The following is a 71163-nucleotide window of genomic DNA, read 5'->3' on the forward strand; positions in this document are numbered from 1 at the left end:
TTCTTCCACCATGGAGATTCTGGAAATCAAACTCAGGTTTTCACCCTTGATGGTAGGTGGTTTTACCCAGGGAGCCATCTCACTGGTTCAATTATGTGTATTTTGTATTTATGAAATCATACTGTATTTTGTTTATTTTGGCACTAAAAATGCCACAGGAATTCACATACACACACACACACACACACACACACACACACACACATTCTGTACTTTGTGTGAATATATATGTGTGTGTGTGTGTGTGTGTGTGTGTGTGTGTATACATATATGGAAACTAGATTATCATGATTATTTATTTTTGCTTAAACCTAGCAGATCAGTAGGTTTGTTAATAGAAAATGTAGAACAATAAACAGGTCATTGCATTCATCACAGTTAATACTCTGAGTTGGAATTCTTTGGTTCGAGAGTGTATTTGTAAGATAATGGCAAATTGACCCTGAATGCTGATACTTAACCTACTTTTTTTTTAAAGTTTTGTCATGCTGGACTTTGAACATAGGGCCTCAGTTAGGCTGTGGACTAAATAGATTTCGGCTCCTGACAATGCTGCTAGTATGTGTCTCTTGCTATTCATCATATCAAGATTGAAACTCTCTTGTCTTTTAGATGTTTGTCTGTTGATGAATATGAAAATATATCTTTTTGTATTTCCTAATATTATGAAAAACTCTCTCTCTCTCTCTCTCTCTCTCTCTCACACACACACACACACACAGGGCTGTACTTGCCCATTCTCTGTTTGCAGTTTAAATTTGCTTATACAGACTTAATACAGCACTTAGCTTTTTCTTTCTATATGTTGTTTGGATTTTGTGTCTTGCTTGAGAAATCTTCTTCCACATAACATGAATTTATTGATCAACTGAATACTAGGTATGTCTATGTTATTAAAAGCAAAAGACAATTAGCAGAACTCTCTTTTGAAAGACGGGTACAACAGAGGTTGAAACTTCTAGTTATAGCTGAAATCATTGTTTGAGAGTGTTCCTGCAGGGATCCAGACATGGAAGCAAGCCCACAAGGAGATAGGAATGGAGACTATGTGCACATTTGCATCAACAACCTGGTACAGACTCTGGAGAATATAATTCGAGGAAGTTCACTATCAGCATATTTAAAACACAGTACAATTTAGGAAAAGGTTTCCAGGCAACAATCAGCATAATTCTAGATGCATAATAAAGTTTAAGATGTGACTGCATATAAGTTTTTTTTTTCAAAGTATTTGTGAAGGTGGGTTTTATATTTAAAAGGCTTAGAATCTAGTCTTTGAATGATAGCATAGAGGTCAGCAGGCCATAAAGTTCCTGAGACAAATTCCCTTAAGGAGGGGAAGAGTCTGGTATAATAGTTCTGGGGAATTTGGGTGAGGTCTTTCTCTGAAGAAGAATGTGGGTGAGGTCTTCCTCTACAGATAGCACAAAGGTCACTGGGTCATTAACAAAATCCACTCTCAGCTTTCTTGATGGAATGGAAGCATTTAATTTTTATCTCCTTCCGTGAGGAGACACCCCTGCATGATTAATATTCCTGAGTCTCTGAGTGCTTCTCAGTGAGTACAGAGCCCTCTGTGCCTCCAACAACTGTAGAACTCTCTGTTTTCTCCCTTGGTCTGTCAATTCCTGTACTCTCTCATAGTTGCCTCTGAGAAAGACATGTGCTGTCATTTGAATGTGTCCTTCTAAAAAAATGCTTTGGAAATTTAATCCCTTATGCGAAGGTATGAAGGTATGAAGATGTGGCCCTAGGGGAAGGATTTATGCTACAAAGAGAATGTTTACCATTGGCGTCTGACTTACTTCTCTCTCTGACATTGTTGTTATTATTGTTGTTGGTGGTGTGTGCATGTATATATATATATTCATATATATATTCATATGAGTAGTGTGTATGTGCGTGTGGGTGTGGGTGCCTGTGTGAGTGCTTACTGGGTGGCTACGGATCAACGTTGCTGTTTTCATCATTTTCCCCCAAATTGGAACTCATTGATTTTGCTAAGATAGCTGGCAATTTCCTTGGATACTGATTTGTTCTTAAAGGTTTTGAGGCTGCACACTAGATCTCCTTCTTTTTTTTATTTTTTTATTCTAATTTTTATTAGGTATTTTCTTCATTTGCATTTCAAATGCTATCCCGAAAGTCCCCTATACCCTCCCCCCACCCTGCTCCCCTACCCACCCACTCCCACTTCTTGGCCCTGGTGTTCCCCTGTACTGGGGTATATAAAGTTTGCAAGACCAAGGGACCTCTCTTCCCAATGATGGCCGACTAGGCCATCTTCTGCTACATATGCAACTAGAGACACGAGCTCTGGGGGGGGGGGGGGGTACTGGTTAGTTCATATTGTTGGTCCACCTATAGGGTTACAGACCCCTTCAGCTCCTTGGGTACTTTCTCTAGCTCCTCCATTGGGGGCCCTGTGATCCATCCAATAGCTGACTGTGAGCATCCACTTCTGTGTTTGTCCAGAGACTGCCGCACCCGGGGATCCATCCCATAATCAGCCACCAAACACAGACACTACTGCATACACCAGCAATATTTTGCTGAAAGAACCCTTGTGAGGCTATGCCAGTCCCTCACAATATAGTAAGAAGAATCCTGTTAAGCTTGCTGATCTGTGAATGTGGAACCACTAAAAACCTCAAAAATTAAATACCTGTTCTTTACAAGTGACCTAATCTCAAATTCCAATAAAGAAATGGTTAATTTTCATGGGAGAATGCTCTTTGTTTATAATTTCCTTGTTTTGTTCTGCGGACACTTGTTATTACTATAAAATTAAAAATCCAGGAGTTAGGGAGATGACTCATTCAGTAAAATAGTACTGCAAATACTTGAGGGCCTGGGTTTGAACTACAGCATCTACTCAAATGTTAGGCATTGCAGTGCATGACTGCAACCCAGCACTTGGAGCAGTGGGCAGGCATAAGCAGATCCCTGAGCTCCTTTTGCCAGACAGTTTAGCAAAATCAACGAGCTCCAGGTTTTGTGAGAGTGATCCAAGAAGATATCAACACTGATTGACCTTTCAGCGCATGCTCACTGCATCAACACGCATGAATACATACATATAACATATACATGTATACACACAATAATAAAGATGATATCAATAAATACAAATAAAATGATTGCGAGAGAGAAGATAGAGGTCAAGTTAAGAATTCTCTCAAATAATCTCAAAACTTCAGCCAGGAGATGTAGTGCTAATGAAGAGCAGGGATATATTCTAGCCTTAAGAAATCAATGGCGTATAGGCTCAGCAGAGGGGATGCTTGGTTCTGTTTTCTTCTATGAGATTTAACTTCCACAACTCGTTGACAGATCACAGACAGTCTGGAGTATTATCTTGAAGTAAACATTGCCCGAACAATGTGCAAGAAGATTGCAGGAGATAATGAAAACTGCTTGTTTCAACAGGATCCTAAAATGAAAAAGGTATGTGGTTGACATAAAGGAAGTTGCCCTGGTCCTACCTGTGTGATAGAGAACACTGAGAGGACAGTTAAGACACATTTGCTAGTTTCTTCTTTAAACTTTGTTCATTTGAGACTGTGGTAGCCAGACTGCAGACCTGAGATGTTGTTCCTATTATCTATCATTGACACCATCCTACCCCATTTTATAATACATATACATACATACATACATACATATATGTACATGTACCCAGGGACACAGGGACATAAGCACATATAGAGAAACATATACACAACACATAAAAGTAGGCTTAAATCAAAGCCAACTCATTATCTATTGTGATTTTGCATTCTGGACTGGGTTCTTCTGGGCAACCGTTCTGCTCCTGTGGTATGTACTGGCAGAAATTTTCCAGAAAAGTGGGTCAGTCACAGTCACACATATAGTACTTCATAGAGGATTGGCTGATAAAGCTGAGGCTACTCAAACTTCATTCCTTCTGTTTGGGGTTTCTCTGGCACAAAGTCATAGAGCAAAAATCTGTCCTGTTCTTTTCCAGGTCTAAGGGATATCCTGTCATGTGGATCTGTTCTTGCTAAAACCAGAGCCATCTCAGCCAAACTAGTGTGTATATATACATACCTACATACATACATACACACACATATATATGTATATATATATTCACCATTATATATTCATTAAATTATTAATTTTCTCATAAAGAGATGGTCCTAAGGGAATCTACAATTTGTTATGATGATGATGATGATGTGTGTGTATGTGTATGTACTTGTGTATTAATATGTGCATGCTAGAGTTTAATGCTGGGAGTCTTCATTTACTGTTCTTTATTTTACTTTTTGGAGACACTGTCTTTCACTGAAGATGGAGCTTGTCATTTGGGCTAGATGGGCTGGTCAAGAAGGCCCCAGGATCTATGTGTCTCTGTTCCCACACAGTGCTGAGGTCACAGCTTTGTGATGCTGTTTTCCATGGGTGGTAAAGATCTAAATTCAGATTCTCATGCTTATTCAGCAAGCACTTTACCCACTGAGCCATCTCTGTGGCACTACCATCTTAAAGAAGTGATAAGTAGACCCTGCTATTAGTTCTGGGTAGTGATCATCTTGGTAGATATCCTGCTCCAAGTGCTATGTACTAGGAAGGGTTGAGCATAGAGGTATTTCAGCTTTACATTTTATTCTAAATTAATATGGACTTTTAGGACACAGACTAGAAAAACAAGGTGCTCATTGTCCACCATGAGCCTGGAGCCTACTCCTTCAAGATTTTGAAACCAGGTCATGCATCTCTATGTGATTCTCCACCTGAAGCTGTTCTGCTTGGTGTCTGGACAGATTTTCTACTTTTTCTGAGAAGCACAGGGCTCTATGCTATTCTTGTTTTATTGTTTCCATGGGGCATGATCAACAGGGATTCAGGCACAGCAGATGGCCTTTATGGATTACAGAAAGTGGGCTGTAGATGGAGGCAAATTTGTAAGACTGATCAATTTCTGGATTCAGACTGATTCTGTAAGGAAGGCTGGCTCCTCTGTGTGAAGGTTGAAGGTTGGCCATACATGTACTGTAGTAGATATAGTTGACGCATCCTTTGTTCTCTTAAGTCAAATCATGGGAACTGGAAGTAGGGAATTGTGGGATTTTTCCTTTTTCTTTCATACTAAATCTCTCTCTGTCTCTCTCTCTCTGTCTCTCTGTCTCTCTGTCTCTCTCTCTCTTTCTCTCTCTCTGTGTGTGTTTACACTTGTGTGTATGTGTATGTATGTGTGTATTTTGTAATATATATATTTTTGTGTACAAGTGTCCATGCAAACCATTCTTTACGTTGTCTTTTGAGATAACTGCCTGTATCCGCTCACGCTGTGCTTGGCTTATAGATGTACAACTATGTCTAGCTTTTTAACATGGGTTTTGGGGATCCAAATTTAGGCACTTTACTATGCCTCTCCACAGTTCCCTAAGTAACTGCTCTTTATGTCTCTTTTAGATGGTGTTTTGCATTTTTATTGTTAGCTCCAAACCATGGAAGTTTGAACTTAAAATGCTGAAGAAGCAATGCAAAGATATCTAATCAGCATTCGGGACACCTTGCCACTCTTACTTTTCTTTTAACTGAATAAAGATGCTTGTAAGATAGTGGACCACCACAGATGACCTGCTGACTTTATTAAGTGTGTGTGTTCTTTGAAATTAGTGCTGAGAGTGTGTGATACTATTTTCTGGGGTTGGGTAGCCTTCTCTAAGTGGTTCCATCATTGCAGAGGAAAGGGAATCTGTAGCCAACAAATGGGTGTTACTTCTAGCCTAACAAATCTCCAAACACAAATAACTTCAACTGTCCACAGTGGCTCCATGGGGTCCCTTATTCTCTCATGAAGTTCACATAGCATGGATGGAATTAGCAAGGCACTGGCAAAGCACCTGCCAATTACATCATCACCTTTGCTGTCATTCATGGCCTCATTTCAGTTTCTGACTGATCCCTGAGAAAGCCATTTCCTACTTAGCTCACACCAAGCTAAGGAATCCTCTAGAGTAGGTGTTATTATCTAAATTGAGGGTTTAGAAAGAAGGAGGACAGTTGCTGTTTTGCATCATAGCTCCTCTGGCCTCCAAGTTCTATTTGGTCCTGAGTGCCTCAACTCACTATCTGGTAATGCTGACAAAGAATTCTCCAATGGCTTTCTATTCTCTACTTCTAAATGAATATGGCGAAGATGGCTTTGTTGAGATCAACCAGAAGACCAGTTATACTTCACATCACAGAAGGCTTGCACTTCATTTGTGATGATGGCTGGTTTAGATCTACAGGTACAGAAAATCTATGTTGTCTTTCTGGAGCTCAGAGAGACAATTAAGGTAACACATTGTCCCTAGAGAGCAGCTTCCACTAACACTGCCTGTCTTTTGTGAGTGATGGGTGAGGTTACCACTCATGGAATCCTGTTATGGGGTCAGACAGCAGATATAATACAACTTTGCCTCCTTTGGCCTGGTGCCTGGCTGTGCTGAAGGGTTAAATATAATGGCATTTTTGTGGTCCTAGATCTGTGATGATTGGGAACAGATTGTGGGAGTCTAGGAAAGAAATTCTTGTAGAATTAGGCTCCCTGCCTTGAAATCAGGCTGTCTTTACTGCTCCTTATCACTTCTTCATGGTCTCACCCCCTTCTGCTGGGCTCCCCTCCCCTCCCCTCCCTCCCCTCCTCTCCTCTCCTCTCCTCTCCTCTCCTCTCCTCTCCTCCCTTCTCTCTCTCTTTTTTAACTTTATATTAATTTTTTGTGAATTTTACATCATGCACCTTAATTCTACTCATTTCCCATTCCTTTGTAACCACCCACTGCCCTTGTAACTTCTCCCCCAAAAGAAAAACTAACCATTGTGAAAGCTGTAGAGTGTGACAGTATGTCTCGCAGTATATCCTTTGTCCACACTTCTTTTAAAAAAATTGATTCATTGTTTCACATAATGCACCCCCGTCCTGCTCATCTCCTAATCTCTTCATATTCACCCTTCACCCTTACAACATGCCCCCTCCCAAATAAACACATAGAAACAAACAAAAATAAAGCCTTGAAAACATCTTATTGTGGAAGCTGTAGATATCACAGTGTACCCTACTGTGACACATCACAATATACTCCCTTGCAAATGTTCGTTGCATGAGCCATTGGTCTGGATCCAGATCTTTGCCTTCTTTGACACCATCAGTATAAGATCCACACTAGGGGGCTGGGGAAATGGCTCAGCTGTTAAAAGCACTAACTGCTTTTCTGAAGGTCCTGAGTTTAAATCCCAGCAACTAAACAACTAAACTAAACAAAACAACCCTATTAAAATTGGGGCACAGAGCTAAACAAAGAATTCTCAACTGAGGAATACCAAATGGCTGAGAAGCACCTAAAAAATGTTCAACATCCTTAATCATCAGGGAAATGCGAATCAAAATAACCCTGAGATTCCACCTCACACCAGTCAGAGTGGCTATGTTCAAAAACTCAGGTGACAGCCAATGCTGGCGAGGATGTGGAGAAAGAGGAACACTCCACCATTGCTGGTGGGACTGCAAACTGGTACAACCACTCTGGAAATCAGTTTGGTAGTTCCTCAAAAAACTGGACATAGTATTACCTGAGGAGCCAGCAATACCACCCCTGGGCATATACCCAGAAGATGCTCCAACATGTAATAAAGACACATGTGCCACTATGTTCATAGAAGCCTTATTTATAATAGCCAGAAGCTGGAAAGAACCCAGATTTCCCTCAGCAGAGGAGTGGATACAGAAAATGTGGTACATTTACACAATGAAGTACTATGCAGCTATTAAAAACAATGAATTTATGAAATTTTTAGACAAGTGGATGGATCTGGAGGATATCATCTTGAGTGAGATAACCCAATCCTAAAAGAACACACATGATATGTACTAACTGATACTTATACTAATACTGGATATTAGTCCAGAAGCTCAGAATCCTTTTTAGAAGGGGAACAAAATACCCATGGAAGAAGTTATAGAGACAAAATTCAGAGCAGATCCTGAAGGAACGACCATCCAGAGACTGCCCCACTTGGGGATCCATCCCATAAACAATCACCAAACCCAGACACTAGGCAGATGTCAATAAGAGCTTGCTGACAGGAGCCTGATATAGTTGTCTTCTGTGAGGCTCTGCCAGTGCCTGGCAAATACAGAAAGAAGTGGATGCTCACAGTCATCCATTGAACAGAGCACAAGGTCCCCAATACAGGAGCTAGAGAAAGTACCCAGGGAGCTGAAGGGGTCTGAAGCCCCATAGGAGGAACATCAATATGAACTAATCAGTACCCCCAGAAACTCCTTGGAACTATACCACCATCAAAGAAAACACATGGTGGAACTTGTGGCTCTAGTTGTATATGTATCAGAGGATGGCCTAGTCAGTCATCAATGGGAGGAGAGGCCCTAGGTCCTGTGAAGGCTCTATGCCCCAGTATAGGGGAATGCCAGGACCAGGAATGGGAGTGGGTTGGTTGGGGAGCAGGGGGAGGGGGAGGGGATAGGGGCTTTTTGGAGGGTAAACTAGCAAAGGGGATAGCATTTGAAATGTAAATAAAGAACACATCTAATAATATTTATGTTAAAATATTGATGAAAAATAAAATGTAAAACTAAAAAATAAAGAGAAACAATAATAAAAATATTGATAAAAAAGTTTAACTCAAAAAATTTAAAAAATAAAATAAAAGTTATTCATTCTGAAGGCCATTCAGCAGGTTTCCTGCAGGCTTTATTGGAAAAGATACATGTGACTGGAGCTACCCAAGAACCAAAAGCTCTTCTTCAGAGAGTGCCTCCCCTTATGTCCTTGGGAAAGTTGTTTCTATCTTCCTGTCCACCTTGGAAAAGTAGCTTTTCATTATCTATTTCCTGGGAAAATAGCCCTTTGCTGTCTTCCCCCTTCTCCACTGAAAAGAGGCCTTTTCTTTCCTAACAATTAACCACAGAATCGACTATTCCTGGGAAAGAAACTAAAAAGATTTGGGACCTGGAGACGTCCTAATCAGCCTTTTTTTTTCCCCCTTCAGGTTCAGAGAACTCAGAACACCCTTGAGATAGCAGCTCTGTCTTGGTTACAGAGAGTAGATAGGAACTCCAGAAGTTGCTAGCCACCCTGCTGCCAGGCAGCCTCTCTGACACACCTTTTAGACTCCCTGTATATTGGTTTGGACTCCTAGTCTGTTTGTCTGTCTGTTTACTATGTGTATGAGAGAAATGCATGAGTATACACACTTTGATATGTCTCTGAGGACAACTTGGGGGGAGTCTGTTTGTCCTTCCACCAAAGTATCCTGGGAATCAAACTTGGGTCCTCAGGGTTAGCAGCAAGAGTGTTTACTTGCTGAGCCATTTTGCTGGTTTCCTATGCAAGTCTTGTACCCACAACTTCCAGACAAGTGGTCTTTGTTGGTCACAGGCTTCAGCTTTTCAGTTTGTCAGTTCTCTAAAAAAAAAAAAAAAAAAAACCTTTCCCCTTGCCTTAACACTTTTCTAGGTTCTGCCTAAGCCTCAGAACTTGGATCTTTGTCGTTCTTGCATGTTCCCCACTATAGGGCATCAAGACTGGGGAATTTGTTGGGCAAGGCTTGATTGATATATATATATATATATATATATATATGTATATATATATATATATATATGTGTGTGTGTGTGTGTGTGTGTGTGTGTGTGTGTGTGTATGTATATATATATATATATATATATATATAGTTTTTTTTTTAAAGACAGGGTTTCTCTGTGTAGCCCTGCTGTCCTGGAACTCACTTTGTAGACCAAGCTGGTCTTGAACTCAGAAATCTGCCTGCTTCCACCTCGTGTACCACCACTGCCCGGCGGCTAGATATATTCTTATAGCATAGTTCCAGGTTCTGTTTTATAGTCCGACTCAGTGGCAAGTGCATGTGGGATAATGAGTATGGTAACTTCTCTCTCTGTTTGCATCTATGATTTGGTTGATGTTGTTTTTGTTTTGAGAACAGAGTCTCAGGACATAGTCCAGGGTAGCCATGAACTCATAATTCTTATGTCTATTCTTTCTCAATTCTGGCATTATAGACATGTAGCATACTGTAAAGTATCATAACTTCCTGAGTATTTCTCTTAATTTCACAGTCTGTATCTGTCTTCCTCAGATGCTCTCCCCACTAAATATGATCAGGTACCATTGCTATGGTTGAAGACGTTGACTTTGTTTTTTCCTTAGGGACGTTTGGAAGATGCTTGGGCAGCAATGAAAAATGGTGTGGGGGGGGCGTGGCATGTGTGTGCATGTACATGACTGTGATAACTGAGGAGGAGTCTGCCCAAGCTGAAGAGATTATGTGTTGGTGCTGTGCCTGATAGACTCCTGTGGGAGTGAAGAGCTAAGACAGACAAAGCAGTAGCTGTGGAGTTCTGGCTCCATGTCCTGTCCACTGAGAAAGAAAGCTCTGCCTCTCACCATGCTGCTGCTTCTGCTGAGTTTTCATGTTCTCATCACTCCTGTCTCGAAGGCCAATAAAGAAACAAACAGATCTGTTCATTTCATTCCCACAGTGGAATTTGCCGTGAACACATTCAACCAGGAAAGTCAGGATGAATATGCCTACAGGATGGAACATATCATGAGTTCCTGGAGGGAGAAGGTAAGTGTCCTTTTCTGTCTTGTCGGAATGTACCTGCTAGTCCATGAAGAATTGGAGAGAGCAATCCACCTTTTGCAAGTTACACATTGTCAGGAGCCATAAAGGGACAAGCTAATCACTAGCAGGTGGTCATCCTGAAATGGCCTGCTTCGGATTATTATATAATCTGCAACAGGCATGCCCTTATTAAGCAAGGCTGTAAGGGACTCATTTTAGGAAATATTCCTGCTATTAATGTGCTTTTCCTGTTATTATTAAAAATATATAACAATCACTAAGTAGGAGCACACCCCTTTAGAGCAGATCTCTGCAGATCCATGAAGATGTACTGACTTGTAGTGATGCTATGTAGACAAATAGATGACTTAAGTCTTAATGATGATCCTATAAGAATTCCTAAAATTATATCAATGATTATTAAGCTCTTTTATAATGGGGCTGCTATTAGGTCCTTTTCTGATAGTCAAAGCTGCAAAGAGAACTCTGCCAGTCTCCCAAGTTTCACCAGTTAATTTCTCTTAGATGGTAACCAGACTTTCTCCTACCCAGGGCACATTCCAAGAGGTTGTAAAACAATTAACTTAAGGTCATAAAAAGGGAACTAATGATTTATTATAGGTGCTAGGACAGAAGATAAAATATTGACTGGGTTTATCTATACAAAACTTCACTAATAACTTAGTCATGGTTTTAAACAATCAGTGAACCTGTGGAGTTGAGATAGGTGGTGGATGTTTAGCCAGATAATTACTCCTAATGGATATGCATGTAAACATTCACTGTTGAAAACTTCTATTTCAATTTACGATTTGATTTTTTGTGAGAACTTGTGATGAACTTTGTTACATGTGATCATGTATACTGAAGGATGTATAAGTACTGAGGACAAAGAGATGAGGGAAGAGAAAGGAGAATTTTTTGCCTTTCCCCACTTAGGGTCTTTTTTCTTTTCCTCTTAGATAGCTTTCACAGGAAACTTTTTACAACTTAATAATATAGAGTCTGGAGATAATAGTATGGACTGATCTTGACTTCTCTGATTTCTAACAGGTTCCTGCTCTTGAATCTTAACTCTCTAATCTAGAGACTACTACCCTGGCTTCTGTCTTCATAGAGTTTACTCCAGGCCTCGAGGAACTCCAAAAGGAGAGGATTCTGGGTCTCTTCCTATATTGAGCGCAGTCACATAGCCTCTTAAGTGGCAAATGGATCTGTTAATTTTAATCTTTTTCGGTTTACAGGTAAATTTTCCAACCGTGTATTCCATGAGGCTTCAGCTGCGTAGAACCATATGCAAGAAATTTGAGGAGAGTCTCGATATTTGCCCCTTTCAGGAGAGCCATGGTCTGAATAATGTAAGGCAGGACACCAGTCCTCTTAATTTTCACAGTTGTGGATGCTACAGGGGGACTGGGTGGAGTGCAAGAACAAGTGACAGAGCCATGCCTAGGGACCCGAGGATGGGCAGGTTCAAGGCTCCTCAGGACTCTCTGAGCCACAATGTGGAGGTAACATGCATCCCAACGAGGCACATACAGAGCACTAACCAACCTGAGCTCTCAACACTACCCACTGCTTCACTGAAGCTGCTCCCTAGATTTCATAGCCTTACAATGCTTGTATCTCTTTTGATCCTGTGTTCTGGATATACAAAGGGTTACCCATTACCTTATCTTCATTTTCCTTCATTGCCATCAGCAGAAGAAGTCTGGATGGCTCTAACATAACTTTTGTCTGAATGTGCAGTTCTTAGGGTCCTACCCTGACACAATGTCTGAAAGTGAAAAGTGAGGAGGAGCCCCACTCTCATCCCTTTCAGGTCTGGCCTTGGGGCCCTTGTTCTGGTGAACCAGGACAAGGTAAAGCTTGACTGTGAGGACAACTCTATCTAGCATCAGTTGAGCATCTTATCAGAGGTTTCACTAATACATTATCTGATAGGCTAAACCTAAGGGTGGCTTGTTCTAGTTTCATTTGTGTTGCTTTGATAAAATACCCTGACAAAAAGCATCTCTTGGGAGAAAGGGTATATTTTACTCACAACTCCAATTATCAGAGACCTCAAGGCAGCAGGAACTTAAAGCAGGTAGTCATATGACATCCATTGTTGATTCCTAGTTTCTCCTCTGGGATCCAAGCTCCTGGAATGACTCTGAGACTCAGTTATATTTACAAACACCTTGGCCATAAGCTTTGGTTGGTTCCTTAATTAGATCATAACTAAATATCCCATTTATTCTAATTTAATTTCTGCCATGTGGCTAGTTACCTCTGCTCAGCTCTCATGTGTCTATCCTCTTTCATGTCCTGAGGAGACTCCTTCACTTGGCTCAATCCCAGAACCCTCTCTGCCTACCGGATGTCCTGCTTTCTAGTCTACCCTTTCCTATATGCTTTTTACTAAACAGATGATGCATCAATACAGTACATGCAGATTCTCTCTACAACCCATAGTCAGAAATAAAGAAAAATGAATATACACAGGCTTCTAGTACTTAGCTCCCTTTCCCCACTCTAATGTATTTCAGGTTCCAAACCCAGGAAATGGTGCCACCAACTGTAGGCTGGGTCTTTCCACAATTAATATAATCAAGACAACTCCCCACTGACATTCTCACTGGCCAACCTGATCTAGGGCATCTCTCACTGAGATTCTCTTTCCAGATGATTCTAAACTGTGTTAGGTTGGCAATTAAAACTAATTAACTATCCCAGTGGGTAATCTTGACAGGGTGCTTTCTACCATTACTGTTAGGCATTTGAATTACACAAGAACATCCTAGATATTCTTCTTGAGGTCTTTGTTTGTTGAGGGAGAGTTGCAACAAGTACTCTTAGATTTCCATGGTGCTTCAGATCAAGACGCAAGTCAATATTTGCCAAGGGTTCACTGGGCAGTCTGAAGATGTTTTTCTCCTTCTATGGAAGGGAAAGGGTGAAATGTCGGCTGTTCAGAGTACAATCCACCAACTTTCTCACCCTCTTTTTTTCACTGTCTTTTCTTATTATTTTTCCTCAGACCTTCACCTGCCTGTTTACTGTCGGTACCTATCCCTGGATAACAAAATTCAAGCTCTTCAGGAGTGTGTGCTCATAGTTTCTCTGATGGGAGTCACCCATGGACTGGTCACGTACTTCTCTGCATCCGTGAAGGGGTTACCCTTGGCAGAACCTCTGTGCTCATTTTCCTTGTTTTGCAGCATTGTGCAGTATCAAGACTGGATATGTGGATAATAATGAGGGGAAAGTGTACATTGCTGTTGTTTCATCATGTAGAATAGCTCATTAAATATTGCATTTCTGAACATGTTTTGTGTATAATTTTAGAGGAAGTACCATGGGCCAGTGGTGCGGACAATTTGAGTTTCTAAAATTTTGCCCACACTTTGAAGCCCCTAAGGGGATCACAGGATACATTAGTAAGCAAGCTGTACAAGAACTATTGCCACACAAATACAGAAGTACAATGACTGTGGTCTCCTAGGACACTAAATATCCAAGAAGGGCCCAGGTCTCTGACACTCTTACCCTAGCATATGTGTTCAGCCTCTGATTTCCAGAAAGAAGTTTACAGGCTTCCCCGGGTGAAAAGAGTAACAAGTTGGGTTTATAGTTACTAAATAATTACTTATTGCTTGACTTTTCAGTCGGTCAAGATGTCAATAAAATAGTTAAGAATATTGAGCTGGAAAACCTCAAGACTAGTAGCAGAGAACAATTTAGTGCTTACTAAAACTCATTGGGTGTGGGCTGGAGAGATGGCTCAGCAGTTAAAAGCCTGTACTGCTCTTGCAGAGAACCTGAATTTGAATCCTAGGGTCCTCACATGTACCCATGTATACACATACTCCCCCCACCCCTCACATAGTTCTTAAAATAATCACTGGGCATGGCATCAGCCAGGTGGTAGGAGAGGACTTGTTAGTACTCTCTTACAGAAAACTCAAGTTTGCCAACTGTGTGCACGTGAAACTATCGTCACAAACTATCAGAAATCAGGTGAGATTTCAGCACCTTGGGTAAGCACAGAAGTATGAGGAGACACACTGAGCAGGAAGGGAGGGTTTACATTACTCTTATCAGCCTGATCCAACTGCAGGAAACAGAGACATTCTTTCTGCTGGTGAGAGAAGACTAGATTCTGCTTTGGATGCCAACATCTGATGTACTTTATAAATCTACAACTAGGATATAATCCACAACCAACCTCTTTACCCAGATGGCCCACAATCTGAGACTCTAGCCCCACCCTGAATAAGAATTGGCCATAGAATCTAGACATCCCATAGGGAACTGGCCTGCTATGCCAACCATGTTGGCCCTAGTGATCTAGGATCACAAACCTTCCCCAAATTTTAGGCTGTTACCCATGATCTAAGCTCTACCCTGGTCCCAGCAGAACTAGAGTCCTGGGTCCATCATGTTCCAGCAGATAGGAGCTAAGTGTATCCTGTTGGAACCCGTTGACCAACCATGGCAGCAAGTTTAACTGTAGAGTGACCTTGTGGACATGGACTAGGTCCAGCTCTTTAGGTCAGTATTCAGAGCTGCTCCTGTTCTGCCTTGCTTGTCCCAGCCTTAGATCAGGAGATAGTAGAACCCCGAAGAGGAGAATCATGGGATTAATTATAAAAATACTTTCTTTTAGTCTCTCTGTCTCGCTGTCTCTCTGTCTCTGTCTCTGTCTCTCTCTCTCATTCTGTGTGTGTGTGTGCACATGTGTGGGCATGTGTGTATGTGTGCCCTAACTTCCTTTCAGTTTACTACTATTGATTGACCTGAGCATGCTGTGGCCTAGGTAGCTCTTGATCATGGTTGCTGAACCTCCATAAGATCCCTCTGGGTGGCTGTAGGACTCACTCAAATGCCAGCCCACTGCCAGTTCTCACTATAACTGCCAGTGATTCCTGTCTCAGCTCAGGGCTTCCTGACTCTTTGTAGTCCTGGGCAATTCTGTTACCTAAACCAATTTCAGCAAGATAATTCACAATTGTTTTGTGGACAGTTGTAATTCTTGCAGTATAGACAGCCATGGAAAGTAACATTTTTTTTATCACCTCATTTCCGTTGATGCCAAGAGAGAAAGGCTATTCTCACAAAACATGATCAGGTCAGGAGATTTATACCTGTTAGCTAACTCCTCTCTGTTCTTGTTACTACTTTTCCTGTGATTTTTCATTTATTTCTTTGAATATCATTGAATTCTTATTGCCCTTTATTTATTTAGAATTTGCCCATTTTATATTTACTGTCAAAATTATTTTTATTGTATTCTATAAGTATGAAAATATTGCACTCTTCCTGTTTTCCTTGAAATCAAAGGAAATTTGACTTTAAGACTGTGTGAAATTGAGATTATTTTGTCCTTTAGTGTTTGGTGGACCTAGAAAATTTATTTTATTTTTGAGTTTTTTGAGGAAATTTACTTTTATTATTTATTTATTCAAATGGCTTTTGGTCTATCCATAAATATCATATTTGCAGAGTCATTTAATCTGTATTTTCTCAAATGTTTGTTAATCCAACTATAATTCTAAATATATTAATTATCATAAAATGTTGCAACTTTTCTCATCATTTTTTACTGTGACAATTTTCACATATAAATAGTGCAACTGAAATATTAATACATGCACAAAGAGTCCTGAATCATCTTTATAAAATGTTGCCCCTTTTTTCAAAATCAGGCACACCTTGAGTGAGTTTTTGTTGGTGGTACAAAGGAGAAGCCCAGTTTCCCCCTAAACTATCTATGGACAGTCAGTTTCTCATGGTCTACAATGGCATGGGTACCATATAGCTAAAGTTTTGGACACATATTTACCTGCATCAGTGAGACTACATCAATTGCACATCTTGCTCCTTTTCCATTGACTGACTCTTCCTTTGCCTGGCCAATGTGGGTTTTATAAAAATCTAATATGTATTAGTTTTCCTATTAATACACACAAAATAAAGTTTTTTTAAAAAAATTCTGTGGAATATACAGACTGATTTTGGGGGAAATGGGCATTTTTAGAACCTAGAGTTCAAGTGCACTGGCATGAACTATTTCTTCATTGAATTGTCTCTTTTTCAATCTCCGTAACATTTGATTACTTTCTACAACGTACCTAATTTTATTGACTTCTTATGTAAGTCCATGTTTTCTGTTTTGCTTTTTGTTAGTTAGTTAGTTAGTTAGTTAGTTAGTTAGTTAGTTAGTTAGTTTGAGACAGGGCCTCTCTACAGAGTCCTGATTGTCAAGGAATTCACTATGTAGACCAGGCTGGTTTCAACTCACAGAGATCTTCCTACCTTTGTTTCCTGAGTGCTGGAATTAAAGTCATGTACTACCACACTCAGCCTGTAAGTTCATGCCTTAATTTGATATTATGTTGTTGTTTTTTTAATTACGTATTTTCCTCAATTACATTTCCAATGCTATCCCAAAAGTCCCCCACACCCTCCCCCTCACTCCCCTACTCACCCATTCCCATTTTTTGGCCCTGGCATTCCCCTGTACTGGGGCATATAAAGTTTGCATGTCCAATGGGCATCTCTTTCCAGTGATGGTCAACTAGGCCATCTTTTGATACATATGCAGCTAGAGTCAAGAGCTCCGGGGTACTGGTTAGTTCATAATGTTGCACCTACAGGGTTGCAGATCTCTTTAGCTCCTTGGATACTTTCTCTAGCTCCTCCATTGGGGGCCCTGTGATCCATCCAATAGCTGACTGTGAGCATCCACTTCTGTGTTTGCTAGGCCCCGGCCTAGTCTCACAAGAGACAGCTATATCACAGTCCTTGCAACAAACACTTGCTAGTGTATGCAATGGTGTCATCGTTTGGAGGCTAATTATGGGATGGATCCCTGGATATGGCAGTCTCTAGATGTTTTATTGGTTATAATTATTTAAAATACGTATTATCTTAAAACCATAAATTTCACTTTTTATGTTTAAAATCGTTATAGTTATTTCTTTGACAATTTTATACATATTTACAAAACATTACTTTCTCCCTACACTCTCTCTTATCTTCTTCCTACTCATTTCAGTCCCCATTCCTACCCATCCTCTTCCCAGATTCATGACTCTTGGTTTTGCTGTAGGACCATTTAATTAGACCATCTGTGTGACCACTGGATTGGACCTACGCACTGGAGCCAGTTATGGTTACCAGAGGGTATACAACTGAAAGCAATGGATCTCTGTTCCCCTAAATTTATCTTTAGGATACAGTTAGTTTAGCAGTGAGGAATAAGGACCCCCCAGTCCCTCCTTATCCTTGCTTGGCTTTTGATGGGCCCATTCTTGTACAGACTCCATATTGTCATACAGGTTGTTGAAAGTTGATTATCATGGCTATGTCAGGACAAAGGATGGCATTTCACAGCCCTTCTCTTCTTAACCATCTTCCACTTCCTAACAAATTTCTACTCCCTCTTCTGAGCCATGGTATAGTTTATGTGTCTTTTTTAGAGCTGAGCATTCAGCTCACACTTCTTAGCACAGAGTGAAGCCTTAAGATTCTGCCTTCAAAAGAAATTAAAGAAGATCTCAAAGTGTGGACACTTTGCCCCTTCTTAGAATTGGGAACAAAACACCCATGGAAGGAGTTACAGAGACAAAGTTTGGAGCTGAGACAAAAGGATGGACCATCTAGAGACTGCCATATCCAGGTATCCATCCCATAATCAGCCTCCAAACGCTGACACCATTGCATACACTAGCAAGATTTTGCTGAAAGGACCCAGATGTAGCTGTCTCTTGTGAGACTATGCCGGGGCCTAGCAAACACATAAGTGGATGCTCACAGTCAGCTATTGGATGGATCACAGGACCCCCAATGGAGGAGCTAGAGAAAGTACCCAAGGAGCTAAAGGGATCTGCAACCCTATAGGTGGAACAACATTATGAACTAACCAGTACCCCGGAGCTCTTGACTCTAGCTGCATCTGTATCAAAAGATGGCCTAGTTGGCCATCACTGGAAAGAGAGGCCCATTGGACATGCAAACTTTATATGCCCTGGTACAGGGGAATGCCAGGGCCAAAAAGTGGGAGTGGGTGGGTAGGGGAGTGGGGGGGGATGGTATGGGGGACTTTTGGGATAGCATTGGAAATGTAAATGAGGAAAATACCTAATAAAAAATAAACAAAACAAAACAAAACAAAACAAAAGATTCTGCCTTCATTGCAGTTCACTGGAAAATAGAGGCTTCTCTGATTAGGGCTGATAGTGGTAGTTGCCTCTGGATGTTAATGTACACATTTCGAAGGTGGACCTTTTGTTTTTTGACACATGATCTCATATAGCTTTGGCTGGCTTTGAACTCACTGTGTAACTGAGAATGACCTTGAACTTCTAATCCCCCTTTACTCTTAAAAAATGCATTGAGTCTATTTAGTGGTGTCAGTGTATGCATGGATGTGAGACCATCTACCTGATCATGGGTAGCCTCGAAGGGCTGCATCCCTGAGCAAAACTGACTCTACTTCCCTGAGCATCCATCAACTACCAGTGTCTTTTCAGGTAGGGGTGGGACTTCATGAACTCTGCCTTCACCCATGCTGGCTTGATCTTGTGCTGATCTTGTGCATGCAGTCACAGCTGCTGTGAGTCTATATATACAGCATCCCCTCCACATCCAAAGAACACTGTTTTGTTGCAGTCATCTATTATATTGGCTTTTTTAATTAGATATTTTCTTCATTTACATTTCAAATGCTATCCCAAAAGTTCCCCAAACCCTCCTCCCACCCTGCTCCCCTATCCACCCACTCCCACTTCTTGGCCCTGGTGTTCTCCTGTACTGGGGCATATAAAGTTTGCAAGACCAAGGGGCCTCTCTTCCCAATGATGGCCGACTAGGCCATCTTCTGATATATATGCAGCTAGAGACACAAGCTCTGGGGGTACTGATTAGTTCATATTGTTGTTCCACCTATAGGGTTGCAGACCCCTTCAGCTCCTTGAGTACTTTCTCTAGTTTCTCCATTGGAGACCCTATGTTCCATCCTATAGATGACTGTGAGCATCCACTTCTGTATTTTCCAGGCACTGGCATAGCCTCACAAGAGACAACTATATTAAGGGGCTTTTCAGCAAAATCTTGCTGGCATATGCAATAGTGTCTGCGTTTGGTATATTGGCTTTTAAAATCTCCCTAACTCTACTTCTGCAATGATCCCTGAGCCTTGAGAGTGGGGAGAGTGATGTTTATTTTTCATCTAGGGTCAGGACAAAGAAGGCAATAACCAAATATATTCACAAGAAGATAAAAGAAGAAATATCCAGCACACATCATAATTTATAAAAACTAGAAAAACCCAAACAGTTTGTTTGGGGGCATTGACGTGAGAACTGCAGTTCTGGAGCTCTCCCAGGCGTAAAATGCTACTGAGAAACCAGGATGTTTGAGTTCAAAGTAGCATAACTCCTGTCTAGAGGCACCGCTCTGCAAACTGATAGCTGGTGGATGAGAACACTTCCATTTTCTTTATCATTAGGTATGTTGTTCTTATTCTTATTCATCTAGAATTTAGTAAATCTCTGCTCAATGACTTTTCAGGTGACTCCTACTTGTGGTGTGGTCTGAATCTATCACAGAGCACGGCTCATAGACTGGAAAGATCACTATTTCTTGAGGCTAATGAAAAATGAAAAATATCTGACTCTTGTTATGCTACTAGGTCAGTAGTCTGGGAGTGGAGGAAGGATAAACATTGGGTTACAATAAGCATCTAGGGGACAGTAGTCTTTCTAAAGTTCATTATTAGTAAGTGTCTTAGTAACTGTTCTATTGATGTGAAGATATACCATGACCACTGCAATTCTTATAAGAGAAAGCATTTAATTGGGGCCTTGCTTAGAGTTTTGGAAGCATAGTCTGTTTTCATCATGGTAGGGAGCATAGCAAGAGGCATGCCAGGAATGATGCTGGAGAAGTAGTTGAAAGCTACATCCTGATAATCTACAGGCAGAGAAAGTGGGGGAGAGGGGCAGGGCAAGAAAGAGGCATGGAATGGAGAAATAAAGAGGGGGGCTACATTCACTGATAGAATTCCTCCAACAAGGCCACACCTACTTCAAAAGGTCACTACCTCCTGATCTTTCTAATTCTAGCAAACAGTTGCCCTCTCTGGTGGCTAAGCATTCAAATATATGAACCTATGCGGGCCCTTCTTCTTCAAACCACCACAGTGGGTGAAGATAAATAGTGAAGACATATCCATGGAAAGGAATTTAAAGAGTATGCTATTTAATGTAGAGAGAATGAAGGTCTCTTTCTGGAGTCCAGAGTATAGCTCATAGAGCTTTATCCTGCTAGAAAACTTGGTGATTAATATGAGATTTTTCTGTGGAATTGGGTAGTCTGAAGTTGTCAGGCTGATGTTTGCCTCCTACCCCACTGTGGTCTCCTTCCCAGACTTGACCTTTCTACACCTGCATTGTATAAATGGCCTGCTGATGAGATTCTTTTGGTGCCACGCCCTAACATAGATCAGGGAGGTGCTGGTGCTTTAGATGGGAGCAGTACTTGCAAATACCAGGGACAGGTGCACAGGAAGGGTCTCTTCAGTGTCAGAGGTGGGCAACTGTGGTCAAAGGCCAAAGTGGTCACTACATAGTTTTCAACAGTCTTATTGAAACACTGCCACTCTCATCAGTCTCTGCAGAATCTATGTTTGACAAGAAACAAAGGCAAAATGGAGATAGTTGGCCTAGATACACAGGCACTCCAAAATGTCAGAACAGTTATTCTTCTCTGGCTTCTATAGGGTGTTGGACCCTGGTACAGGTGTCTCAGGTAGGACTTAGTGTTTTCTACTTCATAAGTGCTTCTCAAATATGTATTATGACGTGTTCCCTAAAGATTTTTAGATATGGTTCCCTTTTCAAGAGCAGAAGTTTCTAATGTTGCCCATTACTAAGCGGTGCCAAGGAGATGCTGCTGCTGTTTGTGGAGACCACTCCCTGAACAGTGAGACTACAGTCCATCCTACATGTACCAACTTCAGAGACTTGGAAAAAATATGTGAGGAATTTGCTCAAGAGTACAGACCATCTGTGTTGAGAGGAATTTGAGACTTGCCTTCATCTACAGTGTACATGGGATGTCCTGGTAGGAGGGACAGGTAAACATTCATATCCCTGGCCATGTGGGTCATGTCATGAGAGATGGTGGTATCTGGGACAACTCATGAGGTCTAGAAGGATGGCCACCAAGCTATCTTGCTGAGATAACTCCACTAAGTGCTCAGCTTCCACCCTCATGCCCATAGCCCACAAAGTTTATTACATGCTGGTGTTTAATGATCTAATTCTATGTGATGAATCTGTACAAAGGGGCATTTCTAAAATTCCAGGACATGAAACTGCAGACACTTGCACAGCTTCTTAAGCCTGTAATTGCTGATTCCTATGAATGGCAGTATCCTCAGAGCAAGGAGCAGGACTGGATCAGTGCTGTAAGTAGATCCTTGTGGTGGGTCCCAGTCAGAGAAGCCCCTCAGAACAAGTCATTTTCAACAGGTTGAACTGTTTTGAGCCTGGGCTGCTGATGCTGAAGGAACAGATGAGGATCTAAGGAAACAATCAAAATGAGACAGAGGGTGGGGGAGGCTCAGGAAGCTTGTGGGTGTTTTGTCAGGAACACTCTCTATTCAACCATATCCCATTCTTAGCTAGCAGTTGAAAGAATAGGCTCTGGTCTACAGGTGTAACCACCAACTCAAACTCTGGTGGAGGGTGAGCTGTCTGCATCAGGGATTCCCTTTGATCCAGTAGTTTTTTTTCTTATTGTCCACACCCATTAAGTGCCCCCAAAGAATCTTTTGGACTATTGCTTTGTGATGCAAGATCCTAGGAACAGCAGGGGATGTTCTGTCCCAGAAGGTATTGACTACTATCAGATTTAAGTCAATAGTTAAGATATTAATTATTCTTGATAAGGGGTCTATCACCCCTGAGTGGGGATGTTTCCAGAATTAGGCTGCCCCTTTTTCTTGTCCCCCAAAACAAGTGCTAGAGTTTCTTCGGGGTACAGTGCCTGGAGGGAAGACAGTGGGGCCTCTTCTCTCACCCCCTCTTCAGGCTGTGTGTCAGTGAAGGCTCCATAATATAAGAACAGAATTCAGTAGGCTCCTTCCCCTGAATCCAAGGGAGGAGAATGAAGACCAGACAAAGAGCATTTGTTACTCAGGCTCAGCATGCAGGACCAAAGAAGACATGAGCATTCTGAAGCTATGGTGCCTAAGGAATAGAAAGCTACTTTTGTGAGTGGCCAGAGTTGGAGAAGAAGGTTGGCCAGGCCTCTGTAGCTTGCATCCTTTTAGGAATCTTTTGCCCTTAAGACTTAAGAAGGAATTCGGGCAGTTTGCCCACTGGCCCCCTCCTCAGGTCTCTAAGCATGGCTTTGTCACTGCTCTTGTATCCCACCCCTGACTCTCTGCAGTACTCACAACGGTGAAAGGGTGGATACTCATGTTCTGTCTTACATTTTGCAGTTCAGGTAAGGGGCAGGTGTCTAGGCTTTTCTCAAATTTCATACAGATGGTTCTTGTCAGCCTCAGCTTCACGAAGAAAGTTTGTGGTGGTTCTTCCTGAATACAGAAAAATACCGAAGTGAGCAGACCCTTATGGCTACCCATTCATAGACTTGTCTCAATACTGGGAGAGACCTGGCTTCTCTCTTGAGTGTGGAGTTTTTCCAAGGTCTAGCATTCCCTTCTTAAAGGTGAAAAGTTTTGGAGGGGATGGTCTCTAGTGTAGAGAGTTAAAGGTTAGGAGGAGGCAGTCTGGTAGAGGCTAGGGGAAATTAGAGGCTGAGTCACATACCATTAGTGTATCATCTAACTCAAATCCTCATATTCTATTCAACCAAAGGAAACCTCGGTTTCACTCTCAGTAGGCGCCTGAACTAACCTACATTCCCAGAGGTCAGGCTCTGGTAGGGTATTGGCTCTGCTGATAATTCAGCCCAACGGGATAAAGCTAGATCTGCAGGATGCTGTCATTTGACCTACATTAAGAAAATCCTCACGTTACAGTCACTATTCACCAGCACACTGAATTAGAACGATAGCTTGTATGGTGAGTTTCTTTCTTTTTTTTTTTTAATGAGACATTTTCTTTATATACATTTCAAATGCTATTCCAAAGTTTCCTATATCCTTCTCCACCCTGCTCCCCTACCTACCCACTCCCACTTCTTGGCCCTGGCATTCCCCTGTACTGGGGCATATAAAGTTTGCAATACCAAGGGCCCTCTCTGCCCAGTGATGGCCGACTAGGCCATCTTCTGCTACATATGCAGCTAGAGATACAAGCTCTGGGGGTACTGGTTCGTTCATATTGTTGTTCCACCTATAGGGTTACAGACCCCTTCAGCTCCTTGGGTGCTTTCTCTAGCTTCTCCATTAGGAGCCCTGTGTTCTATTTTATAGATGACTATGAGCATCCACTTCTGTATTTGCCAGGCACTGGCATAACCTCATACAAGACAGCTATAACAGGGTCCCTTCAGCAAAATCTTTCTGGCATATGCAATAGTGTCTGGGTTTGGTGGCTGATTATGGGATGTATTATCGGGTGGGGTATTCTCTGGATAGTCCATCCTTTCATCTTTGCTCCAAACGTTGTCTCTGTAACTCCTTTCATGGGTATTTTGTTCATATGGTGAGTTTCTATATAGTGTGAGCTCGGAAATCTTCCTCCTGCTTCCTTCTACTGTATCCCCTTTCTTCTTTGCCTAGTCTTTCACTCTTTCCATCCTTTCTTCCCACAAGACCAACTCTGTCTCTAGCAAAGTCATAGTCTTAGCTCACAGGTAAGGTTCCAGCATAAGAGACCTAACAGGACCAGCTAGGTGCTCTAAAGAGATTTCCAGAGGTCTCGGCTTTGTACAAGCCCTCTGCCTTTCCTTCCTCTGTTGAGGAAAGAGGAATCCTCCCCCATGACCATAGTGTGGCATTAGGAGATGAGCATTGCCATCCTGAGGACATTCTGTGGAGATTCATCACCATTTTAGGATGTTGGTGAATGGGCTATGTGAGCCTGCCAAGGACCCAGAGTAGAAGGGAATTAACTGAGATAAGGAGCTGAGCTGGTAGGTGGTTCTCAGGACAGTTAGCTTGTCCTGACAGTCAGCAAGTTTTCCCAGCCTACCTTTTGTTTCTCTTCCTTTCACTTCCTCATTTTTTCCAATGACTTGTTTGTGCATGTGTGTGCATAAAGCCTAGAGTGACAGCAGGAGTGTTCCTCAGCAGCTCTCCATCTTACCTTTTGACACGGGACATGTCACTGAAGCTGAGGCTGACTCACACTAGGCTGGTCAGTAGCTGGCCCTCTCCAGACTTTTCTGTCTCTGCCTTTCAGACACTGGGATTGCAGGTGTGCATCTCTGAGCCAGGCTTTTTACATAGGTGATGAGGATCCAAACTCTAGTCCTCATATTTGTGTGGTAAGCACTTTACTGACAGATCCCTCTGCAACCCTCAAACTGTTTTAATTTTTTAATATGCTTGTAAGTTGCCCATACTTCTCTAAAATATCACTTGAGCATGTTTCAGTAGAAACTCCAATTAAACTCATTTGATTATCATCATAATCAACAACAACAATAACAGCAACAATGTACAAAGTACAAAGACAAATACAAAAAGGTATGAGAAAAGAATTAAGCAAGGATGGAAGGGGTATACAGAGAGTAATGGGAGGCGAATATGGTGAAAATACATTATGTACATTTATGAAGTGTCATGATGAAATCTGTTATTGTGCATAATAAATATATGCTAGCAAAAACTTTTAAAGGTGCTTTTGACATATCTTCAGTCTTTGCCTATGGGATTTTTGTGTAAATATTTTCTTTGTTCAATAGAAAGATCTCCCTAGAAGTGCTTATTCTGTGAATTATTATTATTATTATTATTATTATTATTATATTGCATCAAAGTCCAGATCTTCCTGTACCAGCTTTCAAAATGCTGGAACTACATTTGTATACCACCATGCCTGATCTAAAATGTATTCTTTAATTAAGTAAGTACTATCATAAAACAGGATAATATTGCATAGTAATTTTTATGTGAGTAAACTTAATTCAAAAGAATATGTAACTTAGAAAAGCATTCTAAACAATGAAGCCAAATGATTTATATGTAACTCAGCCATGGGTTGCAAATGTCTAGCCAAGACAAAAGTGTCCTGCCTGCTTTATCAGAAAACAGCAAGTGGACAAGATCACCTACCTGTACTTTCAAGAAATTCATGATGTGTATCACCCTGTAGGCATATTCATCCTTGCTCTTTTTGTGGAATGCACTCAAAGCAAACTTCACTATGTCAGGTTCACTGACTAGTTTATCGAGTTCGAGAGTATCCTCTTCCGAACACCATGCCTGAGCTCCCTGGACATAGATACCAGAGAGAGCCAGTAATATTGTCCAGGGCAGAGCCATCTTCCCCGCTGGCGACAATATGATGCAGGTTCTGTCTCCTGTCTTTGCCCTTACAGCCCTGTTCCTTTAAGTCTAACCCTTAAATTAATTTCCTGGGCTCCAGACTCCTCCCTCTGGGGATTCTCTTGATCATCACTCCGAGTTCCTTCCCCCTTGGTACCACCTCCCTCAGTCAAAGCTGTTCATTTTCCTCCTGTCCCGGATGGAGCAAAGAGCACCCAGGCAGAGTGGTTTGTAAAGAACAAGTAAGATAAGAGATTGAGGGGCTCCTGATCTGAGTCCTACCACACTCACTACCTGTGACTCACTGGATAGAAGAGCCTTGAAGAGAACGCCCCATGGTCAGGTGCTGAAAGATTGATAACTGGCAGTGTTAGTGAAAGGCAATTTCTGGACGTGCCAGTAGAGGGAGACAGTGACTCAGGAAAAGACAGATTAAAATGGGAAGCATGAGAGCAACTTGATTTCTCTTTATGCTTGAGCTGCAGTGTGGCACAGGAGAGGCAGTTGTCTCCTCTTGAGTTGTTCCTAAGGAATGTTTCGCTGTGCCTATGTGATAGGGAACTTCCCCTATCCTCTCCTAGCCTGAATGAGCATCCTGGTGTAGGCTTCTAGGAGATGGCACCAACACTGAGGTGTCTAGAGTTCAGGAATCCAAGGTGCCAATTATGCCCTCTTGTGGCCATAATTACGAAAGCTCGGGCAGCAAATTGGACTGGCACATCGAAACACCACATTCTCTTTAAAAGAAGACTGAGGCCTTGTCTTCATGGTAAAGTGTGCCTTCAGACTGCATCAGCATCTACATGTAATGTTTGGGGACTGTGAGCGCTGACTCTACCCAGCATGTCCATACTCTGCTGCGATACTGCCCCAGCCTTTTGAAGTGGTAGCTGAGATGGAACACAGAGTTGGACAACAGTCAAAAGACTGATGGTCTTGTAACTCTAACTGTACTGGGGCTAGAAGCTGATGGCTTCTTTTCTCCTTAACCCTCTGTGCTTTATTAAACACTGGGAACTTAACTCTTTATTACTGTTCTGTGCTTAAATATGGACTAATAACTATCATTGTTCCGTGCTTCAATAAAAGCTGAAAACCTAACTCTTTTTTGAAAAAATTTTTATTAGATATTTTCTTTATTTACATTTCAAATGCTATCCCCTTTCCTGGTTTCCCCTCTGAAACACCCTATCCCATCCTCTCTCTCCCCCTGCTTCTATGAGAGTGTTCCCCCACCCACCTACCCATTCCTGCTTCCATGTCTTGGCATTCCCTTACACTGGGGCATCGACCTTCACAGGACCAATGGCCTCTCCTCCCATTGATGCCCCACAAGGCCCTCCTCTGCTACATATGTGGCTGGAGCCATGGGTCTCTCTTTGGATGGTGGTTTAGTCCCTAGGGGTTCTGGGGAGCTCTGCTTGGTTCATATTGTTGTTCCTCCTATGGGGCTGCAAACCCCTTCAGCTCCTTGGGTCCTTTCTCTAACTCCTCCATTGGGGGCCCTGTGTTCCATCCTATAGATGACTGTGAGTATCCACCTCTGTATTTGTCAGGCTCTGACAGAGCCTCTCTGGAGACAGCTATATCAGGCTCCTGTGAGCAAGCACTTCTTGGCATCCACAGTAGTGTCTGGGGAAAACCTAACTCTTAATGCTTAAATAAGAGCTGTGGAAACTTCATTTTTTTATTTCTCTTATTATTTGTACTTAAATAAGCTCAAATGTCTGGCTATTAACACATGATGTTTAGCTGCGGGGGAATTAAGTAAAAGGATGCATTGGTAGAGCTCCTTTCTTGGGTGAGTTAACCTCCTGGCCAGGTGAGAGGCTTGGAGCTCATTAACTCTTTTTGAATCAGAGAGAAAAGAAAGAAAAGGAAAGAAGTTACACAGACAACACATACACCCTAGGTGAAGCAGAAAATGTCTGCACCAGCCTTTTTAAAATTTATTATTGCTTTAGGCTTCTTATATAGCTTTTTGACAAAAAGTTCTTTGTATAAGAAAGAATACCTCTTAGCTAAAATGTTACAAAAAAAGGCGGGGGGGGGGGGTTACAGAAAGGTATCAATAACAAGTTCAAAGCAGTGTTTCACACAGTAAGCTCATTATAAGTTCAAAGTAACAGTTTTTACATGGCCTTGCCTTATCACAGTACACACCTGTGACTTCATCCTTGGATCTGAATGTTTTTTCTTGAACACAGATTTGTTTCAAGCCTATTTCTCTTTTTAGTGTAATTATGAAAGCTCATTTAATTTCTTACTCTGCACTTTTTACTTACTATTAGGAGTAGTGGACACATTCTATTCTTGATTTTTACTTTATTACATCTTTTTAGCAAAACAACTAAGACAATCTCCTAAAGATTTCTTCCTAAAATTAGTTGAATTAAATCAGGAATTCTACAAATTATTAATTCATCTAAACAGCATTAATTCGTGAAAATTCATCTCCATGTTTATCTGCAGGAAACTTGCCCAATAGGTGTGAGCGCCCGACTCCCCAGCAAGAACAACGCCACAATAAGATCCTTCTGCACACGTTTATTGGGAGAGCTTGATTACAGAGGCGAAAGACCCTGAGCCCAGAAATGGTGCTGCTTATATAGGCCTAGAAGTGACATGTCCATACCTGATTGGTTATGCTACCAGTACCTCATTAATATGCGTCGGGCCAGGCAGTGAGTCGGCAAAAAAAAAACTCTTATGCACATGCGCACATTGGTTGTTTACCCATAATCATGGGTGGTGGCCAGTGGTAGCCAGCGCCATCTTGTAATGGCATTTGCGGCTTCCCACAAATAGGGTAGGCTGATGTCTAAGAATTGTTAGGCTATGTACTAGTAATTGAAGAGATAGATTAATAACAAGAAGCAATCCTGGGATGAAGTTTCTAGGGTCCTTGCCTCTCAGAGCTCACCTATTGTAGACCATGTAAAAATAATGCTGGGCCATTTTCAGGAAAGTTAGCCTCTAACCTTTTGCTTTTCCTAAATGGCTCCTGATAATATTCATGCTATATCTGTAAAGGCCTGGGATGGCCTCCCTTCTTTGGCTGGGAACCTAGTATCTCAAGACCTAAGTCAACTGTCTTAGTCAGGGTTTGTTTCCCTGCACAAAACATCATGACCAAAAAGCAAATTGGGGAGAAAAGGATTTATTTGTCTTACACGTTCACATTGCTGTTCATTTCCAAAGGAAGTCAGGACAGGAACTCACACAAGGCAGGAACTTGGAGGCAGGAACTGATGCAGAGGCTGTGGAGGGTGCTGCTTACTGGGCTTGCTTCCTCTGGCTTACTCAGTTTGCTTCTTATAGCAGCCCAGGAATGGCACCACCCACAATGGGCCCTCCCACTTGTGATCTCTAATTGAGAAAATACCTTACAGCTGGATCTCAGGGAAGCATTTCCTCAGAGGTGGCTCTTTTCTCTGTGATAACTCCCAGCTTGTGTCAAGCTGACACACAAGACCAGCCAGTACATCAGGTAAAGAGTGAATGTCACCTTTTTATAAGAGCTCTTATGACCTTGTAAGAGTTCTGGCTCACTAAGCTATATCATGGTAGGTGTTGATTTTCATTCATTCTGGGGTAGGAAGAATTTCTGAAGTGCCTATATCTGTTTCCTGGCACTGGAAATCCTATGTTGGTCTTATAGGAAAGTTTTAGTAGCTTCTCAGGACTTCCAGAACCAAAAATCCAGAAAACACCAATAAAAAAAAAAAAAAAAAAAAAAAAAAAAGAATCTGCATCGAGTAAAACCAAATTGCCTGGTCTTCTCTGTGAAGTGGTGACACCAGGAGGCCATCTTCAAGATGTGCTATGTGTTCCTTAGTGACCTGCATCTGGGTCTATTTTCTGGGGCATTTTAAAGCATCGTATGTAGCTTCAAGCAACTTCCAAGGGGATCAGAATATCTTAAATGAATGCTAGTTCTGTATCCCAGGAGGGCTATCTTAGGAAGGAGTATGCTCTTTCATGAGTTCCTGTGAATGGAGGAGTGCTTAGCTCCTGAATCACATTTCAAGGGGTTCAGAGAATATCTCTGGCCCTGTCTTACCTGCTGGCTCATGTTGCCTCATCTTCTTACCATCCTACTTCCTCCATCTTTTCCATTCCTGATCTTGGTTCTGTGGGTCCTGCTAGGTGTAGGATCAACTGTGTGGTTTCTAAGCCACTTGCCCTGTACTTTCTGCTTTGCATTCCTTTAGAGGACTCTCAAATAGCCCTTTCATCCCTTGTGTCTCCCATATGCTGAAACATAAGATGGAATCCAGAATCCATAAATGTAAAAGAAGAAAAGAGAATATGTATAGTGCACAGAGATCCCTGTCACAGGTTGAAGACACACTATAAGATTCTGTGTTTTGTGTTTTTATGTGTGGGTGTGTGTGGTCTATGTGGGGGATAGAGGAAAACTTTGAAGAAATGGCTATTTGGATTCCAGAGCTTAAGCTCATGTCATGAGGTTTGTGCAGCAGGCATGTTTACTCCTTGAGACATCTTTGGCCCAGATTTGAGGATTCTGGAACATTCAGCACCCACATCCTTGGCCCAGCTCTTCCATCTGTGGCTTCCTTGATTCAGTGTTCAGGTGGCTTTGTGTTTTGATTATTAAAAAAATGAATCCCACAGAGACTTTCAGCAAATGTGAACTAAAAAGAGGGCAATGGCTGTGTGTACTGGTGTTAAGAGGGAGTTAAACTATAAACACAAAGGTATGTGAACCCCCAACTGGGGACCACTTGCCATATATACAAGTCAAAATCCCTGGAGGTTCTATTTCTACCCCCTAACGTTGCCCTCACTTCTGGTTTGTAAATGGGGCATCCTCTGCCTTAGCTGTGTTCTGAGTGGAAGACTGGTGCATTTTGGAGATACTGTTCTTTCTTTTCTGTCCAAGGGCTCAGAACTGGTGTTCTGTTATATTTGTTTATGCAGAAGCCAAGGTTTCTATTTAACTTTGGCTCTGTGTGGACAAAGTGGATTTGAGGAAGGTTAGAAGGAGGAGAGAGGAAAAACTGTTTCTAATATAAATATGTTCCTCTTTTGAATGTGTTTGTTGCTGCTTATAGATTTCTCCAAAAATGGCATTTTCCAAGTGGTGGTGCACATTTTAATCTCAGCACTCAGGAGGATGAGGCAGAAAGGTTGGGAGTTCAAAGCAACCCTGAGCTGCATAGGAAGACTCTGTCTCAAAGAACTAAGGATTGGGGGAGTAGTTCAGTGGTTGGTTGGTTGCTGTTGGAATCAGAGCAAGGCCTTGAATTCAATATCTAGTAATGTACAAAAGGATTAAAAAGTCTTTTCCTCCCTTCCATAAGTCAGCCGACAGAAGCCAAAAGTCCTGGTCCTCTCTGTACACAGGCTAGTGTTTACTGTGTGGACTAGGAAGCTCTACCAGACCAGTTTCTCTTTTCCTTCTGAATATGATTTTCTTTTATGAGCATTTGAATGCTAAATAACAACAGTGTCCAACCTTTATTTTAAACAAACAGTTCCAAAGAGTTATGGTGCCACATTTCCTAGATAAAATATAGATTTCATTATAATAGAAAACCCAAATTACATAGGCTTCAGCCAGCCAGGGAATTGTGTCACATTCTTGGGGTGAAACCATTTCCTGTTTAGCTTTATGAGAGACCCCTGTGCTGATGATGTTTCTATGCAGGCACCAACAAGACCCATCTCCCTTAGGCTTTGCTCTGCATCCATAAGCTTCCTCAAGCCTTGCCTGGAGACCATCAGTGAAAGCTTTAGATAGGTAGCGACCATTATCTGAAACTCCTCAAAACCTGAGACTTTTAGTGTTCCGATGCTACAGTGGAAAATTCCAGCTCTGACTCATGTGATAGCTATAGCCAAAATGCAAGGTCACTAGTATTTGCTATTAAGTTACCCTTGCAGTATGAATAGTAGGGATGTACGAGATACAAGTGAGTTTCATTTTTAAACTTAGTTTCTGTTAGGTTGAAGGAAACCCCTAAGCACTCCAAAAGGACAGGCCCACTGACGATGTCTAAGTTGACAGCTTGAGCTCAGCTCGGGCTGAATGTTGGCAGGACAAACAAGAGGACTGCCGGACGATACTTTCAGTGTTCCTCAGGAACCTGTGAAAGCTTTGTGTTTGCCAGGAAATCCCACTTCCTTATCTCCCCCTGCTCTGGTGGATGAAGCATCTGGCTTCCTATTGCATATATACCAAAGCCAGTTACCCTCTAAACTCCTTTGGTCCCTATTTACATACACTTATTAGCCCACAAGAGCTTCCTAGTTCCCCTTCTACACTCCCCTGCTCTAGGCTAGCTCCTAGGCTGTTCCAGTTTATATCTCACTTCCTGCTCCCTTATTAGGACAAAGTATTTTCCCCTGTACCTCTCTATTCTCTCTCTCTCTTGTAATTCTCTGCCACTGTTCTCCCTTCTCTCACAGATAGCTCTAGTCATGCCCAGTCTGTATTTTTTTCTCTTGGCTGTGGACTCTTCTCCCTGCCTCGGGATGTTCTCTCTTCCTTATTTACAACAAAAACCTTCCCTTTGGATCATGGAGTAGCCATTTTGGTGGCTTCTTTGCAGTATTCTCACTTACACTTTCCATATCTAAGTTTTCTTTTTGTTTATAAATCCATAACGATCTCAAATCCATAAAAAGACTTGGTCCTAAGCATTGGAATTAAGTAATACTTAAGCTGTTTATAATTAAGTTTTATGCCATTAACATTTGCACAATTAGTCATACGGCATTTCTTACAGCTTGGATGCTTTACTCAACTCACGATAATGAGTCACCATGCTGGCATTTATAGACAGAACTCCTTCATTATCCTTGCTTTGCCCTGGTGCTTAGTGCTTCACCCTAGCAGATTAGCTATTTATATCATTTCCCACTGCCTGGATTCTACTCTTTTCTCTTAGAATTGAATGCAGAGCACCCTGGCCCACTTTCCATGTGCCTGCATCTGTTTCTTCAGTGAAGGCAGTAGGAGAGCTTTGAGGATGTCGATGGTCCCCCTTTTTAGCTTTATTAGGGACCACTCTGCTAGTGACATTTCTTTCTATGCGACTCACAGATCAAATTCATTTCAAAGTGTCAAAAATTTGTTTATAGCTTTAAAAAAATGTCTCATTAAAAATCCTTTCCAGGGCTGGAGAGATTGCTCAGTGGTTAAGAGACCACTATGTGGTCTTCCAGAGGCTGGGTTCAATTCTCAGCACCCACATCACAGTTCACAACTGTCTATAACTCCAGTTCCAAGGACTCCAAAACCCCTCACACTGACATACATGCAGAAAAAATACCAATGCAGCTACAATTAAAAATAAGTAAATAATTTAAAAATCCTTTCCTTCTATATTTTGTCTAAATACTTTCTTTTTTACTTATTTTTTTAAAGTTTCATACAATATATTTTGATTATTTCTATTCCCACAACTCTTCACAGATTCCCCCTGCCTCCCTACCCACCTAACTTCATGTTCTTTCTCTCTCTTAATAAGAACCTACTAACACACACACACACACACACACACACACACACACACACACACACCATGGAGTATGTTTGAGGTTGCTCAACTACTCTTAAACACAGAGCCTGTCTTAGAATGTGGTTGATATATCTAGTGCCATTGAACAAAAGTTATTTTCTTTCTTCCAGCATCTATGAATTGCAAATAGCTTTTCAGCTGGGATTGAGATTTTTGTTCCTAATTCTCCTACTCCACGCTAGAATATGCTCTGGTTTGAACTTATGCATGTCCTGTGCATGTTGTTACAGTGTCTGTGAGTTCCTAAGTGCATCAGTCCTATTGTTTCTGAAAAACAGTGGTTTTTTTTTTGGGGGGGGGGCGTTGGAGTCATCTGTTACCATAGCTCTAACAATCTTTTTGTTTATTCTTCTGCATAGATCTGTGAGCCATGAGGGGAGGGGTGAGATAAAGACACCCCATTTCGGAATGAGTCCAGTTGTCAGTTTCTGTGTTAATTATTATATACTACAAGAAGATGCTTCTCTAGTGAGAGATGAGCCATGTACCAATCTCTGGATATAGCAATGTCATTAGGGGTTATTTTATTGCTCTGTGTGTGTGTGTGTGTGTTCCACATGAAGTCTGAATCATGTGTTGGGAAGGTGGCATCTATTGGAGATGAATGCCTACTCCCAGATGCACAGCTTAATTTTCTGGTACTGTTTATGGAGTAGCTCCTATTTGTTACCTTACGAGCTTGCTGTAGTTTCAATATAACTTGTTCCTGCCAAAGTACATGCTGAAACTTCATCTCCATTCTGAGATATTAAGAGGCAGAACTTAGGCAAGCAGTGGTAGACAATTTGACATGCTTAGGAGAAATCCTAGATAAAATATGAAAGAGAGAGAGAGAGAGCGAGAGAGAGAGAGAGAAGAGAGAAGAGAGAGAGAGAAGAGAGAGGAGAGAGAAGAGAGAGAGAGAGAGAGAGAGAGGAGAGAGGAGAGAGAAGAGAGAGAGAGAGAAGAGAGAGGAGAGAGAGAGAGAGAGAGAGAGAGAGAGAGAGAGAGAGAGAGAGAGAGAGAGACTAAGTATTCATGTGATTGACAAGTCAGTGAATTACCTTGAGAGTAATCTGCTGTGCAAGCCAGTTTGCTTGCCTGGTCTCTGGAGCACATCTTTCTCTCCATATGAGCTGCTTTAGGCCTCTGCCATCAGAGGTGCTATCCACTTGACCTTGTGCCAGAACTGCAGAGTGAAATAAACCTTGGGTTTACAATATACTCTGTCTGTTGTGATGCTACTACCAAAAGAAAGTGAAAAGGCCAAATTCCACCAGGATTTCTAATGAATTCTGGCATGTTGGCTGCTTCCCTGGTAGAATGAAGGAACTTACATTTTGATTTTGGCTCAGAAGGAAAAGTGCCAGAATATATTCAGGCCTGGGGCAGCTTGTGAGCAGAGCTTGCTCCATGACATCCCAGATTCATGGATGGATCTCTGTGCTATATCCTCTCTTTGAAGTTTGAGTTTGGATCTCATCTTTTAGGAAGTGTGTCATGTATTTGTCATTGGAATTGATGCTAATGGAATTATCAGGTTCCCAAACTGGCAAGTTTGGGCCCCAGTCTTCCATTATTTGGAAACACAACTTTGTGTTAGTTCATTTTCTGTTGCTACAACAAAATATCCAAGGGTAGGAAACACAGCTTTGGAGGCTCAAGAACATGGCAACAGCTGTCTGTTCACTTTTAGCAGGAACTTCATGCAGTCACACACTGAATGCTTATCTGAGTGGTTGCATGAAGAGGGAGAGTCAGAATGGTGGGTGGGTTGGTCTCCTTTATAAGAGCTCCCTTTGTGGTAACCAGCCCACTGGAGTTTTTTCTCACAGGAACTCCGGTTCTCTGTGATACTTGAGCCCCATGAACTAATCACCCAATAAAAGTGACACTATTGCCCAATATTTGTAAACTGAGTCTCATCGTGAGTCTCGGTGGGGACACACTATATCCACATTCTAGCAATGAAGTTTAGTTGTTTGCCCTTCTCTGAACCTCAGTTTTATTTTTTTCATTTGTCTCCCAGGGCAGTTGAAACTATAGCCAATCATGCACTCTGAAGAGTGGTGTGAGATATTGGCGTGCCTCTTACTGAGCAGGTAGGCGTGTGGACCTGGGAACTGGTGAGGGGGATTTGTGTTGACTGTAAAGAAACTATTTTATCACTGGATCCATCTGTAGAGGCTGGAGTTTTTAAGTGACACTTCTGGTCAATATATTGCAGTTTTTAGAGATCAGAGCAGGAGGCAAGGGAAGCAATGGATTCATTGGAGTTAGATGCACTGGAGTTGTAGCCTCACTCCTATCTCTTAATCTTTTATGTTATGTTAACCTCAGCTTCCACAGCCAATACCCATTGTTGATTACTGGGAGATTGTCTCTAGTATGTCAAGCATGTTTATTATAATAATCATCAGGTTGGTGGCAAATGAGATGATCAAGGATCCAAAGTACCTAAGCTACAAGATGGGTGTGCAGAAAGGTGCAGGAGTCTGCGGTTTTTGATTCAGTCAGCACTGGTATCCCGGGATGCTGTGAGTCCAGGTATAAAAATAGACTTATACATTGTCATATGGCTTTGAGTTCAGATTTTTTGGTCTAGTTCAGATTGATGTCAGAGCTCAAGAAAACAACTTCTGGATAATTAAACCTTACCAGTCTCTTTGAAAGGCTCTGTGTTGGTCACCTCTCTGCTGTGACAAAATATGCACACATGCCTTAGAAAGAGGGAAGACTTGTTTGACTCATAGTTTCATAATATTCAGTCACTGACTGCTTAGTTATGCTGCGTTATGCTGCTTTTAACGGTGAGGCAGAATATTTTGGCTCGGAGTTCCTGGAGTAAAGCTGCAGAAAAAGCAAGAGACCGGGAGTGGGTGGAGAGAGAGAGAGAGAGAGAGAGAGAGAGAGAGAGAGAGAGAGAGAGATTGAAAAGATTGCATACTGAAGAGTTCCCAGCCTTTGCTTAGACCTTGCTCCTCTCCTGTGACATGGTTTGATGCCAAATTTAAACACTGCGATCTTTCACAGCACCTTGTAACAGTTGGCTAATAAAACATGCCCACTCTCCTGTACCCTCTCCAGTGTCAGAATGGGTTCTGAGCTCTTTCTTTATTAGAAGACAAATTTAGTTTCATTGGAAATAAGGCACCAGCAAAGCTGAGAGCCTTAAAGCTTTCCTTCCTGGCCACTCCATTGGCCCTTACAATGATGCTCTGTCCCGAGAGTCGTATTTGCAGTGTTGCTTTTGGGATATTCCTGCCCCAAACCACAATATGTCCACAGTACACAATGTTCTCAGATATTTCTTTCTGATGTTTTTGGGTAGTGTTTACTGCTTCTAGTTCTAGAACATTCTATTTAAACTTGGCCAATGTAACCATTGTGGTCTTTTCCCCTTTCTTAATGGCTCTACAGGCCTGGACAATGGCTACTTTCTCCTGGAAATGATTCCATTCAGAGCCCTTTTTGGATCTGTTGAAGCAGTTTCCATTAATACAGCCAATTTCCACTTCTTTGGCCAGTGTTATTGAGAGACTGACCTCAAGTGTCCAGCCATGGCACTTGTTTTGGGAATGTCAGACAGTAAACCCATGATGGGGCTCACACTTCCTCTTGAGGGACCAGACACAGATTCTGTCTGTTTTCTATTCCAGGCACATCAGCTATTCTTTTTTTTTTTTAAGTTAATTTTTTAATTTTTATTTTTTAAAATTGTTTTATTTATTTACATTCCAAATGTTGCTCCCCTTCTCGGTCTCCCTTCTCAAAATTCTTTCCTCCTTCCTTTTGCCTTAAAGAGGGTACTCCCACACAGCCCCACTCCCCCTCACACAACTACCCACTCCCATATCACCCCCTCCAGCATCTCCCTTCCCTGAGGCATCAAGTCTCTACAGGATTAGGAACATCCATTTTCAATGAGGCCAGCCAAGGCAGCCCTATGCTATATATGTGCCAGGGACCATGGACTAGCCTATTGATGCACTTTTGTTGGTGGCTTAGTCTCTGGGAGCTCTCATGGGTCTGGGTTGTTCAAAGCTCAAGTCCCAGTGAATCAAAGACCTCAACATAAAACTATATACACTGAATCTAATAGAAGAGTAAGTGGGAAAGAACCTCTAATGTCTTGACACAGGGGAAACTTTCTGGAATGGAATACCAATGGCCGAGGCTCTAAGATCAACAATTGACAAATGGAACCTCATGAAACTGAAAAACTTTTATAAGGCAAAGAATACTGCCAATAGTACAAAATGTCAACCTGCAGTTTGGGAAAAGATCTTCACATCAACTATTCTTATCCAAGCTAACACCTTTCTCAAGTGCCATTACAGAACAGGTGAATTCTGGCCAACAGTTTAGATTGAAGCCTATTTCTCTAATGCCACAAGCAGTGGATCCAGGGAAGAGATAACTGGAAGACTTATTAAAATAGAAATATCATATACCTGGGTGGGTTTATGCCCAGATTAGTTACTCATTGATTTCAATGCTGGAGTTAGACAGACTTGGTCTCAAATTAGCAGGCACATTTGTTGTGAGTTAAGGCCAATGATCTAGATAAGGTATAAGGAAAGGCCCCAAAGAAACACCTGCCCCTTGGTGTTTGTGTCAGCAGCTTAGAGCAGGTAAAGAATTCTCCTTTTTTCTTAATCTTGCCTGTATTTTCTAAGTTACACAGTTATTACTTTATCAAAAACAAAATAATACTTCACTGCATTTTTTGGATTCAAAGAGTAGCTGTTGGGTTCCAAAAAAGGGTGATTTAAGTTGAGGGCTAGGACAGGAGATTGGGTGGGTGTTAGAAGCTTCTTGGAGTTGCTTCCCCTTGGACATCCAGGTGAGGAGCAGACGTCGGGAAAGAAGACCTTGTAGTGAGTTGAGAGCAGAACAGTCTGTGGGACTTTAGGATTCCTGGGTTAAATGATCTGAGATAATTGTGGCAAATGCTTCATTCAGTATAGTGCACTTCAAGTTAAATACCCGAGTCTTCATAGTTGTCAGGAGCCAACAAGGTAATAAAACTAGCAGGTGATTTTCTTGAGATGACTTCACCTTAGAGTAAAAATCTACAACAGAGCTCCAGTAGGCAAGGCCCAGCAAAAGATCATTTTAGGAAAGATTGCTACTATTATATGCTTTTCCTATCTTACTACATATATAACAATCTCTAGGAATTAGCCCACCCTTTTGAGAAGATTTCTGCAGAGCTATGAAGATGTACTGTCTTGTAGTGATGCTATATAGACAAGTAGATTACTTCTTTATCCTTAATGATGACCCTATAAGAATTCCTAAATTTATAGTAATTATTAAGCTCTTTTAATTGATATTACAACAATCCAGAAGGCAGTATTAATAAGACTTAGAGAGTTACCAAAAATGTAAAGGGTATGCTGGAATTATAGGAACAAGTTCAGGGTGTAGAGATGCCTAAGAATAGTGAGGGGGAAGTCAAGGGTCTAAACAGTCAAGATATATTGGTAATGTGTGAAATTATCAAAGGATAAATAAGATGTTCTACTAAAACCTGATGTCTTACTATTTTATTTAATTTAGAAATGATGAAGACAATAAATATTTATGAACTTTAACAATATAAAATTAAAATTTTATATTACTGAATAAATTTTTTTGAGATATTGTTTCTCTGTGAAGTTCTGGACAGACTAGAAATTGCTATATAGACCAGGCTGGTCTTGAATTCACAGAGCTCCACCGGCCTTTGTTGTTGGGATTAAAGGCATATGTCCCCATACCTCCTCCCCCCAAAAGATGTTGAAAGAAGGTACAATTCATTTATAAATCTTTTTCCATGTATATTTACCAAAGTTACTTGTTATTAACAATTACATTTAAATTGCTCATGAAAATTTTACATTAATGGTGTTTGAGCTTGAGGTGTAGAATTTGGGTTCATCTGGAAACACACGAGGCAGAAAGCAACAACACTGTCACCACTACTCCCCCTTCCCCCAACACACACACACACAGACACACAGTCTCACACACACACACACACACACACACACACACACACAGACACAGACACACACACACAGACACACACACACACACACACAGACACACACAGACACACACACACACACACACACACACAGAGAGACACACACAGACACACACAGACACACACAGACACACACACAGACACACAGACACACACACACACACACACACACACACACACACACACAGAGAGACACACACAGACACACACAGACATACACACACACACACAGGCACACAGTCACAGACACACACACACACAGACACACACAGACACACACACAGACACACAGACACACACACACACACAGACACACACACACAGACACACAGTCACACACACACAGACACACACACACACATAGACACACACACACACACACAAACACAAACACACATAGGACAAGAGACATTTGGAACAGAAAGAAGAAAGAACAGGGGAAGGAGAATCAGAGATAGACCTTGTGCAAGACTACACATTCCAAGGAAAGTGACCCAGGGCCATAAGACTTACTTAAGCACCTAAGAGAGGTTCTCTCACAGAGATCTCACCCTTTGTTCTCAAGTTGCAGCTTGCATTCACAAGAGCACTGTCCTGTTGAATTTTGTGCTGGTAAGTTATAGCTAATCATTCTGAGAAGCAGAGATTGTCCCATGTAACACTTGGCCCATCCACTTGTTTTTCTTCTTCTATAAATAGAGCTGCTGTGCTGTGACTTGCCCCAGCACCACTGAGGGAAGACGGGTTCCCATCCCTCTGCAGCTGGGGGAGGCCCAGTGAGGAATGTTTCACCAGAGATGTGAGCAGAGCAAAGCAAGTGGGGCAGTGAGGCTCTCAGCACCCAGTACTTGCCCCGATATCATCAGGAAAAGAATTTGTTCTCTTCTCAACAGCCACTGCAGAGCTGGCAGCCAGGAGGGCAACGGGAGGGACTCATGTTTGGAAGGTGTTGTTCCTAAGAATCATATTTCCTGGGAAAAAAATGAAGTAGAAGCAGCAGTGCTTTGGAATATGTTCAGATTAGCTTTAAAACACACACACACACACACACACACACACACACGGTTAAAGGGGAAAAATAAAAACTGAAAGGAAAGAGCCCTGCTCTGAGAGTTAACGTTCATGCTTCAGGTTGGCTCTGCCGAGGCACCTGGGCTTGCCTTCCCTAGGTGTTGCTGTGGAGGACATGGGGTGTGTAGTTAATAGCCACACTCAGTAGTTTTAAATAAATAGAGTGGCCTTGATAATATACAGGGCCATGTCTAATTAACCAATAGCCTTAAGAGCAAACACTGGGACTCCCAAGAAAAAAAGACATGGTGACAGATGTCCGTAATTGTGGTCCTCAGGATGCTAAGGCAGGAGAGTCCTGGGTTTGAGGACAGGAAACTTAGTGAGACTCCAAAGAAATGTTCTCTGGCTTACCTCATTTAACACATCATGGGACTCTCAGTGTAGAAAATGTCCTTTCCTACTCATTCAGAACAGGGCAGATGAAGAGAGAGGCCTAGAATACCTAAGATACAACTTGCAAAACACATGAAACTCAAGAAGAAGGAAGAACAAAGTGTGGACAATTTGCCCCTTCTTAGAAATGGGAACAAAACACCCATGGAAGGAGGTACAGAGACAAAGTTTGGAGCTGAGACGATAGGATGGACCATCCAGACACTGCCCCACCCAGAGGTCCATCCCATAGTCAGCCACCAAACGCAGACACTATTGCATACACCAGCAAGATTTTGCTGAAGGGACCCTGATATAGCTGTCTCTTGGGAAGCTAAGCCAGTTCCTGGCAGACAGAAGTGGATGCTCACAGTCAGCTATTGGATGGAACACAGGGCCCCCAATGGAGGAGCTAGAGAAAGTACCCAAGGAGCTGAAGGGGTCTGCAACCCTATAGGTGGAACAGCAATATGAACTAACCAGTACCCCCAGAGCTTGTGTCTCTAGCTGCATTTTTAGCAGAAGATGGCCTAGTCGGCCATCATTGGGAAGAGAGGCCCCTTGGTATTGCAAACTTTATATGCCCCAGTACAGGGGAAACACTAGGGCCAAGAATTGGGAGTGGGTGGTTAGGGGAGGTGGGGTGGGGTGAGGTGGGGGAGGGTATAGGGGACTTTTGGGATAGCATTTGAAATGTAAGTGAGGTAAATACCTAATAAAAAATTGGAGGGAAAATAATAATAAATAAATCTTTGAGAAAAAAAAAGGAGTCTAGACAAACCTTTTTCCTTTGTTGGGTTCTTCATTTGGTCCATTAGCATATTAGCATTAAATCAGATCCCTTTTCCCAATTGCACTTCTCCACATAAGTTGGCTGGCTTTTATGCCAACTCAATGCAGGCTAGAATCACTTTGGAAAAGGGAACTTCAATTGAGAAAATACCTCCACCAGATTGGCCTGTGGGCAAGCCTGAGGTACATTTTCTTGTTTAATGACTATGGTGGTTTGTATGAAAATGGCACCCACAGGCTCACAGAGAGTGGTACTATTTGAAAGGATTAGGAGGTGTGGCCTTGTTGGAGGGAGGAAGTGTGTCACTGAGGATGGGCTCTGAGGATTCAAGGGTCCAAACCAGGTCCAGAGGATTTTCTCTTCCTGTTGCCTGTGAATCTGGGTATAGAACTCAGCTTCTCCCACACCATGTCTACCTGAGTTCTGCTATGATGATAATGGACTAAATCTCTGAAAGGGTAAGCAAATCCAATTAAATGGTTTTGTTTTGTTTTGTTTTTGTTTATATAAGGGAGTTGCTGTGGTCATGGGATCTCTTCACAGCAACAGAGCATTGGCTGGGATGATGATTGATGTGATTAAGTAAGTACATCTCTCCAGGAGGGTATTCCTGGAAAGGAAGCTGAGCAAGTCATGAGGAGCAAGGCAATAAACAGAACTCCTCCACAGCCTCTGCATCAGTCTCTGTCTCTAGGTTCCTGCATTGAGTTGCTTCACTGACTTCCTTTGGATGATGGAGTACAAACTGTAAGGTGAAATAAAACCTTTCATCCTTAAGCTGCTATGGTTATGATACTTATCACAGAAATAGAAATCTTAACTATGGGTGACTGTGTATATGCAATGAATCTTCAAAAATGTTCTCCAAAAGAGGGTCCTTGCATTTCCACACGTGGGAAGTGGGGATGGAGATGGACGAATGGAAAGGGCATGGGAGCTCATGCTCTTTTCCCAGACCTACCCCATGCACACATTTCAGCCGTCCACTTTGTATAAGCATAAATGACTTTGTATTGTCTTTTGCTGTATTGCCTTTCACAAATACTGCTTTCTTTTTTTCAAATCAAACGTTTGAGGTAACCATACATTTGAGCAAATCTACAGGTGTCACTTTTGCAGTGTGATCCCTTCTTGACTTTGTGCCGGTCACATTCTTATAATTTTCATAGTATTTCTAACTTTTGCGTTAGTTATGGTGCTCTGTGATCTAAGGTTATAACCTTAGATGGTACTGCTATAATTGTCTGGGTGTTTAGTTTTAATTGTCAACTCGAAGTAATGAAGAATCACCTGGGTAGGAAGTCTCAATGAGGGATTGCCTAAATCAGGTCATCCCATGATATTTTATCACAACTGAAATGAGACTAGTACAGTACTATGTAATATTGGGGTTGAACTTGGGCCATGTACATGCTAGACAAGAATTCTATCACTCAGATACATCTCCAGCCATTTCTAAGTCTTTATTTTGAGGGAGTTTCTCACTGAGTTGTCTAGACTAGCCTTGGACTTGGACTCCTCCAACGTAAACTTTCCGAATAGCTGAAACAACAGCTTTGTGGCATCAGGTTCAGCTTGACAACATCAACACAGCTCCACAGGTTGATTCCTTCCCAGTCTTGCTAGACCTCCTCAGGTCTCCGTATCTCTCTGGGGCATGATACTGAAAATAGGCCAATGTGTCATCCCACAATGGATTTTAAGTTTCAAGTGGGAAAGCAGCCTTAATCACTTTTAAACACTGAGCCATCACTCCAGCCCCAGGTTGTTTCTCTTTCTTTCTGTTATGAATAGCCCAGCTAGAAGACGGCATGTATAAGCTTGAGAGTACAGTCACTTTATGCTGTTTATCTTGGATATATAAGCAGGTGTAGAACTGTTAGGCTTATGGGATGCTTTGAGGATATGCCAAGCAGTTTTCCCAAATCATTTTCACCAACCTCACCAGTTGAGTTGGGGTTTCCTGTTTGTTAGCTTTTTTCAATGACACCATAAGTATGAAGTGGGGACAGATGCTTTTCACTGACCTTATCCTCAGATTTGTGATAACCATTCATGTATGTCTTAATGTTTTGCCTATCTTCTTTTTTTTTTCAACAAATAACTTTATCAGTATAAATTATTTTTAAATATAAATAGAATTCATATGCATCAAATTGCATTCATTCCCTGGCATAATGTACCTCCAAAACAAAGTAACACAAATGAAAATACATGACTGTAAAATACATGTTAATGGCAAGCCACCATTTTCCAAGACCATAATTTTTACAGAAATATAGTAGCAGAGAAAAGTCAATGCACACATTTAACATATACATGCTAGAATCAATCCAAAGCTCCAGGGAAACATAACACTGATGCTTATATGAGCATAAACACAGCTTGGTCTGAAACAGGATCTGTGCAACAATGTGATTGTGTGAGCAATGACAAACGTAGAGACTGAGATTCATGAAATGCCCATGCCCTAAGCTAACAGTGAAGAAACCAAACAGGAAGCCACATACCCTACTGCAAGCCAACTTCTTCTAAGGTCAAAATGTGAAGAGAACTCAGGGATGCAGGAATGAAAAATGAGCTAAATTCTTTTTGCTTTAAATTGCCTATCTTCTTTAGAGATATACCTATTGAGACTTTTTACAATTTTAATTGGGTTGTGGTTTTTAAAAAATTAACTTGATAAATTTAAAAATGAGATTGTCTTCCATTTTCTAATGGTAACATCTTTTTAAAAAGGAAGGTTTTGTCTATGTGGTATGTGGGCGGGATCTGTGTGTGTGATGGTTTGTATATCCTTGGACCAGGGAGTGGCACCATCTGAAGGTGTGGCCTTGTTAGAATAGGTGTGACCTGGTTGGAATAGATGTGTCACTGTGGGTATGGGTAAAAGATCCTCACCCTAGTTGCCTGGATGTCAGACTTCCACTAGCAGCCTTTGGATGAAGACATAGAACTCTCAGCTCCTCCTGCACCATTCCTGCCTTGATACTGCCATGCTCCCACCTTGATGATAATGGACTGAACCACTGAACCTGAAAGCCAGCTCCAAGTAAATGTTGTTTTTTATAAGACTTGCCTTGGTCATGGTATCTGTTCACGGCAGTAAAACTCTAACTAAAACGGTGTGTTTGGGATTTTTAGGTTTTTTTTTTTTTTTGTTTTCATGTTTGGGTTTCTTTTCTTTTCTTTCTTTTTTAAGAGGGACAGACTATGAAATTGGTGAAGTTTGTGAGGCCTGGGAGAGATGTGGGAGGAGGTGAGGGAAAGAAAAGAATATGAACAAAATGTCTTGTGTAAAAAGTTTTAAAAATAAAAATACATTACAAAAAAAACCAAAAAAATTAAAGATATTTTGAAAAAATAGGTCATTGAAGCAAATTCTATGAACATTTTGGCTGGATTAATATTTACTTATATAAGAAAGTTCATACATTATACTGAACTATACTATAAAATGTCTAGATAATAAATTCTCATAAATCCCAAGAACTACTGCGAGGTGAGTATAGGAGGTGACTCAGGTCACAGAGCTGGGGCAGGCAGCTTCCAGATGTGCTGGGTTTCACGCTTTAGTTGAGAGACACACACAGAGAGAGAGAGAGAGAGAGAGAGAGAGAGAGAGAGAGAGAGAGAGAGGGAGGGAGGGAGGGAGGGAGGGAGGGAGGGAGGGAGAGAGAGAGAGAGAGAGAGAGAGAGAGAAAGAGAGAGAGAGAGAGAGAGAGAGAGATAGGGAGCACCCTAGGTACTATTGCTGTGTAATGACTTGCCTTCACTCACAGATAAGAAACATTTTAACCTGCTTCTTATGTTGTAGATCAAGGTATCAGAAAGACCCAGCTAGATAATGTCTGCTGTCCCCACATGGTCCCATGGCTTTGGGGAAGATGGGCTTACCTTCAGAGAAGTCTTGCTTCCCCTGGGTCGGGTCTAGGAAAGCACAGCAGGAACTTTGCATCTTTCTTGGTTTTGCTCTAGCCTACCATGTTATCATCTCACTTTCTCCATGACCCGATGAGTCACACACCATCCAGAGTCAAGCAGCAGAGACACAGACCATACACCTGAACGTCAGGACCACCAGTGAATTTCAGGACCAAGTAATAAACCTATCACAACACACAGTAACACAGACAAAACATGTGCACACTTTCCTGTGGGCAGGGCTGTCCAAGACCCTTAATACTGAGCCAACCATTCTGCTGAAGACCCTGGGCAATAAGGACACTAACTCTCCAACCTTGCCTAGACTCAGGTCTTGGAACTCAAGACCCTCTACTTGAGTCTTCCCTTCTCTCACCTCAAGAACATTAATTTATCACTATCAGAGGAGGAAGAGCCTGCCTACAAGGCCAGAGGAAATAGGTCACCAAGAAGAGAGGCTCTGCCTTCCCTTCGGGCTTTGCTTTGGCTTTTACTGAAGGACCTCTACTGCCCTTTAGTGTTCACACCAGTGGCCTGAAGACAGCTTCCTAATGCAGCTCTGATCTCCTTTGTGATTTGAACACAGGTCCCAGTAGCTTGGCTACTCCCCTTTACATTGGAGGACATGGGGATGGACATTGAGCAATAGGATATGAGGACTTGTATTTTATACAACCTTGTAGCCTCCCCAGATCTATGCAATCATGGCACTAAGGTGATATTAACTAAAACTCCCTACTTGTAAGTTGGAATTGACTTTATGTCTGTTTCATTTGGGTTAAATCTCCCCTGAAGCTGCATGAAAAGACTTGTGTTATATCAGGGCATAGAAGGGCTGGGAGTATCCCTGTCACCCCATAGACACCAGTGACCCAGGCCCAATAGTATAGGAATTGGTGCTGTGTGGGTTCTGGGTCTCTCTCTCTCTCTCTCTCTCTCTCTCTCTCTCTCCCTCTCCCTCTCTCTCTCTCTCTCCCTCTCTCTCTCTCTCTCTCTCTCTCTCTCTCTCTCTCTCACACACACACACACACACACACACACACACACACACACACACTTGTTTTCTGGGTTTCCTTGCTGCATTATCCTGAGACAGAAACAACTCAAACAGAGCCAAAGGAGTTTTTTTTTTTTAATTGAGCAAGGCATGGCAGGTACTGCAAGAAGAGTGGAGCCAGGGGACAGCTGTTCAGATGTGCAGAACCTGCCTGCAGCAGCTCCTTTACTGTCTCCTGGTGCAAACACACTGGCGGTGCCCTCCAGAGCCGGAGCACCCTTCTGCGAGATGAAACACTATAGGGAAGGAGCACAAGTAAGGAACAGTCTGCATGATCCTTCTAGACTCAGCCCTTAGGCATTTTTGCAGCTGAATTTTGTCAGGGAGTGTGTGCCTTTCCAGGGCACGCTGTAGATCTGGAAGGAGCAGAGTGCCTTCTGCAAAAGGGAACAAAGAGAAACAATCAGTGTGAAGCTACAGCAAAGACAAATACCCACTCCGGGATGATGGAACAAGTGTATGCAATGATGGAAGCTAAACCCTTCTCCCTTCTGAGTCCCAGGACACTTAGCAGGGTCTGTTCATCCCTATTATTGGATGGTATGTGTCCCCTTTCCTGGTTCCACAAGACCATATTCTTCAGCCCCAGCACAGCTTGTTAAGGAGTAGCCTTTTAAGGTGTGGGAGCCCTAGAGGTCAAGGCAGTGGAAAAGGCTCAGGGCCCATGAGCCCTCCACCTAAGTACTAAGAGGGCCACCAGGAAAGAAGCCCAGGCATAGGACACATCTCTAAAAGTGGCAAAGGTATAGGGAAGGATGATAAGGAAAATGTAGCTATCACCACAACCATGGTGTCACATCCCTGCAGACATGGTAGAAGAGGCACAGAAGACTCCAACCATTAAATAGGTTCTGTTCTCTTTCATGTGGTCTTGGCAGGTGGCTCTGGCTAGGATTAAAAAGAGCCTTTCTCCCCAGCAAGAATACTTGCAGTTGCTTCTAGCTCAGTAGGGATAACTGAACATCAATAGCCCAATTCCCAGGAAAAATTAATTCAGCAATTAATCATGTGCAAATAAACCCCTCCCCTATAGGGATACATATTTGCATTGGCATGAACATACATGTGCCCAACACCTGTATCCATTTATGAATCACCATTATTAACTTTTGCCTGCACGATTGCCCTTAGGCTGATATCAAGTACCTACCCTCATCAGATGGGGCTGGTCATGGAAAGGACAGTCAGTCAAATTTGTCTGGGACTTGGTACATGTAGTTCGGCCCATCTCCACATCCAAAAAATAGTTCACTCCAGCCACGAGCTACAGTGAGAAGAGCAGGATTGAACAGTGCAGTCAAGTGACTTCCACACAGCTGCCTTCCATCACAGACCCGAAGTGTTTACCTAGGACTTATGCCTGGATTCATAGGCAGCCAGAAATCTCACCCACAGACAAGCGCCCCAGGCTCTGTTGGCAATTGTTTTATTCTGAGCAACTCTGACAAGTTGTCATATGTAGCTGACTAAGAGGAGAAGCAGAACACAAAAGGCAGAAGCTAGCACTGACAAACCTTTCTGTGAGTAGGGAAGGCTGTTCTAGGAGCCTAGGTTTGTTCTCTGAGCATAAGCAAAGGCTCTGGGCTGCAGTGTGGGATTAACTCAATTCTGCTGACTGTGGCTCCTCAGGCTCAGACACGACAGCACTGGTGGAGAGCCAGCCATTCCCCATACACAGCCTAGAGAGAACATATTTATTTACCTAGGACTCCTTCCTTTCAGGGACAAGAGGACATGGGATGCTTCACACACGGGGATGTTTCAAGTCAGAGGGAAGAGCACTCTTAAATGATTTCTCCTTCAGAGAGACTCTCCAGAATTTTCTCAAGCATGTCATTTCCCTGTAGGTCTTCCATTTGCAATTTAAGAATAGCACTTATCCCTCTCCCCATAATGGGGCACACCAGATCAACTTGTCAGAAATGGGAAGCACAAACTGAGGGACATAGGTCGGGGTGGAGGGGTACAGGGCTCTGTGTATTGATTGCCCCGCAGGACCAAAAACAGCTCTGGATTTGGGAGAATGTCCTGATTTTCCTACTAGTTAAAGGAGACCTGCAGACCAAAGAACCTACAACTCCTTATACTTTGCTCCATCTGTTGCCACAATTAAGAGGTGCACTGGCCCTCAAGGTCCAAGGCAGCTGGGAAGTGGAGTTTTCTCAAGGTTGATCCCAGCAGCAGGAGAAAAAAATGGAGCAGGATTTAACTCGTTTGTATTTTCAAGAGAAGGTAGAAATGAGCTCTACACACTGGCATACAACTCTTTGTCGTCTAAAACCTGGGCTTCCTTTGGGTCAACTTTGGGGCTTTAGCAGCTCCTGCAGCTAGCTCCTCTGTCAGAGTCTAAGTCTAAGGTAGTCTGTCCATCTACTCAGTGGGTGGAGGGTGATTAGAGCTATCTTGGGGGGTAATTAGCAAAACCCCTGAGGGATATCCCGAGGATATTCCAGGGCCACAAGAAGAGGGAAGCAAGGCTTCTTAGAACAACTAGACAGCACCTTCTGAGAAGACACAAGGGGACCTGCCTGGTGACCTGCACCAACATGACAGCCAAGAAACTCAGACACCAATCTACACAGTTATGTGTCCCTTAAGGATAGAGGCTCCTTCTGAGAAATGTGCCCTGGCCACACTGTGTACAAGCTAATACGGCTGCAGCATCAAGGGGTTGTTTAGCTTTGAGGTTCACCCATCACAAACCGAGTCATGGCTGAAGGGAGCCTGACTGTGTGGTACAGGACTGATCACCACAGCTGTCTGGACCATTCTACAGTGCTACCAAAACAGCAAGGCAGCACAGGCAGTGCTCAGAGAAAAAGACAGGCTGCCAGACTGGATAGAAATGGCCCTTGCTAGCAGAGTCCATAGTGGAGACCAGCAAACTGAGACTTTGAGTGAAGGACCTGAGTGTTCGTGGGTTCCCAATTTTCCAAATGGAATCTTGGGTATGTAGAGAATGCCCTTGTTTTCCGGAAGTGTTGACTCTGAAAGTATACACAAAAATAAGTGACTATAAACACACACCCACGTACACGTGCTCCTGAGTAGAGCAAGGAGATTGGAACATGGCCAAGTGTTTACTGGAAGGATGGGGTGAAATCTGCCGTCTGTCAGAATGAGTTTCAAGTAGCGCGATTAAGTGAAGCCAGATCATTAGCAGTTGACATTGACCCCAGGCGGCTAAGGGAGGTGAGCTCCGCCCAGGGAGCGTTTGACCTACATCCTTAGTACCTTCTCTGGGTGGCCTTTTGGAAACAGAGCTAGGAGGCCCACCCGCTGGGCTCTTCTGAGTTCCAGAATAAACAAAAGATGAATGTTAACACAATGAGTAGACCAGAGAAGAAAGGAAGAGAGAGGACCGCTCCCATAAGAAGCAAAGGTGTTGATTAACAACTGCAGATGCAAACCGCGCCCTAGCTAGGGGTGCCTGGGTGGGAGCGGCCTGGAGACGTCGGGAGAGCAGGGGACAGCAGGGACACGTACCTGCTTACGAGCTCTCACCACCTGTATGGCGCGGCTGTGGTACGCATCGTTGCTGCCCTTGTTGTACTCGCTCACAGCGAAGTCCAACGCTCGCCGCACGCCTTCCTCATTGGCATCTGCCTCCTCCGGGGCTCCCAACATTCGCGGGCCTTGTTTTGGGGTCGCCGCCCAGGCCACGGCCAGGACGGCCAGCAGGAACAGCAAGGAGCGCAGCGGGCTGGCCATGGTTGGCTAGGACAAAGGGATAAAGCTCCAACAAGACTCTGAGTTGGTGCAGAACAGACGCTGCTACTCCGTGCGACTTTTACCCAAATGCGAGCGTTAGGGACCCGCCCGCCTCTCCTGGCTCCTCCTTTTCCGGCGGCCACCCTCCCTTTTCCGTCTGCCCCCTAGCGGGCCCCGCCTCCTCTTCCGAACGGCCCCGCCCTCCCTCTGCTTCAGTCAGCTGCTAGTCTGTTCTTGCCTTGTAGGTCAGATACCTCTTAAAGAGCTGCCAGATTCCCATTCCCTGCTGAGCCTCCCCTCCCCCATCCCTGCCCCGCCTCTCCCTTCCTTCTTCACTCTTAGCTTTCTGTTCTTACCAGTTCCTCTTCTGTGCCCTTTTCCACAGCTTCCCCTTTTACTCCAAGTTCCCTGTTTCATGAAGTGTGGTTTCACCAGAGAAGTTGGTCATTGCTCTCTGGACCCTAAAATGCCAGTGACATCTGAACCCTGTTTCTCCAGAAAGGAAAAGGGCAACGAGTCTTTAATTTCCTGCATCTTCAAAGTTCAGCCTCGATCACTTGATGGAGAGCAGGGTCACTATGTGGGAATGCTCGGAGCAGGGCTATTATTTCATTTTCCTGAAGGCCCTGTCCTAAGATACTTGTCAAAGGAAAATAAATTGATCTTGGGGGAGTGGGGAAGTGTGCAGCATTCTGTGTAACTACTCATTATCCTTAAAGAAACCATCCTAGGCTTCTTCCTAGACCAGGCCACTCTAGGGCCTGGAGATACCACAGGAGGCCAAGCCCCGAATGGATATTGTAACAGGCTGCCCAGTATATCCATCTAAGATGAACCCATGTGTCTTTTATGCTTCCTAGTAGACAGGTTAAAAACTACGGTATGAGGCTGGGTATGATGGCGCATGTATTTAATTCCAGTACATGGAAGGCAGAAGTAGGTAGATCTGTGTTCAAGACCAGCTTGGTCTACATCTCTGGTTCCAGGCCAGCAAGGGCTACACAGTGAAATCTTAGAAGAAAAAGAAGAAGGAGGAGGAGGGGGAGGGGGAGAGGGAGAGGGAGGGGGAGAGGGAGAGGGAGGGAGAGAGGGAGAGGGAGAGGGAGAGGGAGAGGGAGAGGGAGAGGGGGAGGGGGAGGAGGTGGAGGAGGAGGTGGAGGAGGAGGAGGAGGAGGAGGAGGAGGAGGAGGAGGAGGAGGAGGAGGAGGAGAAGACAGGGCTACACAGTGAGACCCTCTTGTTAAAAAACAAACAGACAAATCAGTGATAACAAAACCCAAATATTGAAGTCTTTAATACGTTTTATTTAACCTATCAAATGTAATTTCAATATATAATAATAACTCTTAAGGAAACAGATTATATTCCTTAATGTGTATAGTAATCCTTTAGAGTCTGTGTATATTTGTAACATTTAGGACCAATGTTCACTCAGTCTGACCCCCCTTTCCACATCTGCTAACTGCTGATGCTGGTGGCTATAGTACTGCATAAGGTTTAAGCTTTAAAGTTTAAGGTTTGTGCTAGTGGTAGTATGGGAGGTGATCAATAATTAAGATCAGATGATTATAATGCTCTGTAGAAAGTGAGATAGGGGGAGCAAGAGATGGGTGCCAGTAGATATTAGTTGAAAGATCCCTTTGGGATTCAAACAGTCGAGGAGTTCCACCTAGACCAGGGAGATAGCACCAGTCAGAGGGAATGACCCCTGCTTAGGTGATGAGGTCCAACAGGGCTTTTCTGTTTAGAAACAAGGAACACTGGCAAGGGGTAAGTTTACATAAGCAGGGAAGGGGTAGGGCCAGGACTCTAACTCTGGCAGCTGTGTGGATGCTAGAGGAAGGCTGGGGCTTGAGGGCTATGGGACAAGCTAGTGAGAGGGCAGGCAGCTGAGGATGAACATTCAAGCACAAGGTCTATTCGAGCTGCTCCCCTAAGGGAGCCTCACTGTGGGTCTGTGATTTCCCTCTGATTGGAAGGTTACATAGTTTCCACTGACTTACCAGGAGTGAGGTATTGTTAACATATGACTTATTTTATGTGTATAAAATAATTTCAATGAGTGCACACAAATTCAGCACATGTGGCTGACCTTGTAAAGTTCCCTGGTGCCTTTTTGGTCCGTGTTGGTGCCCACTGGACCCTTGCCAGTCCATCTGTCCCTGGAGGCTCATTTTTCTGTCTATTCTTGGACTTCCTGTAAACATGTAGTGAGAGCAGTGTCTGGCCCTCTGGGGCAGAAGCACCATGAGGTTCCTTTGCACTGTTTCCTTAACCAGATTCTTAGTTCCCTTTCTCTTCAGGTAGAATATATGTTCAAGTGGATACTGTGTAGGCAGACACACCCTCCAGCTCAGGATCAAGCAAGCCCATGCTCACTATGCACCACTGGGAGTAGACAGGATTGAGTTGAGTTCTATGCAGATAGCTGACTTTATTTCTTCTTTCAACCTCACTCTCTTATGTTCTGTACTTGAAAATGCCCCTGTGACAAATGAGCTGGTAGTGAAGGTATCTGGTTTTGAGAGGAACACTGGAAGGTCCTGGGCTCTCAAAGGATACAAAGAAGGATTATATTGGGGGTGGTAGGTACTGGTAACTTAGTGACATCTCTGCTCTGACCTTGGGTCTGAGCTCTGGATTAGACCCTATCAGCAGGAATCTAACAGATACTAACAATGTCACTAATGAGTATTTATGTTAAGGATTAGAATAGGGGACCCTGAGGCATTGCTATAACCTAACCCCACTATGAGTACCAGAGTAATAATGTTTATGCTGCCCTACAAGATAAAGCACCTGCGGCAAGAAAAGCAATTGTCATTTGTAAAGTGGAAATCGTTAAACACCTGTATGTGATATTTTCCTAGATAAATAGAAAAGGGGAGGCAGACTGACAGACAGATAGGAAAGAGGGCTGCATCTGGCCAGGTCTCTCTGAGCAGAATGCTGGGTAGACATTGGATTTTTCTGGGGCTCTAATCTCAGGACCATTGTTTTACAGAGAGTGAGTTGAACCAGGGAGAACCCTCCTTATCCCATCATTTCTCACTAGAAAGAAGGTCCAAGGTGGACTAATGTGGATGGGAGCATGTTGGAGAGAAGTGATATGCATGTTGACCTCTGTGACCATACTGCCTGCCATATCTCTATTATACGGTTGGCTCAGAATTATTTGAGAGAGTAGGTGACCTGTGAGTGGTACCTCTGATCCCCAAGGGTCAGACACTACAGAAGTGTACTTTCAGGAACTGTAAGGACAGCTTCCAGTTAGGTGCAGTAAGAGGTGGAAAGTGAGACAACTCTTGGGTTAAAAAGTCTGCTTATTCTTCATCTAGCTCACTTGGAGGCAGGGCTAGAAGTGGCAAAGAGATGGCAGGCTTCAGTGGTCACAGCTCAGCATGAAAGAATAGTTTGTGTCCTGGGGCCTGCAGTTTCCAGATAAACGACTGACATTCCAGACATTCTGAGAAAAGCAGGAAGCCAAGAGCTGAGCCACAGGGCTCCTCTTATAATAGGAGAACCTGAAGCTTCCCTTATAGAGTGCCTGAGGCTCTTAGAGGTTGGGCTCTGAAGTCCCCTGTGCACCCACTTCTGTATTCTCCCCCTTCTCTCCTTTTCCTATTACCAATTCATGGTGTGATGGGTGCTTCCAGGTTTTGTGCTCGAGCTTCATTGCAGTGTTAGGGCTGGGGTGGGGTTGATCCCTTATCACTGGAAACTGTGATGTATTCCATGTAGAGAGATGTGGGCGAGCAGTGTCTAGTGTTTTCTATCTGACTGTTTTACAACTCACAGGAAGGTAGATACTGTCTATTCTGCTAGTCTTGAGTTCAGGTTGCTTCTTATTCTCAGACTATTTACAAGAGTAGAGGCAGGGATGGATTTACTACAGCCTAGTGGAGAGGCATAGGGAAAGGACTTCTGAGGACACAGGCAGCTGGCTGGAGCAGCAGGATGCTCCACCCATTTTTCTGGGCTTCAGCTTACAAGCTCCCACCAAGAGGAAAACAGGATGGCTGGCTTGAGGTGACAATTCCTTTCAGGATTGATCCCCAGGTGGTCAGAAGTTCTGTCTAACCCATGAGACAGGCTGACGGTCTGCCTCTCAGTGCTGTGCAACTGAAACTTGGCCCCTTTAACAGGGTGTCAGAGAAAATAACTCCTGCCCTATCTCAGACATGCTCAGTGGATTCCTGAATTTTGGGGCTAGAGGTCTGATGTTACCAGGGCACTGTTGTTCTCCTTCAAGTGCCCTTGCCTCCTTTACCTTAACTAGGTAGCTGGATCCCGTGTGGAAGACCTTTCTTTGCTATGGCCTTCTCTATCAGGCTGTGACCTCCTGTTTTGACAGTACTAGACCGGGAGTGTTCAGGCTCAGCAGAGAGTCCTGCTAAGTGAGTTCATAGAGACTTCACTCTTCATATCTGACCATCAGTATGTAGTTTTTCATCCTCTTTCAATGTCCCTATACTGTTTTTATTAAAAATCTTAGTCCCATTATCTGGAAAGCTCTACTAATGAATGTCTTCCCAATTTTTCCATCCCTTAACCCCTTCTATTCAGCTCCTTGCCTGTAATTCTCTGCTTTTATTACTGAGTTTAGAGTTAAGGTGCTACTCTCTCCTACTTCCTTTGATCTCGTCTCCTTTGCTAAAGCCAGAAATGAAGTCCTTCTGAAGTTTAAACGAAGCTATTTGCTCTATCACTCTAGTCTTATGGAACTCACGGTGGAAATATTCCTACTTGGAGACTAGGGGAAGGCAGAGGGCAGATGGGAAGGAGGGAGGAAAGAGCAGGCTGCTGTGGAAGCTAGTATCTGGGGGCATTTTCCTTCATTTTATTATGAAATAGTTTAAAACTACAACAAGGTCATAAGAAATCTAAACATCTATATCCATCAGTCTGTCATTCATTCATATTAGACTGAATTAACTTTTCGGCTTGTCTGTCCACCTATCATTCTCTTCCTATTGTGAAATGCATTTTTCACTGGATACACTTTGCAGTTGCAGACACCAATATATCCTACTCCTAATCACTTGAGTCTACTTGTCCCTAACTACAGCTGGGTATTTGTTTGCAGTGTTTTCATTTGTTGTAAACCTGTCTCAAAATGTGCAGATCTTAAGTGCACTTGTACCAAATCTTGCAGAGGTGTACTGTACCCTGGTGCCACCCAACTCCCATGGGATGCAGAGAGGCCCTTCCCTACCCCTCCAGCCAGTTCGGATATTCACCAGCCATCCCAACAACTGATTCCATCTCTGTCATAGTTTATTTTGCCTCATGTTTTCATCACTGGAATTGTATAGTATATTGGCATTCAGGTCTGGCCCTTTTCACTTCATTGTGATGTTTTTAGAAGTGCCATGTTGATGAGCTACACATGTCTTTATATTTGATTACCATCATGAGTTTCCTTTTGCAAAGACTCTTGGGATGTTCTATCCTTGGGTTCCTGAAAAGTCTGGGCATAGCTGATCATGTCTCTTGGCTGTCTTCACTGCTCTCTCTTTTTCTTGTTTCCATTTCACTTGGAATAATTTCCTCTCCTCTCCCCAACCCCCCATTTTTAAAATCATGATACAAATTAAATCTAGAAACACTAAAACTGGAGTAAAACTTCATTTAATCCAACATTGAGCAGTTTTCCCAACTCCTCCCCCACATTTGAAAATAAAAATACATTTTTAAAAAAAATTAAAGCATTTTCATTATAAAAACAAATAAAAAATAAAAACATACAGGAGGTAAGTTACAAACATGCATGTGAATTTGTATGTGGGTATGTGTGCTCATGTGCCTTCATGTGCACACATTTGTCTGTGAGTACACATGTGTTTTAACCACACTGAGATCACGTGGAGGTTATATTTTTAATAGTATTTATTTTATTCGTTTATCATACATCACATCCTAATCATGGTATCCCCTCCCTCTGCTCACTACCCCTTCAGTCTTTTCCCCCCAGATATCTTCCACTCCCACCTCAGAAAAGAGCAGACCTCCCAGGGACATCAAACAAATACAGCATAGCAAGCTACAATAAGACCAGGCACATACCATCATATCATGATTGGATAAGGCAGCCCAATAGGAGGGGAAGGGTCCCACAATTATGCAAGAGTCAGGGACAGTCCCTGCTCCCACTGTTAGGATTTCTATAAGAACACAAAGCTACTAAACTATAACATATATGTAGAAAACTTAGATTAGACACCTTCAGATTTCCTAATCTTGCAAGTTCCCATGAATCAGTTGATTCTGTGGGTCTTGTTTTCCTGGTGGGTCCCAAATCCCTTGGGTTTCAGTAATACTACATCTCCCTCCTCAGCAGGACTCCCCGAGCTTCTCCTAATGTTTAACTGTGGATCTCTCCATCTGCCCTCATTACGTGCTGGATGAAGTCTCTCTGGTCTCTTTGATGAGGTTTCTGCTAGGCTCCTATCCTAGCACACTCTGAAGGCAGGGCAAACTGTAGGTGGAAAGGTTTATTTTTCTTGTTGTTTTGTTTTGTTTTAATTTATTTATTTGTTTTATATATGCGAGTACACTGTAGCTGTCTTTGCACACATCAGAAGAGAGTATTAGATCCCATTACAGATGGTTGTGAGCTACCATGTAGTGGCTGGAAATTGAACTCAGGATGTCTGGAAGAGCAATCAGTGCTTTTAACTGCTAAGTCATCTCTCCAGCCCGGTTTGCAAGTGTTGTGGCTGGGTTGATGTCCCGATCCCTCTACTTGAGGCCTTCTTGTTGATGGTCAATTCAGGCCCCATGTCCCCCATTCCCAGGAGTCTTTGCTAGGGCTATTCTCATAGATTCCATGGAGTTTCTAGTGCACTAGGTTTCCACCTCGCCCCTGAAATGCCTCCAATTTCAGTCATTTCTCCCAGTATTTTCTCCCTCTCTTCCTTTCTGCTGATGCCTACTGTTCCCAGTCTCAAACTTCTCCTGTCTACCTGCGAAATATATTCCATTTCACCTTTCTGGGGAGATCGTTGATTGCTCCCTTAAGCCACCCTTGTTGCTTAGCCTCTCTGGGTCTGTGGATTGTAGCATGATCATCTTTTACTAGGCAGCTAATATCAACTTATGAATGAGTACATCCTTTGTCTTTCTGGGCTTAGGTTAACTCACTCAGGATGATTTGTTCTAGCTCCACTCATTTGCATGCATATTTCATGTCATTATTTTTAACATCTGAGTAATACTCCATTGTGTAAATGTACCAAATTTCTTTATTCATTGTTTAGTTGAGGGACATCTAGGTTGCTTTCAGTTTCTGGCTATTATGATTAAAGCTGCTATGAACATAGTTCAGCATGCTTCCGTGTATTAGGATGTAGTTATCTTTGGGTGTACTAGTATACCTGTGGTAGTGGTATAGCTGAGTCTTGAGGTAGATTGATTTTCACTTTCCTGAGAAATGGCCATATTGACTTCCAAAGTGTCATGTGCAGTGCAGTTTGCACTCCCACCAGCAGTGAAGGAGTGTTTTCCTTGTTTTACATCCCTACCAGCATGAACTGTCTCTTCCTTGCTTTTTTGATCTTAGCGATTCAGACAGGTGTAAGATGGAATCTCAAAGTAACTGTGGTTTGCATTTTCTCTGATGGCAAAGGATGTTGAATCTTTCTTTTTTTTCTTGGCCATTTGAGATCCCTCTCTTGAGAATTCTTTTTAGATCTGTACTCAATTTTTAAATTGGATTATTTAGTGTGTTGATGTCTAATTTCTTGAGCTCCTTATATATTTTGGATATATATCCTCTATCAGATAAGGGGTTGGTGAAGATCTTTTCCAATTTCTGGCTCTGCCATTTTGTTCTATTGATGGTGTCCTTTGCTTTACAGAAACTTCAGTTCTATGAGATCCCATTTGTTAATGTCTTAGTGCCTGTACTATTGGTGTTGTTTCCTGTGCCAATGCATTCAAGGATATTCCCCACCTTCTCTTCTATCAAGTTCAGTATATATGGTTTTATATGGAGGTCTTTGGTCCACTTGGACTTGAGTTTTGTGGAAGGTTTATAGGTATGTGTTTGCATTTCACATACTGATATTTTGTTAGGAGACAGGTGCCTTTGTCCAGACAGGGCAGGAAAACCTCCAGCTTGCTGACAGGGTAAAAATCTGAGTTTATGTTCCCACATGCTGAAACTAACTTTTATCCTGCTTCTTCTGGTTTGCTTATTAACAAGTAAAGGATGTGAAGAGGAACGTTGCTGTTATCTCATTGTCTAACAAGGTACAGACGTCATAAATATGTTGCATGTCTTGACTTAATTGATCATGTGCAGCTTGCCCACTCGTTTAACCCTTATCATTCTACATTTTGGGCCAGAGTCCAAGAGGGGACCTGATTGCAAAAGTTGAATTAAGGACCCCGAAAACAGGGGTTGGATAAGGCCTAGTAACTTCCTATCTTTGTCACAAGTAACCCCTTGTGTCACAACATGATTGAGCTCCCCCTTACTCTGTGTTCCTATCCTATAAAGCTGTTGAATGATCTCCCTTCAGTGATGCAGTTTAGATCTCGAACTGGCTGCCTCCTTGCTCTTGTATAAAATAAAACTTTCATTGTCTTAAAGCTTCTATGAAGTGAGTTTTCTTGGCTTCCACCCTGAACCCAACAAGACCAGCACCATGTCAAAGATTTTTTTTTCCCCATTGTACATGTCTGTTTTTATGTCAATACCATGAGGTCTTTTTTGCTACCACAGCTCTGTAGTACACCTTGATATTAGGGATGGCGATACTTCCTGAACTTCTTTTAATGTATAGAATTGCTTTAGATATCTTGGTTTTTGTTTTTGTTTGTTTTTTTGTTTATTTTTTTGTTTTTTGTTTTTGTTTTGCATTGAATTAAGTTGAGTATTGTTCTTTTGAGATCTTTTAAAGACTTGTGTTGGAATTTTGAAGGTGTTTGCATTAAACCTGTATATCACTTTTGGTAGGATGGCCATTTTTACTATGCTAATCCTGCTGATTCATGAGTATGGGAGATCTTTCCAATTTCTGATATGCTCTTTCATTTCCTTTTTCAAAGACTTGAAGTTTTATCACACAGGCCTTTCATTTACTTGGTTAGAGTTACCCCAAGATATTTTTATATATTTCATGTTTATTGTGAAAGGTGGTGTTTCCCTGATTTCTTTCTCAACCCATTTGTCATTTGTTTTTACTTCCATTTTTAGGTCTTGAACTGCTTTGTTCAATTCCTTCACTTGTTTGATTGTGTTTTCCTGTATTTTTATTTGCTATTTTATTTATTTACATTGCAAATGTTATTCCCTTTCTCAGTTTCCCCTTGGAAACCTCCCTAACCCACCCAATTCCCTATGCTTCTATGAGGGCACTCCCCACCCACCCACCCACTCCCACCTCACAGTCCTGGTATTTTCCTACACTGGGGCATTGAGCTTTCATAGGACCAAGGGCCTCTCCTGTTGATGCCAAATAAGGCCATTCTTTGGTACATATGCAGATGGAGCCATTCAACCCCCTTAGCTCCTCAGTCCTTCCCCTAACTCCTCCATTGGGGGCCTTGTGCTCAGTCCAGTGATTGGCTGCCAACATCTGCTTCTGTTTTTGTCATGCTGTGGCAGTCTCTCAGGAGACAGCTATATCAGGCTTCTGTCAGCAAGCACTTCTTGGCATCAGCAATAGTGTCTGGGTTTGGTGTCTGTATATGGGATGGATCCTCAGATTGGGCAGTCTCTGGATGGCTTTTTCTTCAGTCTCTGCTCCACACATTGTCCCCATTATTTCCTTTAGACAGGAACAATTCTGGGTTAATTAGTACTCTAACTCCAAACTCCTCTTGTTTGTTTTGAAGAATTCATGTCAACACTTCCTCCCATCATAGATTTATTTCTTTTAACATGATTTGAATAAGTGGTTTTGGTAAGGGGGGTGGGAAAGAAAAGCAAAATTGAAAATGTGGCATGAAGTTCTCAGAAGAAAAGCCACACCCACGTTAATTATTCTGCAAGGCTGATTATCTGGTTTAACCTGTGATTGGAGAATTGGAAGTCCTAGGCCAATAACCAGATTATCTTGGGGGTATCTTTAACTCTGTTAAAACCACTCATGTCTACCTTTGACCGAACGTCCTGAGACTAGCATGTGAGACATTTTGGGATGTACTAACTTAACATACTATTAGCTTATTCCTTTCAAAAAGCTAAGAATGGAGTTAGACAGCAGCTGAAACCCATAGCAGAGACAACCTCACCCAATGTTCCTACTAGTATATTTGATGTCTCTTGTTCTATAAATGTCACAAGTTCATGAAACTGTTGTCATGTCAAAACATCATATGTCAGGTAACCTGAATCTGTATTCCTAGGACATGCTCATTCATATTTGACTCCAGAAATAATGTTCATTGCTGCATAAGCTTTTATGTCCACAAACTAGTATATTTCAGTTTGTTGTTTCTGTGTTTGAGAAGATGTTTGCCCAGGTAGCCTTGAATTCTTTCTGCTACTCACAGCCTCCCAAATGATACAGTTGTTATTTATTTATTTATTCTTGAGATAAAATTATACTATGTAGCATTGAATGGCCTGGAACTCAGTATAGACATCAGGCAGGTCTAAAATTTGGAAAGATTCCACCTCCTTCTGCCTCAGGGCTGCTAGGATTAAAGGCATGCAACACAATGCTTTGCTATTTGCATTTGTTTTTAATGTCACCAAAACTAAGGCAGAAATCCAGTGTGTGTGTCACACACACACACACACACACACACACACACACACACACACACCAAACCAACCCCAGGAAAAAACTAAACAACTCAAACCAAAACGTGCTCCCCCAACTAAACAATAGTCATACCCAAACAGACCAAGAAAATCAAAGAGAGTACATTTATATTAATGAAACTAAAGAGCCTGGCATGGTGACAAACACGTGTAATCCCAGAGCTCTGAACATGAAGACATGAGAACAAAGAGTTTGAAGCTAGCATGGACTACATAGCAAGATCCTGTCTCAGAAATCCACAGACTGGGGATATACTCCAGCAGGAATTGCTGAGCAAGCACAAGGCTATGATTCAATTTCATCACTAGAATGAAAAAGGTTTGGAAAGGGGTTAGACTAGTTTTCCAGGTGAGTCCAGGTCTGTGTACACTGGTTTGGAAATAGCTGGTAATTAAGGTGCCAGCAATTAAGAGATGAAATGCCATTCTTCTCTATTTCTTGTCCTCCCCCACAAGCGTTCTTTTCCCAAGGACTTCACCAAAAGAAACTGTGTCACCATGAGTTAGTCTTGTAGAGGGTAAACTGAAAAGTTAGAAGGCTCTAGGCAAACGACAGTAAGGACAGGGATGTAGAAGAATAGGAGTCCCAGAGGAAGCACCAATCATTTCCAGTTGTGGAGAAGTGACTATTGATAGATATCGAATTTATCCCCCCAAAGAAGGTTTTTTTTTTTTTTTTGCGAAGATGAATTGGTGTTACACTAATCCTTTTCCAGACAGAATCTACCCTGTCCATAGTGGGGTGACAAGTAAGACTTAGTGACCTTTTGCATAGCAGCACAACACCTGGATGCTCACAACAGCCACTGTGTTCACCTGCAAGAGTATAAAATGCAATGTGCTTTTTAGGGTGCAGGACAGATACAGTGTGGACCAGGTGCTGGGTCAAATAAAATTATGAAATTAAAACATAGGGTGCTTTTGTTTTGGATATAAGAATATATCATACTTACATGCTGTTTTTAGTTAGCTTGAGGGAGCTGAAGGAGAAATAAAAAAGAAGACTAATACTTTGCCTCAGTTTCTTTTCTTCCCATGCTTTCTTGCTTTCTTTGTGTGGATGTAGCTTTGTGGCTATCTTGTTTATTTACTAGTGCTTGAGAAACACTGTGTCCTGTGACTGAGGCATGGTAACTCCTAGAAGAGGCTGTTAATTAGGTCCTTTGGGGTGGTCAAGAAAATTAGGTATACTACTTTGCATAGCATTGCACCAAGTGATCACACATGTGTCATGGTGCATGCTTAAGGTTAGATTACAACTTCTTTTCTTTTCTCTTTTTATTGGTTATTTTATTTATTTACATTTCAAATATTATCCTCCTTCTCGGTTTCCCTTTTGAAAACCCCCATCCTATTCCCCTTCCCTTCTGCTTCCATACGGGAGCATATCCACTCATCCTTCCTATGGGGTTGCAAACCTCTTCAGCTCCTTCAGTCCTTCCCCTAACCCTTCCACTGGGATCCCTGTGCTCAGTCTGATGGTTGGTTTTGAGCATCTGCATCTGTATTGGTCAGGCTCTGGCAAAGCCATACAAGACATCATGCACTCTTGGGATCAGTGCAATAGTGTCTGGGTTTGGTGTCTACAGATGGAATGGATCCCTAGGTGGGACAGTGTTTGGATGGTCTCTAGAAAGTCCCAGATGCCAGGAAAGCAAGAGGCTCCCAGGACCCAAAGGGATGGCATTTAGCTGAAATACTCACCAGAGGAGAGAGAGAACCTGTAGAGAACATATCCAGAGGTTAGGCACAGCCCCCGGTTGAGGAATGGGGCCATCCACCCATCTCAAAAAATATTAACACAGAATTGTTCCTGTCTAAAGGAAATGCAGGGACAAAGAATGGAGCAGAGACTGAAGGACAGACTACAACTTCTAAGAGTTGAGTCGCTCCTACCAGACTTTCAAAGAAGGGCTAATACCAATACTCCCCAAATTATTCCACAAAGTAGAATCAGAAGGAACACTACCTAACTCCTTCAATAAGGCCATAATTACCCCGATACCTAAACCACACAAACACTCAACAGAGAAAGAGAACTTCAGGCCAATTTCATTTATGACCATCAATGCACAAATCCTCAACAAAATTCTCTCAAACCAAATCCAAGAACACTTCAACACCTGAAAACTCTTCTCAATGATAAAAGAACCTCTGGTGGAATCGCCATGCCTGACCTCAAGCTGTACTAAAGAGCAACAGTAATAAAAACTACATGGTATTGGCACAGAGACAGACAGGTCAATCAATGGAATAGAATCGAAGACCCAGAAATAAACCTACACATCCATGGACACTTGATTTTTGACAAAGAAGCCAAAACCATACAATCGAAAACATCAAACATCTTCATCAAATGGTGCTGGCCTAACTGGATGTCTGCATGTAGAAGAATGCAAATAAATCCATATTTATCACCCCTGCACAAAAACTCAAGTGGATCAAGGACCTCATTATAAAGCTGAATACAGTTAATCTCATAGAAGAACAAGTGAGAAATAGCCTTGAATGCATTGGTACAGGAGACATTTTCCCAGTGAACCTGACCTATGACTTTCAAGGCAAAAGTCTTCATACTCATTCCCTGATTGATCTGACTCATGTGCTCTGGGCTGAATGAACTTCAAGGGCCTGTAGGGGTGTGTGGCTAAAAGTTCTTTGGCAAGAAGGGTTATCCCACATGAATGAAGGTCTTTCCTAAGACCCAAAACCAGATGCTGAAGAAATCTAATTCCTTTTTATCCTGTGGCTGTGAGAAACAATGAGGAAATGATTCAAGGTAGAGAAACGTAACAAGAAAAGGAAAGAGGTAGGAGGTAGGCAGAAGATGAGGTTGGGGAATCAATACATTTGGTACAGTCTACTAGTTCTCAAATTGTGGTCCAGGTCCTGTTATGTTTCCTCTTTTGGTCCTTAAACAGTCCCAAGGTAGAGGGTTGGGTGACATAGGTGTGGAAGCAGAGAGCTCTTCTCTAAACAGTTCAGACAGAAAAAGGAAGCAAATGGATTCTGTTCCTTTTTTGTGGAAATGGGAAGTGCGCCAGGACAAACACAATGCCTTTTGGAGGATCAAGGGCCTAGGTAAGGAACCCAGCAAGTGAAGAACCGTTGTGAGACCAAGACCCGCAGGCACATGACTCAGTGAATGAGAAATACCCCAACAGATCCCAGTTGGAGCCAAATTTTCTCAAAAACTGTCCGTGAGACCTTAGATTTACATGTGCTTTTCTGGGTGTTAAACAACTCTAATCCCAAACAGCTGGGAGGAAAATAATGAAACAAGACAGGATCAAGTTTTGTGTTCCTGTAACTGGCTAGGCAGAAATGAAGACAATTCGAAGAGACTATTGAAACAATGGACCCCAAAGAAATGGAGATTTCTTCCAGTAATCTCCTGCTGGGAGAAGGAAAGGCCCAGATAGATGAAAAACTTATAATTAGGAAAGAGATTTAACATAGTTCTAATATCTTGACAGACCACCCTCCAGGATGAGACTGAAGTCTAGACTGGAATAGATCAATGGTGGGCAGACCATACCTAGATTAGGACTGCTTAGATATACATATCCTTGGCCCTCTATTTAAATTTTAATCTCACTTCTGGATCTTGAAGATGTGTGTGTGTGTGTGTGTGTGTGTGTGTGTGTGCAGGGGTGGGGATAGGGAGTGGTGGTCAATGGATCTCTTTGTCCCTCTCCCACTGTGTCCAAACTGAAAAAAATCTTTTTCTGCTTTCCATTATTAATTTCACTTCCAAGAATAAGAAACAAGAAACACATTTGACCAGATGATGTATAGTGGGAATAGAGATTGTATCTGACAGAGTGTATTAAAACAAAACATTCAAGCCGCATCTGAAAACACTCCCTGGCTCATTGGAGAAGACTCGGGAGACTTTCGAAAGCTGCTTAAGCATTCTGAATTCTTAACACTTGGTCAGACTGAGTCCTAATTAACTGGCCAGGATGAATGAAAGCTTTGTCTCTTTCTGAATCTTAATTTTTCCTCTGAGGAACAAGAGAGGGTAGAATAAAGGACATCACTGTCAGCCAGCTCTCTTGTATTAAGAAGGGGCAGCAATCCCAGACTAATTGGCTTTGCTTCTTGGCTAAACATAGAAGCAGCCGCATCTATAATTGTCATAAGTGGCCTTCCCAGGGTTGCAGAAGCTGGACTGAGAACTGGTCCAGGAATCCATCAGGAACTGGCTGCATGTCCAGCTTTCTTACAGTGGCATAGGACACAGGTTTTGTTTGTCTTCTGCTTCTAATCCCACGCTAGTAGAAGTAAGCTTTTCATATCCCTCCAGGCTCTGTACATCCTCTCTAGTTAACATGGACCGAGGAGGGAGAATTCCCACACTGCTGCCCTTTTTCTGTTGATTTATCATAGTTTCTATCCAGTGTCATTCCCTTCTTCCCCTAGAACTAGAAAAAGGGCCAAACTTCCCTCTCCCCACTACTGGCAGAAGTCTAGCACTCTTCTTTTTTTGGTTCTGGCCACACAGGGCTGAACTGAGACTGGACCAGTTCCTCACCCAGTGCTTTTCCAGAAGACACAATGTAGCATATTAACTGTGTGTAGTGCCATAATTTTATATTTGTATGTAATATATGGTAATCAGATCATGGTAATTGGCTTTTCTATATCTTTAGTTATTGTGTTGAATGTGACATATTTGCAAGCTTTTGGAAGCTTAAGCTTTTCTATATCATTTAAAATGTGATATATAAATGTATACATCACATTTTGTTTATATATATGCATCTATCACCTAACTATCTAACCAATTATCCATCTATCCATATCTATCCATCCACATATATAGACATATGTGTTTAAATGTAGTCACACTATTATGCTGTAGAACATAAGATTCTATCCTTGGTATCCAACTGTATTTGCATCCTCGGTGTAACCCACCTTTACCCTTCCTTGCTGACACTTCCCAGTCTCTGTTCCCTATCCTCATCTTTACCTAGAGCCCTATGCAAGTCTGGAAACATCATCTGAACTGGGGAGTTACCACAATTAAGTTCTGAGGTGGTACTGATATAGCATCTGGGTTTCTGATGCTGACTCTGATACTGCTGGCTGCTGGACTACTCTGTGCCACAACTATGGCAGCAAGGGCTCACAAAACCAGGAAGCACTATATCCCTGCCTTAGAGGTTTGGCAGGCTTCCTGTGGAAGATTATTGGTTTCTTTGTTTTCTAACTTTTTTGTTGGTGGTGTTTAGTTTTTGTTAAAGGTCAGTGAGAAGAGCCTTCGGCTGGATTGAGTCCTTTGTACCAAACATGCATTTCCTTGGCTGTAACTGGTACTTTTAACAAGCTACTCTACTGTATACAGGACATCCCTGCATGTCATTAAGATAGCCCAAAAACAATGCATCAAAACTGGTCAGTAATGACAATTCGGAAGACTACAGTTATTTGCCATGCAGCAATCCTGGTATCATTTGGAACAATATAGCATGGGAAAACTAGCTAGTTCAGAGTAGCCCTGTAAATATTTTACTAACATTCCAATGAAGCAATCTCAATCACATAGATCATTAGCCAAGTCTAATTGTTTAGTTTTATCTCTATACTTGTTATCTATAGTTTTGTTGTTTACTTTTAGAGAGCTCTCTGTCCCTTCTGAACTGTCGTCCTTTTTGAAAAATCCTTCTACTTTCTTTTTGTGTTTGGTTTTTACCTTCTCTAACTGCTTCTCTTAAGGTTTGACTTGTCTTGCTGTCAGTGAGAGGTCCTGACTTTGGATCTAAGGTCTAGACGTATAAAACAAAGAGACGAGGATAGTCCAAAACACGGAGGGATACCATGTCCATGATTTTAGGAGGCTTGTTTGCTGTCCCCACCATGGTGACCATCTGTGCTCCACTGTAAAAAACTGGCAGAGCAACCAGCCATAGTACAAGGGCTGAAATTGGCCATCCCTGGCTGCCTGATCCTTATCTTGTACTCTGTTCCCAGACCAGGCCATACAAGACTCCCCTGGGGGTTTCTCATTGCAGTTCACTAGAATCCTTTGTCTTAAAAATCAACTCGCCTTAGGTTTAGTTCCCCGTAGACATTGTTCTGCGTACTTCTCTACCTTAAGAAAATTCCATTGTAGTCAATCCTGGTCACTCTTTTGACTTTCTCCACTGACTAAGAAGCTTCTGGAATTTTTAGTAATTTTCAGTAAAATATCATTACAGTCATCACAAATAATAAGCAGAAAGCAGCTCTGTCCCATTTGCTGTGTGATGTCTAGTGAATGGTTTGGTTCACTAGGGATTCACTAGAATGCTCGGCAGTCTAATAAATATATTCACAAGCAAGTCTAACTTACCATTGGTTATTGTGTCTGCTACAGATGGGACACACTAAGTCCCAGACAGTAACAACCAGAGCTAGAGTAGACCAGAGTTCATGCCTTTTACAAGCTACAGTGTTCTTTTTCTCCTAAAAGAAAGAGAACCCTCCCAGATAGGTCTTAGGTCTCTCGATCATTCATCAGGATTTTATTTGCAGACAGTACTTGGCATACTGATGTTAAGTTGGTTTACTGAAATGTTCCGTCTCTGTCTCTGTCTCTCTCTGTCTCTGTCTCTCTCTGTCTGTCTGTCTCTCTCTCTTTGTGTGTGTGTGTTATCTAAAGGACAGTTTATTTAACACAAGGGTGACAGATGTTGGGGGAGAAATGAGGGAGGAACAACTCTAATATAAAAGCACACAGGAAGTACCTCAAGTTAAAAACAAACAGCAGTGGAAGAAGCTATGTCTCACACATATACAAACAGCCAACCTCTCTTATTTACATCCAAACCTTACAAAATAGCATTTCAAATCAGCACTTAGGCCAGTGTTAATTAGTTTTTGTAACAAAGGATTAAAGTTACACACGTCACATTTTTAAAATTATACAAAAAACTATGTAATAGCCTCTGTAATCAGACACTGACCTTTACAAATAGGTGCCTCAATGTAAATGAAAAGGGAGATGTTACATGGACACTCATCCTGTACATTCCCTTTCCAGCTACTTATGTAGAAGTTCAGATTGCATCAGTGGAGCAAATGACCTTTGGCCAAATATGACCATATTTGCTTGATGCCCATGAGCATCACCTTTGGTTGGAACTTGAGTGATAATGAAACTTTCTTATGGAAGTGACTCATGTGAAAATGAAAAGCCATCAACACCTCTAATGCTGCAAAGTAACATAGAACTCTTCCTTTGCTTGATGAGGCTTTGAAAGGAAAAAATTAAATCTCCACAAACCCTGGTTTAATTAAAACTTTAGAAAATGCTGTAGCAGAATATGGCCTAGTTGGCCATCATTGGGAAGAGAGGCCTCTTGGTCTTGCAAACTTTATATGCCTCAGCACAGGGGAACGCCAGGGCCAAGAAGTGGGAGTGGGTGGGTAGGGGAATGTTGGGGGACTTTTGGGATAGCATTGGAAATGTAAATGAAGAAAATACCTAATTAAAAAAAAGAAAAAAAAGAAAATGATAGCTTGGCACAGAGAGAAAGCCACATAGAGTTTGTACACACATACTGACATGTCCTTACACAAATTCAGCTAGCCTGAGCCTCTACTAGGGAGGTATGACATTTTTACTTGGCCTCTTCCATATATCCTGTCTACCCCAGTTCCTTGGAATCTGTCTCCACACCTGAACTCACGTGGAAACTTGGAAAGCTCTGTTGATATTGTCATTATTATCACATAGCTGAAAAAAAAATCCCAACACAAATTTGCTTTATTTGAGTGAAGGTTTGAGATTTATATCTGTTAGGAACTAGATGGGTAGGGGCATCATGTACCCTGGTGCTTTTTAATTGGACCCAGGTGCAGGGAAGACTTGGGGCAGTTAGGATCACAGAACTACAGCAATACAAGGGAGGAGAAGGTTACAACTGGATTTGGCCTTGAAGGATCAGAACTGTGAGGAGTCTGGGTGTTCTATATAGTTATGTACCCAACATCTTTATGGCATTATTAGAGTTTAAATGATGAAAATTGGGAGCCTAGTAAGAGGTGTAGGTGTGGCTAGATAGAGAGAGTTTCTCGTTTACAGTTTTATTTTTACCTCATGTTGTTTGTTAATTGCAAACTGTGAGACTGAAATGGAACTTTGAGCGCTTCTCAGCCTCCCTTCTGTAAACTCTAAATGTGGCAACAGTACCTCTTTTTGTGTTTTTATTTCTCTGAATTCACTTTCTTTTCCAATTTTACTCCATTTTCCCAAACACTGGTCCTCCAAGGAAAGGATAAGAAAGATCAGACTAGCAATATATAGTAGCAGTGAACAATTAATGGGATCATTGCCAATGTGTGATTGTGTGCTTATGACCTTGGGTGAAGTCCACCAAGTCTCTTGATATGGATAGATATGCTTGTGAAGAAAAAGAATGGATCAGAACGCCTCCACAAGAAAATAAATGATTCAAAAGACATTCCTGCATGGGCAACGAAGTATTGCTCCACGGGTATTATCTCTGAACTCAAGGTGGAGGCCCTAGGGAAGATGCTGGTGAAAACTTGAGGAAATACAATAGCACTGCATGTTGTCAGCCAAGTGTGTGCTGATCAAGGCTGGTGTCAGTATTTTCTTCAATGTTCTGCTCATCATACTGTTCCCAGGGAGTTCTCTCAGGTCTCAGGGCAGGGCAATGAGGCTCAGGAGTTAGTAGCCTCAGTGACACTTAGGTTCCCTGTTTGGGTGTTTTGTGAACAGCCAGTTTCCCATCTAGTGTCATCAGGGGCACTCTTTCCATCAGAGCAAGTTGCTGCTGCTCACTAGGCTGTGCATCTGGGCCCAGAATACTCTAACCCTTTCCAGAGGCCTTGGTCTGCGACAAGAGGAGCTTCTTTCCCGGAGGTAAGCCCAGGTCTCCTTCAAGATGGACCTTAGTCAGTGACTGTCAGTTTGGATGGGACAGTCCAGCTTCAGATACCCTAGAATCACCTAAAACTTTACCTAACCCTGTGACACCCATGCCTCCTGTTCCCAACATTCCAGTGTACATTTCTCCCAAGACAACACCTTTGCAGTAAGCTGTTTGCCTTCTCTCTGATTCCCTTCCTACATGTTATATCTAAGATGCTTCTGCACACAGGTGAGCTGTGGATGACACACCCACAGTTCCTCACATTCAGTGAAGGGCAGCAGAAACAAATGGATCTTTGGAAAACAAGCTGTGGACACACCCTGCAACGACCAGGTCCACTGGAACCCAGAACTGTGTTTGAACTGGCACTGTCACTTGTTTCAGGATTTTCAGAAGACTGGTATCAAATGAGGACAATGTGTACTGCCACTGTGGTTACATTAGGAAAGAAAGTTGTGACATACTAGAAAGATTCCCAGTTTGTAGTAATGGAGAAAAGTTAAAAATCATTCTTGGGGATGGGGCTGAGGTTGGGGCTGGGGCTGGGGCTGGGGCTGGGGCTGGGGCTGGGGCTGGGGCTGGGGCTGGGGCTGGGGCTGGGGCTGAGGTTGAGGCTGGGGATGGAGAGATGGCTCTGTGGTTAAAAGCACTTGCTAATCTTGCAGAGGACTTGGATTCAGTTCCCAGAACATATGTAATTCTAGTTCCAGGGATTTGACACTCTCTACTGACGTCTCTGGGCACCAGGCATATACACAGTACACAGACATACATGTAGGCAAAGCACTTACACACAAAACCAAACCAAACCACAAAAATCATTCTCACTAGGGTGTGAGGAAAAGCACTCTGCCGGATTTGACCTTTGGTTTTATTACTAGTATGACACTGAATCCTAGAAAGAGCCTTTTAGGATCAATACCTTTT

The 71163-nt window shown here is 42.4% G+C and overlaps 4 protein-coding genes across 7 annotated transcripts in view; 2 read left to right on the forward strand and 2 right to left on the reverse strand.

The window, feature by feature from the left end:
* The window catches only part of Cst13 (cystatin 13), a 10342-nt gene extending 4738 nt beyond the window's left edge, over positions 1 to 5604 (forward strand). For 2 of the 3 annotated variants that reach the window (NM_027024.3, XM_011239766.2), the window contains exons 3-4: positions 3334 to 3447; positions 5443 to 5604. In NM_027024.3, the coding sequence (NP_081300.1) occupies positions 3334 to 3447; positions 5443 to 5526 (198 nt within the window). In that variant the 3' untranslated portion in view covers positions 5527 to 5604. Of the gene's footprint in view, positions 1 to 3333; positions 3448 to 3988; positions 4010 to 5442 lie in introns of those variants that run through there. The other variant, XM_017319249.2, reaches the window with a different exon arrangement.
* A 4736-nt stretch (positions 5605 to 10340) lies between these two features.
* On the forward strand, positions 10341 to 13931 carry Cst9 (cystatin 9). Its single transcript, NM_009979.1, has 3 exons — positions 10341 to 10626; positions 11868 to 11981; positions 13646 to 13931. The coding sequence occupies exons 1-3, from the start codon at positions 10405 to 10407 to the stop codon at positions 13721 to 13723; spliced, it is 414 nt and encodes a 137-aa protein (NP_034109.1). The 5' UTR covers positions 10341 to 10404; the 3' UTR covers positions 13724 to 13931.
* Positions 13932 to 19813: 5882 nt separating this feature from the next.
* Positions 19814 to 26156, reverse strand: Cstdc2 (cystatin domain containing 2). 2 transcript variants are annotated; one of them, XM_011239843.3, is made up of 3 exons: positions 25865 to 26156; positions 23075 to 23215; positions 19814 to 22196 (listed from the first exon to the last, which is right to left on the reverse strand). In XM_011239843.3, exons 1-3 carry the CDS (start codon positions 26072 to 26074, stop codon positions 22110 to 22112), a joined length of 438 nt encoding a protein of 145 aa, XP_011238145.1. In that variant the 5' UTR covers positions 26075 to 26156; the 3' UTR covers positions 19814 to 22109. The 2 variants fall into 2 exon arrangements, with proteins under 2 accessions (XP_011238145.1, NP_084236.1); NM_029960.3 differs by having other exon boundaries at positions 21908 to 22196; positions 23111 to 23215; positions 25865 to 26128.
* Positions 26157 to 46915: 20759 nt separating this feature from the next.
* On the reverse strand, positions 46916 to 50706 carry Cst3 (cystatin C). The gene is made up of 3 exons (NM_009976.4): positions 50347 to 50706; positions 48011 to 48124; positions 46916 to 47237 (listed from the first exon to the last, which is right to left on the reverse strand). The coding sequence occupies exons 1-3, from the start codon at positions 50569 to 50571 to the stop codon at positions 47154 to 47156; spliced, it is 423 nt and encodes a 140-aa protein (NP_034106.2). The 5' UTR covers positions 50572 to 50706; the 3' UTR covers positions 46916 to 47153.
* Positions 50707 to 71163: the final 20457 nt, after the last annotated feature.

The sequence above is a fragment of the Mus musculus genome, chromosome 2, assembly GCF_000001635.26.
Source record: "Mus musculus strain C57BL/6J chromosome 2, GRCm38.p6 C57BL/6J".
Classification (NCBI taxonomy): Eukaryota; Metazoa; Chordata; class Mammalia; order Rodentia; family Muridae; genus Mus; species Mus musculus.

What these genes read in the sequence shown, in the direction of transcription:
- Cst9 (NM_009979.1), top strand. Translation starts at nt 10,405, where the DNA reads ATGTCCTGTCCACTGAGAAAGAAAGCTCTGCCTCTCACCATGCTGCTG. An exon ending in TGAGTTCCTGGAGGGAGAAG is followed by an intron (nt 10,627 to 11,867) that starts GTAAGTGTCCTT and finishes TTCGGTTTACAG; the next exon opens with GTAAATTTTCCAACCGTGTA. An exon ending in AGAGCCATGGTCTGAATAAT is followed by an intron (nt 11,982 to 13,645) that starts GTAAGGCAGGAC and finishes ATTTTTCCTCAG; the next exon opens with ACCTTCACCTGCCTGTTTAC.
- Cstdc2 (XM_011239843.3), bottom strand. Translation starts at nt 26,074, where the DNA reads ATGGCTCTGCCCTGGACAATATTACTGGCTCTCTCTGGTATCTATGTC. An exon ending in TGAATTTCTTGAAAGTACAG is followed by an intron (nt 23,216 to 25,864) that starts GTAGGTGATCTT and finishes TTCTGTATTCAG; the next exon opens with GAAGAACCACCACAAACTTT. An exon ending in GTATCCACCCTTTCACCGTT is followed by an intron (nt 22,197 to 23,074) that starts GTGAGTACTGCA and finishes TTGTTTCCTTAG; the next exon opens with ATCCTCATCTGTTCCTTCAG.
- Cst3 (NM_009976.4), bottom strand. Translation starts at nt 50,571, where the DNA reads ATGGCCAGCCCGCTGCGCTCCTTGCTGTTCCTGCTGGCCGTCCTGGCC. An exon ending in TGGTGAGAGCTCGTAAGCAG is followed by an intron (nt 48,125 to 50,346) that starts GTACGTGTCCCT and finishes TTCTCACTGTAG; the next exon opens with CTCGTGGCTGGAGTGAACTA. An exon ending in ACCAGCCCCATCTGATGAGG is followed by an intron (nt 47,238 to 48,010) that starts GTAGGTACTTGA and finishes TCCCTTTTGCAG; the next exon opens with AAGGCACTCTGCTCCTTCCA.